General features: G+C 40.0%; 1 protein-coding gene across 1 annotated transcript; it reads left to right on the plus strand.

Moving 5' to 3' along the window:
• Positions 1-3996: 3996 nt before the first annotated feature.
• Positions 3997-29360, plus strand: lrrc3b (leucine rich repeat containing 3B). Its single transcript, XM_059349175.1, has 2 exons — positions 3997-4539; positions 28194-29360. The coding sequence occupies exon 2, from the start codon at positions 28340-28342 to the stop codon at positions 29120-29122; it is 783 nt and encodes a 260-aa protein (XP_059205158.1). The 5' UTR covers positions 3997-4539; positions 28194-28339; the 3' UTR covers positions 29123-29360.
• The last annotated feature ends 42729 nt before the right edge of the window (positions 29361-72089 follow it).

The following is a 72089-nucleotide window of genomic DNA, read 5'->3' on the forward strand; positions in this document are numbered from 1 at the left end:
ACTGCAGGTAATACACTGACTGTGGGTATGTACCTCATACAACCTCACTTCAAAAAATCTCAACTAGTCCATAGTAAATTTCATGCGGGTGTATCCTGGAGTTTTCGAGATGTATTGGTCAAACAGATGGACCTCTGCTGCTTGCCTGAGATAAAAATGTCATTATACTAACTGCACTGTATGACATGTCATTATTTTATCAGAGGTGGACAACACTGAATTATACATGTCTTGTCCTGCGAGATTTGATTGCGGGTGAAGAATGATTGGCTGCTCTGCAGATGACTGTGGCCTGGATTGGTAGGAATGTGCATGCTGTGACCTGGTTCTCTTTGGATCAGTGTGACCTACTGAAACACCAGGACAATTTCATGAGCAAATACCACTCATAAGTTCACTATTTCATAACATGGTTTCACATTCAACTACTGGGATAACCCTGAGTTGTTATATTCTATTTATAAAAAAGAACTCATGTCATATGCAACATTTAAATGCACTGTGTATGTAGATGTAATCCCTGGTATGTTATATGGCCCCAGCAGCTGTCAGTCCTTCAAGAACCCCCCACCCCCAAAGCAACCACAACACAGCAGCACCATCAAAAACAATAATATTAGTTACTTATTATAATAGATCAGTACAATAACTCTGCTATCAAAATTAATTGTCATTAATTCACACATGCACACACATGAAAGATCTATTGCCTGTCTGCCAAATGATGACTACCCATTCATTTCATTTGCTCACATGAACGCCACAGCTGCATCAAGCTGCTGCAGTTAGCCATACCAATACCAGGAAACCAGGTGATAATGCTTTCAAAATAAAAGCATTACATTTGAGGAGGTGTACCACTATTTATCTGAAAGACAGGTTAACTTTCTTTTAGGTTTCCTATTAAGGATTGGATGGCCAACAACTGAATTCACAAGTTGTAACAGAAATCCCAGGCAAAGAAAAGCCCCAGCTGAAACTTCATACAGCAATGAAGTGTAAGAAAAATTAGACATCTCCAACCTAAACAACAGAATAGACCATCAATACCACCAATAACGACACATATGATCGTTTGTCAAAAGCCAATCACGGTACAGTGCAATGTTCTAAAAATAGCACAGACGTCATTATACATACACGAACGGTTCACGGTTGTAAAAAAAGGCTGCAGTTTCTGTGAATTAATGCGACAAAACCACTGACCTAGGTTTGGGGCAAAAAACTTCTGGGTAAGGCGTTAAAATAGTAAATAAATGTATGTAAATAGTAGAGGTGTGTCACCTCCTCTGCCTACTCCAGGCTCCAGCTTCACACCTGGTGGTGGCCCCGCCCCCTAATCACACACCTGTGTCTCATCTCCTCATTGACTCTCTGCATTTAAACCCTTTGTGTCCCTTTCTCCAGTGCCAGATTGTCAGTGTACCATGTGCCCTACTCTCCAGTGTTTTCCTAGTGTGCTTTTTGGTTTTGACCCTTGCCTGTTTTTGGACTCTGCCTCTGCCTTATCCCTTTAGATTGTTTGCCTGCCTTGCCTGACTGAACTCCCGTGTACTTCTGAGGACCCAGATCCAGCAGTTGGTGACTCGGCTGGAGACTCTCTCCGTACTTTCGCCTCCGGCCACAACTCCTGCTGCTTCTCCTGCTGCTCCACCCTCTCCTGTGGTCTCTGTAGCTCCAGCTGCTCCTCTGGTGTGACCGGATCGATTCTCTGGTGAGGTGGGCAAGTGCCAACTGTTCCTGGTCTAGTGTGGGCTTCACTTCGAACTCCACGCCGGGAGTTTTCCCTCCGAGCGAGCGAAGGTGGCATTCCTCATCACTCATCTGTCTGGCAGAGCAGAGGCCTGGGCCACAGCTGAATGGGCACGGGACTCTCCCATCTGCTACTCCCTGGATGGCTTCATGAACTCCCTGAGCAAGGTTTTTGACTCCACCGCTCCCAGTCGTGAGGCGGCCCAGGCTCTGATGTCACTATGGCAGGGCAGACATCACATGGCGGATTATGCCATTGAGTTCCGCACATTAGCGGCCAACAGCGGGTGCAACTCAGCGTCGCTGTTCGACGATTTCCTTCATGATCTTTCCACTGCCATTAAGGACCTCCTCGTTCCCTTGGACCTCCCTACTAACCTGGACTCTCTCAATCACACGGACATTAGACTGGTGGAAAGAGAGAAGGATAAGAGTCGCCCAGCAGCTGTCCCTCTCAGGCAGAGGGGGCCGACGAATCCATTCATGGGTCACTCGCCACAGCGCTTCAGCGCCACCGTCAGCAGCGGAGGAGTCCATGCAGCTGGGTCGAGCCCGGCTGTCTCCAGAAGAGCGACAGCGACACCTGCGGGAGGGCAGGTGCATCTACTGTGGAGAGTCAGGACATTTCCTTGCATCCTGCCCAGTAAAAGACAGGGCACCGCACTCAACCTGTCCGGCTCAACATAAATGGTAATCATTCTGAACTCATCAGCTTTCACATCTTCCAATCATCCCTGCATCCACTAATTTTAGGGCTGCCCTGGCTCATTAAACACAACCCTCATATTGACTGGTCCACGGGCAATGTGTTATTTTGGAGGAAGGAGTGTTGTTTCACTTGTCCTCCTTCTCTCGGTGCTGTTAAGTCTATGGTTGGTTCCAAAGCTTCGGCGCCAGAGGCCCCCTCCTCGCCCTGTCTCTGCCCCAGTGAGCCTCCAGACTTGACCGGTGTTCCCCCCTGTTACCACGACCTACACGAAGTGTTCAACAAGACTCAGGCTATGTCTCTACCACCTCACCGTCCATATGACTGCTGCTTCGACCTCCTCCCAGGGACCTCTCCACCCAAGGGTCGGCTGTATTCCCTCTCTCCACCTAATGCCCTGCTTAGCCTGCTGCCCCCGCGACCCTGCCCCGGATAAGCGGAGGAAAATGAATGGATGGATGTTCTGTCCCTTGTCTCTACTCATGATTAAACAGGGGTCAAATGCCCAAAACACCTGATTATGAATTCCACTGCATTTCTTGGCAAGACCTCCCCTAGTGAGCAGCTCTATTATTTGAGATGAGTTAAGGTCAGGATAGTCCATCAGTCAGGAGATAGGACCTGAACAAATCAGGTGTCATGTACCGTGCACAAAGAGGGATGCCTGGCCAGACCTAGTGCTTGAATACTATGCGGGACAGGTCTTGCCAAGGAAAGCAGTGACATTTATAATCATACACAATCAAATACTTCATAGTCACATTAACTCACTGTCTGCTTCAGCTTATGGAAGTGGCGAATGCAATGTTATACCAACCATGATGGTCCCCAACCAAGTAGTTGTTATGCCTGAACTAGGGTTGTGAAGCCATTGAAAAACAAATCTAATTAATTACATTCTTGTAATTGCCAGTTAAGGTAAAAGGCCCCGTGGGTTGACCAATAACATACTGGAGGGATTATGTGTGTTGGATTTTGGTAAATGAGTAAATAAATTAGTAGACACTATAAACTTTAAAGGTCAACATGTCTTTCATTAACTTCCGTCACAACTAAAGCTGCCCTGCAGTCCATTAGCAAATTTCAACAAATTTTGGTTTTTATGTCACATGTAGACTTAATCTCTGTTTGAGTGTGTTTTGATGGGACTGGTTGTTCTCTGTAGCATCAGGAGCTGTGCAAGTTCTGACCTCTGAGCTAGCTGCTAGGTGCTTTGCATTAAGGTGATATGTCCGAAATATTGAAATACTCCCATGTTATGAAAATTCCTTACTGTAGAAATTGCACTGAATGATGTGCCAATTAATAGATCTTTTGACTGAGTGGACTCGTAAATAAGATTTATCTGACCCTGCATATAGGAATAAGTTGTATAAACATGCTTTGGTTTGTCACCATTAAAAAACCAAAACATGGCAGTGTATCATCTGCTCCAGGCATCGATACAATAGTCTAAGATCAATTCTCAGACTCAGACGTGTGGACTTCACACTGACTCAAACCTGGGTACACAAGCTGAGAGCAGACTTAGATCTGATCGTACCCTCCGCTCACGTCCACATTGATAAATGCCGAGCCTTGCGTAGATCATATCTTCATCATAAATGCCCACTTTACGCTCACTTTCTGTCGTACGCTCGTTTGATAAATGAGGGCCAACGTGTTTTTCTATACTTGGGACTTAGATTCCGATCATATAACATTTTATGACAAATAATGCAGGAAACTAGGTAATTTCAAAGGGTTCACATATTTTTTTCCTACCACTGTATATCCCTTAATCATAACTGAGGGTTTATTATTACTCTCCCACCGACTTGCATTAGGTTTTACACTGAAAGATCCGACCGGATGTATTGCTGAGTTCACCCGGCCCCTTCACAGAGATAACCCCTCCCTTTCTCCCCATTCACTCCTGTGCAGTGTTTTATACTGAAAGGTAAAGATGCGAATTCACACTGCGACTTGTACATCAGTGAGCGGATACTTGAGCAGGCAGGCTGCCCTCAGCCTGTCTGAGCTGCTTCATATGAAATGAACGTTTTCACTCCAACAGCTGATGACTGTCTCTGTCTCTGCAGGTGAGGAGACTTGTGTCGCCTGTTGCTCTCATGCCTGTCTGCTCTATTATGTTTGCGCTGTCTGCCCTCTGCTATGGTCGCTGCCTTTTTATTTTTTTGCATGAAGGAATTGTTTAAATATATATATAAATTCGATGTATAGGTTTAGGTGTTGGATGGTTACAAATGTGTACTGGGTGTTTGGTATTTTGCATTCTGGGTTTTCCTCATAATCAGACAACATTAAGCTTTGATATGGTGTCGGCAGTTCAGGTAGGCTGGTGCGTGATGTTTTCACGGGGAACGTCCTACCAGACCCCATTTGAAAAAAATCTATTTCATGTTTCTTTGGTTATTACCGTAATAAAAAACATACAAAATAAAACAAAATAAGGATTTCAACTGTTGAAAAAAATACTTATTAATTCGGCGTATAAAGAACACACAATCAGCTCTTTCATTTTCACAAAACTCCAACTTTATTCCTGCTTTTCCTGCAGTTTCATTCGATCTTTCCCCAATAAAATGTAACATGGAGGGCGGTAGCGACCAATGCAAACGTATTATAAAAGTTAAAATACTAATGAAATTACTGTTGCTAGGTGTATTTGGTTTGTGCCGGAATATAGTGTCGCCTCCATAGATTCAGAATCTTAATTTAATTCGTCAGAAAGTGTTAATGCTGCATGTCAGGAGAGGTGGCTGTATTAAATTACCAAATTATTAAGTTGAGTTTTGCGTGACGTGGTTTCCATTTATGAGGCGTATCGGGGCCACAGTTTAGACATTATGTTTATTGGACTGGAGACGCTGATAACATTACGTGTGTTTGGGGAGCTAATTGTTCTGTTATCTGCTGTTGTTTGCCCAGGTAATAGAGACGACAGGCTGTGTTTGCAAAGCATGTCTGTCATATAATAACCGAGCTTCAAATCAAATACATGCGACAATGCAATAGTTGTGTTAAGGAAGGGAGGTTCTCCTCATGTGAGGCAACAGCTGGATTCTCCCTGTGTCCCCTCCGTCCATGCAGACCTCAGGTGCATCTCAGTCACAGCGCCTTGTGTTGATTCATATTTGTTTATTTATTCCGTGCAGCCCGTCTCAGAAGGCGGCAACCAGACTCCTGACAGACGAGGAAAACCCCACAACAATTATGGAGTCCTGTCTTACTGCTAGAGAGAAATGTTTAGACAAGCTCGATTCAAATTGTCACATTTATCTTTCATTTTATAGGCCGAGTGCCAGTTGGTATTCTGATGTAAAATAGGCTATCAATAACTTTTTAAAGATTGTTAAAAGATTGCTCGTTTTTCTCATGGATCCTGGCGCTTTACTCCTGTAGGGAAACACTGATGGAATAATAGGACATGTAAGGCTCTTTAAGTTGTTGGCCTCTACAAATTATGTAACACAACCTTTGGGATGGTTGGTAAGACTAAATGTAAACTGGGCTGGTTTCGTTGTGATTTGTTTTTAAAATTTTGATTTCATGAATCTTATCTGTCTTTTTTCTTTAAATGCTGCACGGTGTTATGCAGGCCCTTGTTATCACAGAGACAGTGGAATAAGATGTCACCTGACTTTTTAACCTGTTAGCTGATGTAATCCTTTATTCTCACAATCTAACTTGGGGTAGCAGTTAGGGCTGCACGATTAATCGAATTTTAATTGTGATCACGATTTTGGCTGCCACGATTAAATTAACCTGATCGTCTGCAATATTTCCAATCTAAAATGAGGTTCTCCTGCATATCTAATCAAACACTTTCTGCACCAGTAGTCCACCAACCACCCTGGGGCGGGGCCGTTTTTCCCCCCTAAAAAAAGCCTGGTTGCTGATTGGATAGAACACTAAGCAGGATGTGACGTAGTACTCGACGCCACAACAACACATGCCATTTGTAAAAGCCGGTGAAACAGTGTTGCCAACTTAGCAACTTTGTTGCTATATTTAGGGACTTTTCTGACCCCCTTAGTGACTATTTTTCAAAAAAGGGACTGGCGACAAATCCAGCGACTTTTTCTGGTGTTATTGGAGAATCCTTCTTACTCTTCTTAACGAGCCGCGGGGGCAAGCGGCTCTTCTTAAGGAGCTGCGGCTCGTTAAGAAGAGTAAAAACGAGTCGAAGCGGCACAGTCCTCTGGCAGCAGTCTCTCCCAGCTGCAGAGCCGGAGGGGATGTTAACCTCTTAGCGTCCAGTCTGCAAAATAGGCTAACAGTTAGCTCTGTAGCAGTACAGTGTGTGTGTGCTGCAGGAGATGTTCACTTAGCGATCTCTGTTTGTTTACAACAAGCACCAGACACTCACCAAAATCTGTTCCTATTGCTTTTTTAAAAGTAGTGCAATAAAAATACAGATGTTTTCCCTAACATGATGAATAATCGTGATTAATAATCGTGATTATCATTTTGGCCATAATCGTGCAGCCCTAGTAGCAGTACAGCAGCTTCGTTGTGAGATTTTGGAGGTTGTGGTAAGTCAGCTCTGCCAGCCCTGCCTTGTTATTCCTCCTGCTGGAAAAACACCTAGGCAGTAAGTGCTTCTCACCACAAGGCTAATAATTCTTTGATTGCGAGCTCCTCCGTTCTCAGGAAAAGCACAAACATTCTGATTGCAGGCAGTTCTATGCAGGTACAGACCACCTTATTTTCCTCTCAACTGCCTCCTTAGAGCTATAAAAAGTCATATATTACCCAGTGGCAGGATGCACAAAGCACTGCTGTGTATGAAGAGTCCTGTGCATTGGTGACATCAGGTCAATGGCAAATTGACATTGGATTGAATTTGATGCAGCAATCTTGACCCAAGTTTAAAGTTCTATCCAATCTATTTTAAGTCATTATTAAGTTATCTTTTTGGCCCCTGGCATACAGCAGAATAAGCTGTCCACAGAAAAACTTGTTAGCTGATTTAACATATTAATGTCAGCAAACAGTTGTCTAGTTACTAGAGGTGTGAATCAGCATATCGGCCCCATGATACAATTTTATGCCAATACTTGAGTCATGATAAAATATTGCGATTTTAAGCATTTCGCGATATGTTGAGTATTGCGATACAATATATTGTGATTTAACTGCATTTTGTGTACACAAAATTAATTCAGTCAAGAATTGTTTAGTCAAATAAGAGAAAATTCTCAGTCTATTCATCTCACTTCAGTCTTTTTATTTCTCCACAATGAGAGTCAAACCCACAGACTGACCAACAAAGTATTCAGTCAAAGTGAACTCAACTGATATCAAACATGTATGGACGACAACAACTGCAGCATTCTATCAAACTTTCCTTAACTTCTATCTTCACTGCTTTGAATATTTTTGAATGAAACAATTGAAAATGAAAAAGCTGAACTTTGCAGCATTATTTCAACAACTTCACAACACGATACACACTTTGATACCAGTATCTCAAGGTTATTCCTAAAAGTGAGCCTGCTACGGCCTCCATACGGCAAAAATACTGACGCCGCGAAATATCAATACTTTGCGACCACAAATTGATATTTTATTGCCAAGCAAATTATCGTGATACTATGCTGTATTGATTTTCTCCCACACCTCTACTAGTTCTGGGTTCTTTACCCTATTGGTAGTTCATTTCACCACACAGCAGTTTTAAGACATTTTTTATGTTGTTTGCTAACAGATGGAAATGAGGGCTCAAGTCAATGGAGAGAGGTGGATTGTTACACTCGTCGCCATCTTGCATCGCCATCTTGTTTCGGATATGGGGAGCAGACCATATCTGGACTGTGGAGCAGCGAGAGGGATCTGATTTGGCTGAACGTTAGTTTTGGCTAGCAGAAAACAAAAACAAAATGTGTGTTACTGACCTCAGAAAACTGAGCAGCGACTCCTTGGAGTATCTGTTAGTCCAACCAAACGCTGAACAAGACATTTTTACTGAACAAAACGTTCAAATAAACTGTCATTAAGTGAAAATACAGTGAAAGGGTCAAAGTTATGAGACCAAACCGCTAAACGTCCTTTTTTTATATCTATGTATATTACCTAATATATAACCTTATTGACACGTTGCCGTGGATACGCATTGTTCTGCTTCTCTCCTGACGACGGCTTGTCTTGTCAGTGACCTACGATTCTTTATCTTCTATTTTCTTGTAAATGGGGCCATTATTAGAACTATTAACATCAAATTGTCTTGAAGAAGATTTTTTACTAGTGATTGAGACCATAGTGTTGTCCTAAAAAAAATTCAGAGGTAATAAATCAAGTGAGAAGATTTCTCATTTTGCACTGAAATGAATGGACAGGACCAAACTTAGCGAGTCTGACCAAACTTAGCAAATTTTCAGTTGAATGCAGCTTAAGGCACTTTTTGTGTTTGCCTCCATGCTCAGACCCGGAGGTTGCCGCCTGCTCTATAAGCATTCTGAGACCTTGTGGTAACCTAAACATTAAAAACTATTTTATCCCACATTAAACTAAAATGTTAAGATAGCTTTTGGACTACAAATCAATAAACCAATGCTTACTAATAAACTGATGATTACTTTGATGTGTATCCTCATGAATGGGTTTGTATGATGTCCTACATTTTATAGGATTCTTACAAATTCCAGTGCATTCTTTTTTACAGGGAATCAACTAACAGCTCTGAGAACAGCCAGCTTATGATTGTGTATTTGCTGCCAGAAACAAATTAAAGGATTTTCATACAGTGTGTGTACGGGAGTCCCAATGGGTGTTTCACACCTCCAACAGTCTGTATCATCTTTAAGTCAAGGTCTATCTAGCATTCATAGAATCCAGTAAAAACAATTTAAACCTTAAACTGAGCAAAAGGAGTTCTTCCCCTGGAAGCTTTTTTAATTAGCCTCAGTAGCATTGTTCTGTCTCTGTGAATGGGACATTTAATTTGTTTCCCCATGCCAGCCTTGAATTATTAGGCCCCTTAATTTACCAGTCAATCAATGAATAATAGTGGAAGGTTTCATACCCAAGGCCAGGAAACCTCAAAATACTGATAAGAAAAGCTGAACTTGTGTGGAGGCGTTGCTCTGGAACCTCTGACCTGACACAGGAGACATCTCGGTTGCATACACTGCTTGAAATTCTGTGTAGGAACACCAATTTCTTCCTACCTTCCAAAAACTGTCTTAAACAAATCCCTATGTGTAAGGAATCCACTGGTAACCCTGCTGTATTCAATTTGAGGCATAAAGCCTAATAAAGCAGAGGTTTAAGCCTGTGAAGCCAGTACATAAAATGAGATTGGGTTCAGAGGTTAAATGGAATCGTGCCTCATGGGAAGGAAAAAGAGAAACTAGATCACTCTCTGTCTCAAATTAGGAAGGACCTCTCTCAGCCTGGATAGCCCTGGATTTTTTTTAATGTCTAATATCAAATGCAGTGTGATAGAACAGGGGGGATGGAGGTCATACTCTCTCACACTGGCTTTTCATGTTTCCCCAGCTGCATTCTTCCTGTTCCAAGTTTTTTTTATTACCATACATGTAGGCTAATTAAAAGTCTTGATGTCTTACAGAAGACAGGACCACAAGATTAGCTAATTCTGCTAATAGTTCTCTAATTATCAGTAAAATCTCATGAAAAGACCAAAACCAACAGTCAGCCCCAAGCCCAATGAAATAGGAGATTCTTCAGTCTCAAATAATTAGTTTTAGTTTATTTAGACGGTAATTTTCTACATTAGTTGTGACTATGTGTCCACGGTAATGAAGGAACATATTCCAGTGCCACTGATGCTCACTGTTGTGTTTTTACAGTGGAGCTATGGCACAAAGGAAGATGACATGTCAGGCTTTAAGGCACACACAGCACTTGTTATTGTGTATTTGTTGAAGGTGCAAAATAGATGTGTTTAAAAATGTCACTATCTGCATCTGTAGATGCTCAGCCAACAAAAGTATCCGCCTCTGTATTCACATAAAAGGCCACAATTGAGCATCGTTTACATGATGACGGTCTGAACAGAAGATGTAAAAGTGGCATCGCACAACTTTTTATTCCGCGTTTAGACAAGCATTTTCGGGAGGAAATATGCATATGCGTGCATATGGTGACGCTAAAGTGTGTGGAATTGGATTGGGTATGCATGCCAGGCGGCATCACTTAAAGCGATAAGAGCATCTTTGGGCATGTGGAAGTTTTCACGCCACGCATTTTCATCAGCTACTCCTTCCACAAAGTTCTCCACCATCCACTAGATCTCCCAGGTCTCGTCCAAAGCCGTCTGGCTCGCCTCCGACCAATTGGTGCATCCAAAATGTGATAGAGGTAATTACAGATCCTTCTCTGTTCACTAATACTATCTGTACATATCCTGTACATTTGGTGGAAAGACTCTTGTAAGTTTATTAGAGCTGCCAGAGCAGCTTGAAGGTCCGACGCATGGAAATAATCCCACATGTTTGTTTATTTCCCTGTACTGGAGCATGTATGTGAGGTAAACACGTATGTGACGTGAGCAGATCTGAGCAAAGTTTTGTGTCTTGCCAGTGTAGATGGACACGCTACGGTGGGGCGGATTACAGTTTTACACTCTGGAGGCTGGTTTCAGATTTTTGCGTTTTTTAGCCCCAAAAATGCCGTCACCGTCTAAATTAAAGGCACTTCTGATAAAATATTTTGTCGTTTTTACCCGCAATCGTCCTCGTGTAAACGGGGCTGTATACTGGAAGTCGTGCTAAACCAGGCAAATGTTGTATTTTCTAACCTAATAATTATTGGCAAAGCAGTTGTTGTGCCTTTAAAGCATGACGTTGATTTAACATTGATGTAATATTTAAGATTGATTCATTTGATCAATCAAATCAAAATCAATCAAAATTACTTTATTTATCCGAGAGGGTAAATTCAGTTAGTCTGGTAGAATCTCTGTTAGAATGAGACAGCCTGATGGCTGTAGGAGAGAAGGATCTTTTGTATCTCTCCGTCGAACGAAGAGAGAGAGGAGCCGTCCACTGCTGTTTTTTAGTCCATAAAGGTTTTGCGTGGCGGATCTGGGTATTTCAGGATGGCCTCGAACATCTCCATGTATGAGTTACAGAGGTTTGAAAGAAATCCACTGCCACAGCAGGCTTTTGTCCCGTTACTCCTGAACAGGACGGCTCCTCCTTCATGTAGCAGATTCACTGAGTGATAGCCAGGAACAAGCAATGCCCAAGCGGATCAAAAAGTGACAAAGCACAGCACCAAGTAACTAAATAACTAAATACTAAATAAAATAATGGATTATGTGATTAATTAAAACTATGATTATTAAAAACTAGAACTAAAGGAAGGCCCATCTAGGAGCCTTGAGCTGCCTGGACCAGGACTGTTGGTTAACTCTCTGGAGTCTCCAAAAGCTCCAAATCATGACTTCTTCATGACATCCAGACTAGAAAACAAAGCAGCGGGGAGCCCTACTGTAAATTTACCTCTAAAGATCTGGCTGTAAACTCCATGAGGCCAGTTTCAGTTTGATGATGATATACCAAGTAAAACTGCAGACGAGCTCAAATATATTTAGTATCAAATGATAGAACTGGATGTAACCCTCTTATATGTTATATTTCGTTGCACTGTTAAAATAATCGCCTAAGTCATTTTTTGTCAAAATTGTTCTTTTTGCCTAAATCATCTCATGATGCCGACCACCTATGGTAAAATTGCCTACATCCTCAGTTGGTCAGATCATGTGATTCTACCCCTTTTAGATCATCACTCCTTCGACAATTTGCCACATTCACAGGCATCAGATAAGAACCCAGCAAAGAAGAGCTAGGGGGGGATTGTTTAGTTATCAGTTTTATTGTTGACACTAATATTGGTAACACTTTACTGTAAGGTGTCTACATAAGAGTGACATGAGCATGTCATAAACATGACATGGGATGTTTCATGAACATTAATGACACTTTGAAGTAACATTAATGCTCATGATACTTGTCATGTCATGTTCCTGACAGGCTTGTGTGACTCTTATGTAGACACCTTCAAAATAAAGTGTTACCATATCTTGCTTAAGTCACAAAGGCATGTTCAAAAAATTGCCTAAGTCATTTATTTTTCTTAAGTTACATAACTTTCACAGTGTTATTACTATGCCAATAGCCATTCTTTGTTACATCCTTTTTGAGTGAAATGATCAATAAATGTCATATGTTACACTTTTGTTTTTTTTGTGTTTCCTGCAAAACTTGAAAAAATGACTTAGGCGATTATTTTAACAGTGTCACGATTTGCAACCTTTGTTCACATTTGCAACATTCAAAATTCTTTATTGAGCATGATAGTGTTTTGAAAGTAAAAAAAAGATTGAAAATCACATTTTATGCTGAACTAAAGGACTAAAAAAGACACAAAATGACAAAAAAGACACAAAATGAAAAGACAAAATGATCAAAAAACAAAACAAAACACAGAAGAAGACACAAAATAACTAAAATAGGACACAACAAAAGACAAATGACCAAAAAAGACACAAAAAGACTAAAAAAGACACTAAATGACTAAAAAAAGACACAAAATGACCAAAAAAAGACACAAAATAACTAAAAAAGACACAACAAAAGACACAAAATGACCAAAAAAGATACAAAATGATCGAAAAAGACACACAATGGCCAAATTTGTTATGCTAAACACACAAGACACAAATAAAATAGAGTCCCACTAGAATGAAAACAAGAGTTGGATGACAGGATCACACACAATCACAAGATCACATTTATGTTGGTTTTTCTTTGTTTCTTTTTGGTTCAAAATGTTGATCCAGTAAGTTAGAATAAAAATTTAATTATTATTAGGTCATATAGGTGAGGTTGTGCTGAAAAAAAAATACCAACATGGCATTTAAACATTTTTTAAGTGGTGTATACAGGCAGGATGAAAAGGATTCAGAAATGCACAAAATTGCCCCAGACTCCATAGAGTTAAACATACAGAAATCAGACTGCGCGTCATCTGAAAGGCCCCTCAAACTAATGGCTTCAAATGACATTTGACAGCTCAATTTTTATAGTTACGCTGGCTGTGTGTCTCTATGGTGGGAATGTTTTGCTGGTCTATCACTTTGGTCTAGACTGAAATATCTCAACAAGTATCGGACAAATTCCCCTGACATTTGTACACACATCTATGCTGCCCTGAAGATGAATCCTAATGACTTTGGTGATTTTCCTCCAGTACCATCGAGGTTGACATTTATATTTTTGAATGAAATGTCTCAACAAGTGGATGGAATGAGTGGATGAAGATGGTCCAGACTTCCATGTTTCCCTAAGTTTGAATCATACGACGGAGTATTAGGGCCGTAAGTATGAAAAAAATAAAAATACGGACCCGGGGGAGGGTGTAATATTTCAAGAAAAAGTGGCAAATCTAGGAGAAAAAAAATTAGCAGATATATCTGAGGAAAAAGTCAGAAAAATAGGCTAGTGTTTTGTTTTTCAAGGAACTGCATCACCACAGAAGCTGCTGCATGGCATCTCCTGTGTCTGCAGTGAGTGACTTAATTAAATGATACTTTGCAATCAGATTTAGCAATAAGGAAATACTCATGATTTTAGCCCAGAATCACCATTTATCATACAGGTGAAACCAGAAGTTTACATATGCTATTTAAAAAGACACATATGTTTTTTTTCTCCCTGTCTGACATAAAATCAGACAAACACTTTTCCTGTTTTAGGTCCATTAAGATTACAAAAATTATTTCTTATATATTATTATAATATTATTTTATATTAATATAAGAATTATTATTGTTATTTATTAAAAAATGTCTAAAAAATGATCTCTCATTATTCTGGCATTTAGGAAATAGAAATATTTATAAATTATATAGTTTATGTACACTTCTGGTTTCAACTGTAAGTATCAGGACTTTGAAGAGACATTGCAGTGAATTGGGCCTTTTCAGAAGGCAGTAATTAGGATGAAGTGATTGTTTTTCTGCATCAGGAACTGCAACGCAATGGACAAATGCAGGGATATCGCTGGTTACATCTATGCAACATTTTTTCTTATAAATCTGCTTATTTTTTCTCCTAGATTTGCCACTTTAATCTCATAAATTTGTGACATGATTCTCGAAATATTACCCCCCTCCCCCGGGTCTGTAGTTTTTTTTTCATACGTGGCCCTAATATTTTGGTTTACGACCAAACAAAACATGACAATGCTCATGGTCTTGATCTGTAGACACATTTTTATGAACAATCTCAATCATCGCTAACCTAAGGCTGGGTGATAAGGACCAAAAGTCATATCCCGATATATATAGGCTGAATATCGATATATACGATATATATCCCAATATTTTTATCCCAAAGTGAGAGCAAATGTTCAATCAAAGTCAAATATGACATGTCACAAGTAGTTTGATTGAAACCGTTTTTTTAATTGGACATAAATACTGTATAACAACAGGAGTACCTTTTTTCAAATCAAAGCTCAATATTGTGACATTTAAATAAAAAAATATCTTAAATAAAAATAACCTATGAAATAGAATAGGCCAATGGTGGTCTGTGGCCAAGAGGTTAGGAAATCTACTTGTTAACAAGGGGGTCACTGGTTCGAATCCCAGGACTCATGGGTCAAGAACCACTTGTCGAAAAACGGCAACAAATTACCATATTATGGGATGTCCAAAAATGACTCCCTTGAAAAATACTCGTACAATAGTATGTCTATTTTTCTAAAAAATGGTCAAATTTTAATATGACTAAAAAAATGCTTAAAATGGATCAATTATAGTCTGTTGACACCTATTAGAGCATAATATGGCCAGAAATGACAGAAAAACATGATATTATGGAATGTCCAGAAATGACCATTTCACAAAAAAAAGTCATACTAAAGCATGTCAATTTTTGTCAAAAATTGTCACATTTTAAAATGCTTAAAATGGGTCAATTACAGTCTGTTGAAACATATTAGAGCTAGCCTGGGTATACCCATACTGCCTTGCGCGCTCAATTTCATTTCGAACTGACAAGGGGTCTGGAAACTAAAGCCATTTCTTAGCCCTGTTTTAGGGATCCAATCACAGAACGGGGAGGGACGGCAAGACGATGACGCGTACTACTCTGCAGATGGAAGCTTGTAGTTTTGTAGTTTTCTTACAGATCGAACATGGCTGCAGCAGACGCGAAGCTCTCTTTGGATCTAGCTGTAGACGGTATTTTAAATATCTTTAAATATGTTTAGAGCCAAAGTTTATTTTAAAAGAAGAACAACGTTTGACTTTAAACTCCTGTTTCATCCACCAAAAAGGATGTTTTAGCCTTGCTTCCGACAGGATTTGGCAAAAGCCGAATCTACCAACTAGCCCCGCTACCGCTCTCTGCTGTAACTCCGGTGATCTTGCTACGAGCTGGGGGACAGCGGAGCCCCCAGAGACCCGCAGCAGCTCGTTTATTGACCATAAAATCAGTGGATGTGTGTGGCTGAATGACATGAGGGGGAATAAGGTGTAAAAATAAATAATCTTGCAGAAAGTGAGAACTGGAAAAGCAAAGCAGCAAGCAACACTCTCTCACAAACACAAACACACACACACACACACACACACACACACACACACACTGCCAGTAGACTGTGAGCAGCCAGAGTCAGAACATGCTGCAGAAAAGCGTTGCAGAAGCAGAATTGAGCATTTCAGTCTCAAAGTAGAGATGGGCTAGTCTGGCTATGTAAACATCAATTTCTGTCGCTCTACATACGTCATCTGGTATAACTGATACAATTGGCTAAGAGCTACGTACAGACGATTTTGATAGACATTCATAGCGCCCAATAAACGGCTCTGGAGGATCGTAAACCACGCCTCCTCTACGGAGAAATGAATTACTGGTGTCCAGACTATGATCTCATTTGTGATTAGTCTGGCGTTAGCCAGGCTATATTAGAGCATCATATGACTAGAAATATTTATATTTATATGAGAAAAGAATAACGAACATTACAAAGGATATATGTGATATGGTCTAATTCCATATCACATTTAAAAATATATCGATATATTTTTTATATCGATATATTGCCCAGCCCTTCGCTAACCATGGTAACAAGTATATTGTGTTTCCTTTGACTGTTTCACCAGTGTTTCAACAGTTGAACATTTAGTAAAAAAACTGCACACTAGCTTCACTGTTCTATTTTGACTGCATTGTAAGATATTTTTGCTATTTTATCCACTCCCTGTGGGTAAGCTTTTGTTGTTCCTATTGTGCTGTGACTCTTGTCTTAATGAATAAACAAGGTCATTTATTAGAAGGCATTTGTTTAACAATAAGATCATGCCTCCCATCAGCACAGTGCAGGTTTTATAGATCCAGCACAAAGCCTGTTTTCAGACAGCAACAGGTTTGTCGTGGCAGAGCAGCAGCTGGATAAACAACCTGATGTGGGGCTTGGAGCTGCTGCTGCTCCTCACTCTGCTGCATAAAGCCTCCTCATAGGCTGTTGTCAGGCATTATTGTACTGTCCTGAGCCAAGACAGACAAATGGAAGTATATGAGCCGGCATGTGGGGTTTGTTTGTTTGTTTGTTTTTATTTAGATCCCCATCAGGCTGTCTCATTCTTCAAGAGATTCTACCAGACTAACTGAATTTCCCCTCGGGGATAAATAAAGTAATTTTGATTTGATTTGATTTGATTTGATTGATTAGCTTTTGCAAAGCAGCAGCTATTCTTCCTGGGGTTTATCATATTTCAGTGTGACAAATACGGTGTAGAACTACACAGAATGATAACTGACATGACATACATTATATGAATACATAACATAAAACAAAAAGAACACACAGACAATACGTAGATTTCACATAAAACATAGTTGACAAGACACATTTCTATAAATAATAAAAGGTGATTTTGTTATTATGACATTCCTAATAAAAAAACATCAGAAATGACAAAAATCTAGTTTTTAAATCTAACCAAGATTTGTGCATTTTAATAACATTAGTTCTTCATCCACAGAAAGAGCTCCTCTTGCTGCTTTATTTTGGACCAACTGCAACTTCCTGATATTACTCAATGAAGTAGTGGACCAGACTATAGAGCAGTAAACCAAAGCCTGTATCACTTGCCTAACAAGTTGGTGCGTTAAAATATTAAGCACATCTTTTGATGATTGATATGGCGTTTCCCATTTTAGTCACAACCTTTTTTACATGTTTATCCCATAGTTTATTGTCAGTGATGACTCCTAGAAGTTTTACTTCTTCTATTTCCTTATCACCGTTTTATTTATTGTGAGATTAAGATTTGGTTTTGAAATTAAAGAATGATTTTTACAGATTATTATACAATTTGTTTTAGACACATTCAAGATCAGTTTATTGTTATTGATCCAGTCCACCACCTTTGTCATCTCACTGGCTAAATTCACATTGAAATCATCAACTGTTGCTGCTGCTAAATATATAGTGGAGTCATCGGCATACATGGAGAAATGACCTTTGCTTAATACAAGTGGAAGGTCAGTGAATATAGAATAAATGAATGGCCCCAGGCAACTGCAAGGCAAGGTAGACAGTCTGTCTGTTTGTGTGGTAAAGGAAGAGAGCAGCAGTATACTGTGTGATTATTCATCCTCCTCAAGGTCTCAGAAAAAAGCACACTCACTGAACCTGGTGGTCAGTGTGGTCTTCTGCATACCTTGGTTGTAACGAGTGGTTATTTGAGTTACTGTTGTCTTTCTATCATCTCCAACCAGTCTGAACATCAAAGAGGCATTTTGGCTCACTGGATATTTTCTCTTTTTGGGACCATCCTCTGTAAACTCCAGAGATGGTTGTGTTAGAATCCCAGTAGATCAGCAGTTTGTGAAATACTATGCCATGTTCAAAGTCACTTAAATCACCTTTCTTCTCCATTCTGATGCTGCTTTGAACTTCAGCAGCTTGTCTTCACCATGTCTACATGCCTAAATGCACTGAGTTGCTCCCACGTGATTGGCTGATTATATATTTGCGTTAATGAGCAATTAAACCATAAGAACCCAGACCTATTTATCCTTGAAAGAAAGTTATGGGGGATATACCACAGAGTAAGTGGACCATACAGAACACATTTATGATGTTTTTAAAAAAGATACTACCCCTAAATGTCAAAGATCTGTGATGTGACATAAACGTTGCATTGGGCGTTTATGGTATTTATGTTTATGATATTTCTTTTTTTAAAATAGAAAAAAACTAGACACCTTTTCTGCTTACTGCAGCTGTTCCCAAACTTTTTTAGCCTGGCACCCCCTTCTATGTCCCAACCGGGTTGACGCACCCCCAATCCCCCACACCTTCAAAAAAAAAAATCGCAACGCAATAAGCTTTTTTTTGACCAGAACACACATATAATAAAATAATCACGATCACAACAATGCGCTCTTGCATACGAATTAATCTGAAACACATTATCGATATAATGCAACAAAGTTATGTGCAAGCTTCCATTTTTAAGAGGATGATGACAGGCTCAGGATCAGAGGCAGAAAGTAGATAATGGGGAAAATGTTATAATATTTTGAGCCGCGTTGAACAAAAATTGCAGCAAGTTTAAATGAGCGTGGAGCTAAAACAACCCCGTCATCATAACACAGGTTGGAAAAATGGAAGAAGATGACTTCTTCTACGCCTCATTTTAAGATGAAGTGCATTTTGAATAGCCTGCATTTATTAATTAATTAATATTACAGTTTTTGATTTTACCTTTTACAAAGGAAATGTTTATTTACATGTTTTTATTGTGTGTGGGGAAAAAAATGTAATTGTGTAATTATCAGACCGCCATTACATTTTTCATCTCGCGCACCCCCAGTGGTACATGAGCTGCCGCTAGGGTGTGCGCGAGATGAAAAATGTACCACACTATGGGAATCCCTGGCTTACAGAAACACAAATTGGCCTTTTTCTTTGTATCTCCACAACATTTATCAAAATTGTGACATTAATAGTGCTGTTTAACAACAAATTATTTTTCAGATTTGTTTTTAAGTAACAAAATAATAATACATCAATAATAAATAAAAACAAATTACCATTTGCCTTTTTGTTTGCATCTCTATAACATATATCAAAATTGTGACTTTAATTTGTTCAGGAATTATGGTCAGAAATGCAATACAGGACATTAACGGATTAGAATTAAATGGGTTTGAATTTAGCCTAGTAACATAAAATAAGCTTTTTGAAATTAGCTACTTTTTCACATTTATGTTTCCAGTCACAGCCACATTTTGGAGAAGTCACTTCTTGTCAAAGTCACATGACTGTCACATGATAAATACGTCGCTTAGGGACTTAATGAGTTAAGGTCAAACATAAAGCTGAATATGGGAGATTATAGAAGATTTAAAGTGTTTATTACACGAGTGTCACCATGGTTTCTTATGGGTTAAACAGGTGTATCTAATACAGTGACTGGTGACAGTTCCTTTATGCTCTCCAGCTGCAAAAATGAAATGATAAGCTACAAGGTAGCTTTTCTGTTATGCCTCTATTTATTCTAAACAAACTCAACATGTAAAGTCTTTTTCCTGTACACCACAATATGAACAATAAGGACAATCATTATTAAAGTGTTTGTGAAACAACAACATGGACATGTATTGTTAGGGTGAAACATTGCAGTAAAGATAAAAAATAATAGCTGTACACAAACGTGCTTCTCTCTGTGGATGATGGTATGAGAGATTGTGAACACCACAGGTTATGGTGCTGTTGTCTCTTTACTGTACGTGATATGCTGTGAGACTGTGACTCACTGACAAAAGGATGTGTCAGTGTGAGGTGGATGATGCAGAATTAGTCACCTTTGTTAACCACTTTTCATAAATCATATTATTCCCATTCTTCCAAATAATGAACAAAAAACAAGAACAAAAATGGTGTTATATGAATACTATCTGCAGGTATGAACCTTTATCTACTGTAAAGACACCTTATCAGAACACGTCACTCTAGCACAGGGGTAGGCAACCTGCAGCTCCAGAGCCACATGAGGCTCTTCAGGCCGTCTGCAGTGTCTCAAAAAAATTATACCAAATTAATTTTTTTCTATACTGTTTACATTTAATTTTCATTGATTGTTGGTGTAGGCCCAACGCAATTTGTATTCCTAAATTCTAAAAATGTGTTGCTTATATACAACATTACATTTTATGTTATTTTTACATTTTCGTCAACTAAAATGTACACCATAGAGTAATAAAGTCTACAACTCAGCATCTTAACCTCTTGATTTTGCCAACACCAAGCTTAGTTTTGAGTTTTTCCTTCAATTCCAAATCTCCAGAGATATTTTTGGTGTCCAGCCTCTCATTTGCACTTGGGTCCTGGCTGCATTCTGACAAAATCATACAAATGAATGCTCATTATTGTTTATTGTTAATTGTTAAAGGGTCCCCATTAGCTGTCACCAAAATGGGACTAGCTAGTTTTCCTGGGGTCCAAAAAAAATTACTTAATGATAATGTAAAAACAATGAAACATTGTAGACATCATTAAAAATCATCAGAAGTTATTCAAATAAGTTATTAAATTCACAAGTATTACATTCATTATTACATTCATACAGTGCATTCCAACCTGGTCTCACAGAAATCTGTGAAATAGCCACGGATTTTCTTAACTCAAAATCCGTGGAATAGCCACGGAATCACTCAAATTTCCGCAAAATTGACACGGATTTTGCTACAATGCAAGTTAATGACAGTCATATCCCAACCTGGTATTTTTTCCTATTGGTTTGTGTCCAAGTCATGTGACTTTCAAGGTTCCGGCGGTCGGAACGAAAAACATGGCGGACAGTTATCTCATTTTTAGTGAAAAAATCAATATTTTGACTTTGTTTCTGCATAAAAATGGATTTTGATTACATTTCTAGCGAGAAATATATATGTTTTATTTTCTAAATATTCACTCAGTGAATGTACATAATCACTTTGTGGCGAAGATCTCGCCAGAAAAAGACGATCCGCTGTGTTTTATTTTGAAATCTGTTTTATTTTGTAATCTACCGCGATCCTACCGGATGTGGTCCGATCCTACCGGATGTGGTGCGATCTCATTGAATCGCGCTTCACTGTAAATGGTCCGGACTCTGCTCTCCTGTTTTAGTTAAAATATCTTCATTAAACAAACATTGTTGTCTTTTTTTTAGCATAGATAATATACATACATCCAGTGATATATTTGGTTTAGCTCTATGACAAAGTTTTATTTTTTTTCAAACCTTGGAAATCTGCCCTAACAGACTTAGATTCCCACAGCCCTTTGAGTGCTCTCAGTGCGAGATGTGAAAAAATAAAACTTTAAACTTTTAAACCAAATACATCACCGGAAAGGTCTTGGCCTGGAGAGTAGCATATATCAATTTCAAGGTTCTATAATATTCTTGCTTTGAGATATTGACCTTTGAACCTTAACCCTGGGGCATATTTAAATTATTATAACTAAGAGACAAAAAGGGTTACAGACATGAGACCTACTGTTATAGAAAGGTGTTGACATGGACTATGATGTGAGCATAGTCACTAAGGGGTGGGAGTGGTGGGGCTTTAGGATATGCTGAAAAAATAAAAAAAATCCCCCATTGAACAAGACAATATTTAAATTCTGATGCCAAAAATGTGATTGACATCCCCTCAAACCCCTGGAAAGCCACTAATTAAGTATTTCCAACTTCCAATTTTAGGGGAAACCCTGTTTTATTAGAAAAACTACAACTCCCTAGACCTCTCGTTTTGTAGTTCTTCCGTATTAGGGCTGTGAAAACCTATTTCTACCCAATATATCGAATATCACACACTGTCAAATAAATAATTATACTGTATGTATATTTCTATGCTAAAAAAAGACAACAATGTTTGTTTAATGAAGATATTTTAACTAAAACAGGAGAGCAGACAAAGTCTGAGCAGACAAATCTCTTCGCCACAAAGTGATTATGTACATTCACTGAGTTAATATTTAGAAAATAAAACATATATTTCTCGCTAGAAATGTAATCAAAATCCATTTTTATGCAGAAACAAAGTCAAAATATTGATTTTTTTCACTAAAAATGAGATAACTGTCCGCCATGTTTTTCGTTCCGACCGCCGGAACCTTGAAAGTCACGTGACTTGGACACAAACCAATAGGAAAAAATACCAGGTTGGGATACCTGGGTCATTAACTTGCATTGTAGCGAAATCCGTGTCAATTTCACGGAAATTTGAGTGATTCCGTGGCTATTCCACAGATTTTGAGTTAAGAAAATCCGTGGCTATTTCACGGATTTCTGTGAGATCAGGTTGGTGCATTCCGTACTCACAAATTTAAATAGTGCATTCTCAAATGGTACTTGAAAGATATTTTGCTATTCAGCTTGCGTATATTCAGAACATTATGACCTATTAGTAATATAGTTCGGTTCATTTACACTTAGTAGGCTGTTTCATTTTCATAGTAAGGCTCAAAATAAGGTATGCGGCTCCATTATGATATTTTTCTCTTTATTTGGCCAACGATGGCTCTTTAGTTAGTAAAGGTTGCCGACCCCTGGTGTAGCATCACACACAGTTTGGCACGCTTAATTCACAAAATAGTCTTTTTGGCTCACTTGTTTTCTTCATGATCAAAGTGTTCTTGTTCGCAGGCGTTTTTTATTTTTATTTTTATTTGTGCAACAGGCATGCACATGCATTGTCAATGTTTACGTACAAATATTTGGTCTATTTTCAAGGACGCTACTGTAGTAGATTATTCGAGTAACTCCCAGTATTGTGATATTTTGTAATATATTCATAGCTGTCAAGTATCGATATTTAGCGTTCCCTCGGCTGGCGGGCCATGTCGGGAAGTTGTCAAAATAAAGTTGCAAAGTTCAGCTATTTTTATGTTTCATCCAAAAAAATTCAGAGCAGTGAAGCTTAAAGTTGAGGAAAGTTTGAGAAAATGCTTCAGTTGTTGTCATCCATACATGTTTAATATCAGTTCAGTTCTGTTTGACTGAATACTTTGCTGGTCAATCTGTGGGTTTGACTCATTGCGAAGAAACAAAAAGGCCGACGTGAGAATCACACACTGCAAAAAGGGTGTGTCTAAAAACAAGATAAACACTAAATCTGAGGGAAATGATCTTGCTGTATGGACAGATAATTTGATTTGACAAGATTTCTTGAATTAAGATTATTAAATCTAGAAATATGCATGTTGAACACTTAAAATAAGAAAATTAACTCTTAAAACAAGATAAATTATGAAACACTTCTAAATCTAAAGTTTTTTTAGGGACCGAGCACTAACGGTGCGAGGACCCTATTGAAATTGGTCCGTCTATTTAGGGACCGAGCACTAATGGTGCGAGGACCCTATTGAAATTGGTCCGTTTATTATTATTATTTTTAGGGAAAGTAAATCGTTTATTTGAGGCCTTTATCATATTCAAAAACTCCCCATATTTGGAATATACATAAATCAGATTTGAAATTTACGTATTCTGGTATTCGCAGGAATGGACCTTGCAAAATGACTCACTAGCGCCCCCTCAAAATTTTCAAAACATCCTCACAATATAGGTTTTTTTCACGTAGACACACGAAAGTTGGTACATATGTGTATCATGGGAAGACGCACCAAAAAGCCTCAAGAACCCATACCCGAAAACGTACAGGAAGTCGGCCATCTTGGATTGAATATTGCACTTGTCATCGTTTTTCGCCATTTCGAGATTGTTATAACTTCTCCATTCTCTGTCTGATCTGATCCAAACTTTTCATGCTTCATCAGAGTCCAGCCCTTAACACTTCTTCATAACAATATTTCATAAAGCCAAGCCCCTTATGCTTAATCCACGCCCCCTTTCATAAAATGACCACGTTGCATACTTTAACAAACTCCTCCGACAGATTTCACCCCATGGACTTCAAACTTGGTCAGTCCCATCACAAGGGCTTTGGGATCAAAAGTTATACAAATCTTTATTGCCTGTCACACTATGTGGGCGTGGCATGGCGGCAAAATATGGCATCTCGCCATAACACACGAGACTGCATAACTTGACCATACATTGTCCAATCTGTCCCAGATTTCACACATGTGATTAGGGTCCAGCCCGGGACACACCCATGTGTCAATAGTGACACACTGGGCGATGACCACTAGGTGGCGCTCTTTAAATTGAAGTATTTTATATCTCCAAATCAGTTGGTCGGATTAACACCAAACTTGGGATACTTATTGTCAATGCCCTCCTGAGAATAACCCTTGAAAGTTTTATTGATCGGCCCCTAGGTGGCGCTCTGGCAGCAGTTTAATTGAATAAGTGCTACTGCGCCCAGACCGCAACACTTAAGGCAATGAAATTCATAGGGGTGGTATAGACTGGCGCCTGTAACGCACAAACCCCGACGGCAGCATGCCCTGACATGCGTGTACTGCGAGGGCCCGTTCAGTACTGCGCGCAGTCCTAGTTTTATCTTGTTATAAGAAACAAATAATTGTCAATGCACTCTGCTCGGGCCAGTTCATCGCTCATCGCTTGCAGCTTTCATTTATCTTGTTTTAAGAGTTAATTTGTTATTTAAGACACAACATGCTTATTTCTAGATTTAATAATCTTAATCAAAGAAATCTTGTCAAGTCAAATTATCTGTCCATGCAGCAAGATCATTTCCCTCAGATTTAGTGTTTTTATCTTGTTTTTAGACACACCTTTTTGCAGTGTAGACTGAGAATGTTCTCTTTTTTGACAAAACAATTCTTGATTGAATTTGATTTTGTGGACACAAAAAGCAGTTAAACAATTAAATGCCAATATATTGTATTGCAATACTCATCATACCGCAAAATGCTTAAAATTGCAATAATATCGTATAATGACTCAAGTATCGGGATAAAATTATATCATGGGGCCGATACGCTGATTCACACCTCTACTGGTTATCCCAGTGGCTAACGATGGTGGCTAACTGTTAACGGTGAAAGCAATTCATCTTAAATTTGGCACATACTACTTTGTTTTTTAAACAAATATATAAAGGGATAGTTTTTGAGGAGGAGTCGTTTGAGATATTCATCCATGGTCATTATATTTCCTACTTGAGAAGCAGGCAGGGAAGCAGCAAAACAAATATAAGGTGCTTAAAAAATGACCACCTCGTAAATCACAGTGAGTTTAAGTGTGTGTCCCTTTCTGATGGGTAACTGAAGCTGGTATAACCATCTATGCTCTCTTTAAAGCGAGTAGACTCCTTTGACTTCTGCTGCCATGATCAAGTAGGTTGTTCGTCTTATTGTGTGACTTTGTTGTAAAAGGGTTTGAAACTAAGAAACAACTGAGTTCACTGATTGGGGCAGCGGGAAACCCACAACTCTCGTATTCTGCAAGGTCAAATTACTGTTTTTGTCAATGCAGTATGGTGGCTTTGAAGAGCATAGATGGATATGACAGCTTCAGTTCTATTGGCTGAAATATGTGCCACCAGAAACTGAATTTGAAATATTTATATTTGAATTTAAATTGCTTAACTTGAATAATTGCATTAAAAACCTGAATTTGAATCACATAATTTGAATTTGTATTGTTCAATTTGAATCATTGCACTAAAAAACTGAATCTGAATTGTAATTTGAAATTGAATTTATTAGTTTAGAACTGAACATTCAGTTCTCACAATTCAATTTCAGTTTTCTTTGACGAACATCCGGCTAGTTGAGGCAGAGCAATCGAGCACAGATACACAGAGCGCCTCTTCACATCCGTTTTCTGCGCTTGATTGCTCTGTAAGATGGTAGAAGTATTCTAAATATAGCCTACACTCTTTAGGTGGAACCTTTAAAGGTGGCATTAATACATTTTACTCCTGCCTGCTTCTCCAAACAGGCAGTGTGCTGACGGCCATTACTCTACAGCTTGTACCAATACAGTTAATAAAGTAGCTAATTATGATACTTTTTCTGAGTAACCTTATTCAGGTTGACCCCCCACCCCTCAGTAAAGCAGAGGTACGATGTACCACCTGGCACACAATATAATGTGGGATAATGTCATACCATAGTATGATATGGTGTCCGTGCCTGAGAAATTGTCTGAAGCATGATTAAGTAGACAGAAAGAAGGAGTCAACAAAAACTGTTTACCAGTGACCTCCTGGATTACAGAGTGACCCCCTTCCAGAAAGCCTGGATGCGGTCACATGACCAACAAGTGGATAAATGCACCTTTGTGTACATTACATTTATAACAAAGGTTGGAGGTGTTAGGGAACATTCTCTGGAGGCGAACTGGTGTGTAATAAGTTCGGTGAAAAAATTTAAATTTCTGTTCATGTATAGAAATGGAAGTACATTTAGGGAAAATAATAATAATATCTTATCCCAGTCTACAGAATTAAATGTCACCTCCAGATCACGCTCCCACAACAGCTTCAGAGATTCATAGCGTAAAGTAGCGAAGAGTAGATCTTGGAAATCAGTCCTTACATGTACACATTTGTGCTGCTCGTCTTGAATGCTATTGACGGCGATTACGTGCTTACTTACACTGAACATAAGTTGTTAATGTTAGACTTTGTTGTACGCCAACGCTAGCCTGCTAATGCTAGCTCGCTAATGCTAACCCGCTAATGCAAGCCCCTATCTGAAACCAGACTTTCTGCTGCCAACTTTCATTGGAAAAGAGTTGGCAGCACTGGTTTCCAGAGCTGCCACATACTTCATGGCCCCATGACGTGTGTTGTCATTGTAAGAACTAACAATTGCCATTGTCAGAGTTGTCTCTGAATGACCACAGCAAACAGTTCAATGTCTGTACAGTTATGTTTACCATTGTTTCACGTAAGTCAAGGGATCACCAAAGTTAGAACTTTGGTCATGTCTGTTTTGTGGTAATGCATCTAAAATTCAATGCATCCAATATTTGCCAAGATATTTCAGAAGAAGTTGGTCGACCAGAGCAAAATCATTGTCATCCATGAAATCATGCTGCTAGAGTGGCTGAAATGGCTGTAATTGTTATGTGACAATGGACTTTTTTTCTAATTTTGACAAAAGTGAGAGTGAGTCAGAGCCTATAGGGTATATGTATATTATATGTAAAAGTCATTCAGTGAAATGTCTATTTTTCACACACAAAATAATCTTAATGAAAAGAAAATATAATGTCAAATATAATGATAACAACAAAAATAGCTCCTAAGAGTTTAATTTAAGAGCTGATATCTAGCCATTTTCCATGGTTTTATTGAAAATGATTTTGGTTATTATCAATAAAACCATGGAAAATGTCTAGATATCAGCTCTTAAATTAAACTTGTATGCGCTAATTTTGTTGTTATCATTATATTTGTCCAAAGAAATTAACCTTCAGTTGTACCAGGGATTAAAATGGACCATTTCATTGAAGGAAACAAGGGTGGTCTAATTATTTTTTCCATGACTGTATTTAATCAACTTTTCAGGAAATATAAGTGCATGTATCAGCAGATGCCTAATATTAAAATTCAGATCAGCATGGGGACTGGAAAAACTTGATCGACATCCTTACTTAAAACATTAGCGATCCTGTCAAATCAAGTATCTGAAGTTGAAGGGCTAATGATTGTAATAAAGACAAACAGAACAAATAAAATACCACACTGATAGTAAAGCTGTTGCCTAAACCTATTTGTTCACCCTGTCTTTCTGTGTGATCTTATTACAGGCCTCAGCGCAGCATGATAACATCTGTTCACACTCCAATATCACCAGTGGCTAGACAGTAAGGACCAGTCGCCACTATGCAATGTGTGTAAGGGACCAGTGGTGGTGTTGTGGCCCCAGGCGGGATGCTGCTGACGGTCGGTCAGTATGACTTTGCTGGACTTGTGGCTGTCGCGCTCCATCCCCATGTGCCTGCTCCTTCAGAGCCTTGTCCTCATGGCCCTGTGCTTCCCGTCGGCCAGCATGTGTCCAAAGGGCTGCATCTGCCAACGCGACCCCCACCTCCATGGCTTCAACGTTACCTGCAGTCAGTCCCGACTCAAAGAGATCCCCCCCAGCCTCCCGGCCGACACCGTCCTGCTGAGGCTGGACCACAACCAGATAGGCGCCGTGCCCGACCAAGCCTTCCACGGACTCAGGCTTTTGAGGGAGCTCAACCTATCGTACAACGCGGTGGAGAACTTAGGGGAAGGGGCCTTCAGTGGCATAGAGGCGACATTACAGGTGCTGGACCTCTCGCACAACCGCATCACTAGCGTACACAAGGATGCCTTCGCTCGGCTCAAGGCCCGCGTCATTGTGGATGATAACCCCTGGCACTGTGACTGCGCCCTCCAGCAGGCCATCGGTGGAATGGCCCACAACCACGACGCTGCCGCCAGGGTCCTTTGCAGGAGCTCAGAACTTCGTGACCAGGAGGGTCGACCTTTCTTGGCAGTAGACACGGACCTCTGTAACCTGGCCAAAAGGACCACAGACTACGCTATGCTGGTGACCATGTTCGGTTGGTTCGCCATGGTCATTTCATATGTAGTATATTATGTCCGTCAGAACCAGGAGGACGCCCGACGCCACCTGGAGTACCTCAAGTCTCTGCCCAGCAAGCCCAAGAAACCTGACGAGGCTGACGACATCAGCACTGTTGTCTGACAGCGGTGTCGTAGTGACAAACGTAATGAACACCAAAATGTTTATTGTAACAGGACCCGCATTTATAGTGTTTACTATTTCAAACTTTTAGGTGATGTGAGCATCAAATCTGATGAGGAATCTTTGTATTTTGGAAATTCTGTTGTCTGTATGTCCTTTCCAGGGTTTGTTCATGACTGATCTGAGATGAGATGAGAAGGAGGGCCACAGAGTCTAATAGTTTAACACCAACATTGTCTTTTCTATGAAAAAAAAAATTGCATATGGAGCTTTGAAATTTTTAATCTCAGGTTAAAGCATTGACATGGAAATTGCTTTTTTAGATTAAAATTTGGAATAGCTGATAAAAAGAAATATATTTGTAATATGTGATACCCTAAACTTCATTTCCCAGAGCTTTCATTTTGGTATCTCAAAGCCCTCAACAAAATGTACATTGAGTTTTTCAAACACATGTAAAACGAACTGCATCTTTCTTACCCCTTAAAATTAAATGTAACTTAAAATATTCATATTGACAGTTCTGCAAAGAAATGGCAGCATTTCTGGAGCCGTGGCCTGCTTATGGAGACTATTTGATCTGTACATTGTGTAATATCTTAGACCATTAAAGCCTTGGATATGGGGTATGAAGATATGGGTAGCCTTGAGCTGTGGTGGCCTGTTTTATACAGACAAATCAAAATGAAAACAAATTTAATCAAGACTGGTAGGCACTCGCTCAAGCATTTAGCTAACAACGTTATGTTCCGGAAACTTTTGAATCGTATGGAAGCCCATTTCTGTCAAGAGAAGAAACAAATGAAAGGAATCAGGAATGTCAGGAATGATTAAAAAAAAAAAATGAAAGTTATGAAATCCTAAAATGTTTACTTTCTAGATTTCTTGGTGTGTCAAATAATGACTAAATTATTACTAAACTTACTTTGAAAGCCTCAAAACTAAGAGATAGTAAGTCAGAATTGTAGCTAGCTTTAACTAGCTTGGTCAGTGTTACCTGCAACATTACCATTACAAGTAAAAAGGTAAATTAGCTTCGAACCAGTGGTCTCACCACCACGGTTCAGCAATACAGTTTTGGCAAGAAAATTCACACAAGCTATCTAGGTTTTTTTTTTTTAAAAGGAAAGCAGCTGTTATTACAACTGCTGAGAGTGGATCGTTACATTGCTCCTCATGAACCTGCTTCTGTACTGACAGTATACAACCCCTGTTGAAAAAAGTTAGGATGTCGTCTGAAACATACATAAAACAATTAATTTGATAATTATTTTTTACATATATTAATCTGAAAACACACACACATGTTATATTCAAACTCACTGAATTCTGAATGTGATGCATTCTGTTATGGATGTTTTACACAGCATCCCAGTTTTTTTGTAATCAGGGTTGTAACCACATGACCCATCTTGTCACTACGTAAGATGCTAGTTTTAGTTTAATTTCATTGTGATTTTTTTTTTCAAATTCAGTTAGTTTTAATTAGTTTTTATTTTTTGGGAAAATGCTTAGTTTTAGTTCAGTTTTTATTAGTTTTAGTGTTCGTTTTAGTTTTTTTGTAATGGGGTGCCAGATTTGTTGGGTGCCAGATTCAAAAAAGTCACAATAAATGTTTCCTTTATTTCCTTTGTCTGATCCATCTCAGCCCCAATAAGTTTATCAAATCATAAAACCAAATAGATGAAATAGATTTTATATCAACCAAAAAGGATTACGTATGAAAAAAGTTGACAAGATAAAAACTAAGGACATTTTCACTATAATTTTAGTTAGTTTTGTAACCACATAATACAGTTTCAGTTAGTTATCGTTTTTTAAAAGACTCTCTTTTTAAAAAAAATTTCAGTTAACGAAAATGTTTTTTCAATTCTAGTTTTCGTTAATTCGTTAGTCTTTGTTAACTATAATAACCTTGGTGAAAACACTATTTTTTTGTGCTTGGCTGTTAATGAATGACTGGTACTTTTTTCCCTGTAAGTGTGACAAGAAATACACAGCTACTACATACTACAAAATGGCGGGGTTTAGTTAAATAATTACAGTATTTCAGAATGATGACTTACTATCTCATAAATCCACCATGTAGTTTCGTCATTACATTTCATATATGCCTTTTATTTTGGCGGTGGGAATGGGCGTCCATAGGTTCCTAATTGCTCAGAGCATGTGCATTATATTTAGATAACCACACTTCTCTGAAGCAATGCTTCTATGGCCTCTTTGTTGGAGTTCACTGAATGTACTGCCCCACATTTGAAGAAACAATAATTACATTTTAATTGTAGCAAGTGGCCATGGTGTGCAGTTATTAAAAAATAATACACTCTGTGAAGACAAATGTAAGTTAAGCCCATGAATTGTAATTCAATAACTGCATTGTTATCCCAAATGTTATCCCAAACCCCCGATTTGTGAATAGGCTTAGGAATAAGTCTTTTTAGCTGAAATTACATGGCAAGCTGGTGGCTCCTGACTGAGAAGAATTACAACAGCCTATTGCTGCCATCATCACCAAAAAAAAATCAGCTTTCGTTATACGGAAAAATTACATAGTTTTTATTGTTACTACATCCCAAATTATTCAGTTTTAACAAGAAATTTTTACTTTTGTGACATCACTTTATCCTGTCATATCCAGAAACAGTTTTTGTTACACAATGCCAGTTTATTTAATTAAAACAAGAAACAACATGCCAGCTCATCTAATTAAAACCACTTCTATGTAATGTCTTGAGAAAAAGACACGATCAAATCCACATGCCTATATTCATTCATTGTTACACATTTAAATAAGTATAGATACACAACCAACCATGACATTATTTACTGTACTAACAGTACCAAACCCCAGCTTGAAGAAACAATTAATATGCTCATCTGAGTCACCTTCAGTTATTACTATACACTCACAGCAAATAAGATTCACAATCAATAGTAAGTAATGGTATGAGGGGCCGTATATGCCATAATTCATTCTTCCCTCTCACATACACAATTTTACCTCTCACATTCACAATATTACATACACACATTATTTGTGAATGTTTAATTGTGAATGTGAGAGGAAAAATTGTGAATGTGAGGGGTAAGATTTTGTATGTGAGAGGTAAAATTGTGTATGTGAGAGGTAAAATTGTGCATGTGAGAGCTAAAATTGTGAATGTGAAAGGGAAAATTGTGAATGTGAGAGGTAAAATTGTGCATGTGAGAGGTATTTTTGTATATGTGAGAGGGAAGAATGAATTGTGGCCTGCCCTTCATATATATGAGACAGTTATTTACCCCACATTTTCCTCTAAGGGAACATTCTATAAGCTGCTATACCTTCTTGGTGGACGTTGTTAGGGCTGTATGAAGTTCATGAGGAAGGCTGTATACAGTAGTGAGGGCTGAAAGAAGTCCACTAACTCCTCTTCATTTTCAAGTAAGAAAAAAACAACATAGCTGTTTTTAATAAGAGATCATTCTCATAAAAAGATGCTAGAATTTACACACCCACAAGATAATGCAGTAGAACACAGACTTGTTACTACTCGTTGTAGTAAAGATAGAAATAAATAATTTACTACAAGTTTAAAGGCCCAATGCTGATTTTTTTAGAAATAGTAGAACCTTTTTTTTTTATCATAATATGAAATCAAACCTATCCAATAGTTTGTAATAATGACAAAGTTTCTTGATAAAGTGCTACATTGTCCTGACAAAAAACGTTTCCTATTAAAACTTAATAAGTTGGTTTGTATTAAAAACTAAAATATGTCACTATAACATGATACTATAAAGCAAGCAAATACTTTTGTCATGATGGCAACAACAACCTGTCATACAGTGAGTCATCTCTATCCATCAATACATTAAGGTCATTATGGGACAAAGGTTGTCGTGGCGTGTAAAACATCAAACAACAATCCAGCAGAATTGGACATTAACATGATAGAAATATTTTAGTGGTTCTATGTAAATTATGTATAAGAAATTCTTTGATTTTGCTGCATACCAAGATTAATGTTTATTTATATTAGATTGATTTATCTGCCTTGCAATGATATATTTTTAACTAAACCTCATAAATGTTATAAAATGAATGTTACATTTATCAAACGTAGAATATGTTACACTATGTGATTAGTTAAAATATACCCATGGACCGAATCCCACTAAAAGCATCCATACAGCGCTGCATGTTTTAAATCTTTGCCTGTGTTTAATCTTATTTTGGAATACTTAAATTCCACAAAATATGCTCACAAAATGCAGAAATCTTCAATTTGAAAACATATGTGTCCTTGTGTTGGAACCAGAACAGTACATGTTATATGACTATGATTTATGGGGCTATGTGTAGCAATTTATCAGTTTATTTCTCTTTATAGTTACACTGAAAACTTTCTGCTGTCATTCATCTCAAAATGAATCACATCATTCCGAATCACAGCTGAACAGCAAAAACTTGAGTTTGTTTAAAGAACTTGACAAGTAACTTGACACCCCTTGAATATCTTGTTATGACCTCCAGTTGTTTAACTTCTCACCTTGCTGCAGTGACGTACAAGCGAACACCCAGTTGTAATCATAGCCAACAGATGTCGGGGTGTGCCGACACAAGTGCAAGAAAGCGCACTTCTGACTAGACCCAACAGTGTGATCAGAAGTGAAACAGCCTGACAGTTCCAACCAGATGCAGCAGTGAAAAACACTCCCAACGAAAAATAAGAGACACTATTCTGCCCTACAAAGCCTAACTGCAGTAACTACATTTTTGATCAAAACTGAGTTATAACTAAAAATGAACTGCTTTATGCCTGTTTTATCTTTTGACAAAGTTTTAGATAGTAATTGCACTTACCACAATCTGCTTTGGATATATATACTAATTTAAACATAAAAAGAATAGAAATAAGTTTATTTGATAAGGAAATTATTATATAGATAGTGATGAAGTAAAAAAGTGAGATAAAATGTTATTAAGATTAAAACATAACATTACTTTATGATATTAAGTCTAAAATATGCACATCTTCGAATAGAGTTGTTAAACAAAAACAAAAATCAATTTGAAAATGTTTATTCACTGAAAAAAAAATGTAAAAGCTCAAAGAAGACAACAACATTACTATTAGAACCTTTTACAGCAATGCAGTAACTAAATTTTTGGGGTCAAAGGTCAAATAAATCGTCATGTTTTTTTTTGCATAAAAATGACATCAATACATTTAGAAATAAGTGTCATATCATTTATCTACCTATAACCCATTTGGCTGGCCAGTTAAAAAATGTTAAAACACTTTGAAGCAGTTTTTCCTCAGTTTTACCCTTTGTGTAGTTACTGCAGTTAGACTTTGTAGGGCAGTATTGCTGTCTGCAATTCGAGACCACACATATAATTGCAGGTCATCAGGGCAATTCAAAAGGTTTCTCCAGATTTAGCCAAGAGATTTCTTGGCCATTTAAGCTTTTTTTTTTTCAGAATTTGAAAGTCCATCCAAAGTAGCCATTGCCTTCTCCAGCATCCCCCTCTATAACAAGTCAGTCAATATAAAAATGTAAAAGCATTATTTTAGCTCCAAAGTGTCCTGTTTGCTTATATGGACATTTTAATTTGATTTCTTGTATATTTATGGTCTAAAATGTTAACAAACTTGGTACAGTTAGCTGAAAGCAAAGGGCAATGGTATGCATTGCAGGAAAGCTACAGTATATGCTGTAGCTGTATTTGGTGATTACCCTGATTGTATAGTGATATGGAACAGTAAATATGAAATAACATTTTAAAATGTTGCCCAGAGAATAATAATAAAAATCATTAACCAAGAGTCAGTAGGCTTTAGAAGAAAGATCAAGGATGACATATATGTTCCACCAGATACCAACCTAGAAGCAGACAGTACCGTAGGGAATAGGCTGCTTCAGTCCCTCATGAAGTACATCCAACACCAACATTCAGTGACAATGGAAGAAGCAGTGTGTCATTTAGGTAGTGAGCCAGGTTATGTACAATATTCCCCCAACTTTAACCTTACGTGTTTTATTGTTTAACCTTAAAAACATAGACATATAGAATAAAATTAGATGTGGAAGGTTTCTCCAGATTTAGCCAAGAGATTTCTTGGCCATTTAAGCTTTTTTTTTTTCAGAATTTGAAAGACAACCAAAGTAGCCATTGCCTTCTCCAGCATCCCCTCCATAACAAGTCAGTCAATATAAAAATGTAAAAGCATTATTTTAGCTCCAAAGTGTCCTGTTTGCTTATATGGACATTTTAATTTGATTTCTAGTATATTTATGGTGTAAAATGTTAACAAACTTGGTACAGTTAGCTGAAAGCAAAGGGTAATGGTATGCATTGCAGGAAAGCTACAGTATATGCTGTAGCTGTATTTGGTGATTACCCTGATTGTATAGTGATATGGAACAGTAAATATGAAATAACATTTTAAAATGTTGCCCAGAGAATAATAATAAAAAATCATTAACCAAGAGTCAGTAGGCTTTAGAAGAAAGATCAAGGATGACATATATGTTCCACCAGATACCAACCTAGAAGCAGACAGTACTGTAGGGAATAGGCTGCTTCAGTCCCTCATGAAGTACATCCAACACCAACATTCAGTGACAATGGAAGAAGCAGTGTGTCATTTAGGTAGTGAGCCAGGTTATGTACAATATTCCCCCAACTTTAACCTTACGTGTTTTATTGTTTAACCTTAAAAACATAGACATATAGAATAAAATTAGATGTGGAAGCACGACTAATTTTCAAAATTTGACCGCCTGTTTTGAGATTAAATTTCACATTAACAATGGGTAATAGGTGATAGAAACATGAAATTTGGTACAATTATAGCCAGAGGAATGGGGAACATGTAGAGAGATCAAGAGTTTTCAATATGGTGGCCATTTTTCAAAAAAACATGAAAATTGATCTAAAAGCAGTTGTCACTGGCAGCCAATTTGGAAAATGACCGCCATATTGATAGTTTATGAGGGTCTATATCTGTATTTTTATGTGTATTTGGCCCTAACGGTACCAACTTTGTTGCTTGTATTACATATTATCCATTGCTAATGTGAAATCTATTATCTATTATCTATCTATTAACAGTTGTCACTGGTGGCCATCTTGAAAAATGGCTGCCATATTGGAAATTTGTCGTGCCTCCACATCTAATTTTTCTCATATTGAAAAGTCTTGATCTCTTCATGTTCCCCATGTCTTTGGCTATAACTGTACCAAACTTTGTGTTTCTATCACATATTATCTATTGTTAATGTGAAATTTGACACTTTTATCATAAAATGCACAATCCTTCTGGTTATCTGCCCCACTAATGTTATGAAAATGTCCCTGAATGTATTCTGAGGTTTGGCAGAATTATCCCCATGTATGACTGGTTATCATCTGACCAAAGTTCGTTAAAAAAACAGAAGTCTCTCTCCTACAATTGAGCAAATTCCCTCTGAAGATGAAGGCCATGAGATGTGGCTCTTGAAAGGGCTAGTAAATCAGTCATGCTTATTTTGACAAAGAACGTATTTTTTATTTGATGTTTTGGAATCTACGTTTTACATCTATGAGAGGCTGCTGCTGTGTTGTACTGTACATTTCTTCCTTCCTTTTGTGAAGTCTATGTTTGTTCCTGTTGTCTTTAATCAGCTGTTGTCAATCAGAGTCAGTCTTTGTATATCTGTACTGATCAGAAGTAAGCACAAGACTAAATGTCAGTTACAGTGGACTCTTCTTGTTGATGTTTTGTGGTTACTCCAGTCCTTCAGAGTCAATGCTCTTTACTGTTAATTGTACCGTTTGCCTTCACTCGATTTCATTCGTACCAGGCCCTTTCAAGGGGAGGACAGATTTCCCAAAGTTGGGGATGGCAGACTATGTGATCATCTGAGTCATGACAAATCAACAGAACCATCCCTGTTCAAGCCAAGCTGCCAGCGCATGCATCATTTCCCTTTAATAACACTGTGTTCAGTAATGTTCCCGGCAGTGGGTGAAGAGAAAATTGATGCCATCATTTTCTCAAATGGCACCCTTTCCCTTACAGTCGATGAAACATACAACACTGCAAAAAAGGTGTGTCTAAAAACAAGATAAAAACACTAAATCTGAGGGAAATGATCTTGCTGCATGGATAGAAGATTTCTTAAATTAAGTTTTGTTAAATCTAGAAATAAACATGTTGAACACTTAAAATAAGAAATAACTCTTAAAACAAGATAAATTAACACTTCTAAATCTGAAGTTTTTTTTATCTTGGTAAGAAACAAATAATTGTCAGGTCACTCTGCTCGGGCCAGTTCATCGCTGCTTGCAGCTTTAATTTATCTTGTTTTAAGAGTTAATTTCTTATTTTAAGCGTTCAACATGCTTATTTCTAGATTTAACAATCTTAATTTAAGAAATCTTGTCAAGTGAAATTATCTGTCCATGCAGCAAGATCATTTGCCTCAGATTTAGCTTTTTTTGCAGTGAAATCCAATTAAATTTGATATGTAAAGGTAGAAGAAAGGAAGATTTTAACAAAAACAAAAAAGCTCATTTGTTAGCTCAATGCTAACTATTTTAAATCATAACCTAAATAAATCCTGCTCATGATTGGTGACATGTTGGATACTGGATGTTGCTGATATCTTGTGAAATTCCCTCTCAGTTCATGTATTAATGGTTTGTCACAGAATTTTTACAATAATGGTTGTTAAAATGACGTCTTAGGGGATATGCAATGAGAATATGTAGTTAGAGAAGAATAGAATCACATGTAAATAGGAACGTTGATGTTGTGTGAAATACTTGAAATCCCTTTAATTAGTTGTTCTTGAATGTGCTAAACCCCATAGCCTTGTAGAGGCGACCTCATACTCCTCATGACAGGATCAGGATAGGCTCTAAATGCATGTACAATGTAATGAAGCACAGTGTAGCCAAGGACCCGAGAGTATTTCTAAGTGCCTGAATACTTCTCTCACCATTCTATTTTTTTATTTACGTCTTCTTTCTCCACCTCTGGTCTTTGCTCTGAACACATAAGCCTCTCTTAGTTTAGGATTCTCAATATTTAGTAGATTTGTCGATTTAGGTTTATTTTGCAGGTTAGGAAAAAAAAAACGGAATCAACCATGCAGATGTAAAGAGCTGTTTAACTAAATAATACTGTACCATATCACAGTTTTCCGTGCACTGACAGGGTGTGATAGGCTAACGGACAGTGGGATGAAAATGTTAGCAATGACTATCATGGTTGTATTTTAATGGCATGACATACAGAAAATGAAATAAAGGGGGTATGCATTGGTTCATTGTATATTTTCTTTTTCTGATTATTTCAAAATGCTCAGCAGTAAATGAAGTATATATTACAAGAATGTGATAGCTTTCAGAAATAGTAGTCTAATACTCATAGACTGTTTGTATAGATGGAAGCAATGTTATAATAGTTTTGGATTTTTTTCATTATTTTTATTTTATTCGTTGTGAAGTTTTCAAATTCAGTTAGTTTTAATTAGTTTTTAGAGTGAATTTGCTGTCAGTGCAACCAGAGTCTATAGCTGTATCCTAATGTCAAGGAAGGATCCTCAGACGGCTGAATTTGAAGGATACTACGTCATCGACATCAGCTGAAGGACTGTCCCAATGTCCAGGATCCTCCAGAGGACAGAGTCCTTCTTCTGCCCAAATTCCAAGGATGCATGTGTGTATCCTCCGTGGGCCCCGAGTACCCATAATGCCTTGCGCACACCGGTCTGCCGGGAGATTTAAAAATGGCGAGCGAAGAAACAGCGACGCCGGCAACGCAATATGATAGATAGATAGATAGATAGATAGATAGATAGATAGATAGATAGATAGATAGATAGATAGATAGATAGATAGATAGATTACTTTATTCATCCCCGAAGGGAAATTCGGTTGTCACAGCAGTTCGGTATTCAAGTACAATAAAATACAATAGAATAAAATACTTAGGTAGCATAAATAAAAACAACAATAGAAAAAAACACATAATAGAACAAGGACACTTAAGAAGTTAAAAAAAGAACATCGGTTGGTAGGATGGTTGACAAGATGAAGGTAATTATACTGGAGATATGATGGCAACAAAGCTATAAGTGGCCGACGAGTGAACGCTGGCGCAACTAGCTGCCGCTGCTCGCCGGTAACTTTTTAACTTTTAACGTTCCAGGCTGATTTTAAGGTCCTACGATCTAATCGGACAGTGTAATTGCCCTCATTCTGGGATACTTTTACGACTTGCTGGCGCTATCGTTTACCTGAGCTGTCACTATTCGCTCACCTGTCTTGTCCCGGTGTGATCCTCACCTGGCGTTTTCCGGCCGTCAACGCTGCCTGAGTCCTCGTCCACAATGTGGGCCGGTAGGACATTCATCCTGTTTGTCTGTGTCTGGCTCTTTGTACTGCCCGTCCACCTGCCAGTGGCGGGTCTAATCCAGTACTCGGCCACTGACCTGCTCTGGCTGCGCCATCACCTGCCTGGACTAACGCCAGAGACTCTTCACCTCCACCCGGACATCATCTTCCACCCCCGCCGGAGATACATCCACCGAGGGTCCCGTCGGAACTTTCAACACAACACCTCAACAGCAATAAAATCCATCTGGTCCAGTTCCCGACGCCGGACTCATCGCCCTCCACACTCAACCAGCCGGGCTGTCGACCACAGCGTGTTAGCCTGCCTAGCCCGGTCGGCTAGCACCACCACCAGCTGCGACAGCTCTCCACTCAACTTCGCTCTGCTCAACATCCGCTCACTGACAGGCAAGGGACATCTCATCCAAGACATCATCACAGACCGTAAACTCGACTTTCTCTGTTTAACTGAGACGTGGCAACAGCCCCAGGACTATTCCCAGCTCAACGAATCCACTCCTCGTGGGTTTGTTTACATCTGTCAACCCCGCGGCTCTGGTCGGGGAGGAGGTCTCGCGATATTTTATCGCGAGAACTGGAAAGTCTCTGGTGTCGACCCTCTGGACATAACCGCTGATGATCTCCCCATAACCGACCACTTTCTCCTCTCATTTACAGTGAAACTCACTCTCTCCATCTCCAAAACACCACGCCTCATTTCTTACCGGAATATAAAGAATATTAACCCCGCCACTCTCACTTCAATTATTCACTTCTCCGGCTTCCTTGACATCCATAATCTGTCCACTCCCGCTGATCTGGTTTGTCATTATAACAATGGACTCCACAATATTCTTGATTCTCTTGCTCCGTTAAAAAACAGGTCTGTCTCCTTCACCGTCTCCTCCCCCTGGTTCACCCCCGATCTTCGTCTCATGAAATCCAAAGGTCGGCAACTTGAAAGACTCCACAGAAAAACTGGTCTCACCATACACAAAGAAATCTACAATAACCACATATTACACTATAAGGACTCCATTGCCAGCACAAAAACCCACTATTACTCCAGTTTAATCACTACAAATGAAGGAAACTCAAAGTCACTGTTCTCTCTACTCAACAATATCACCAAACCCCAGGACTCTCTCCCCCCTCACTTATACACAACCTCCTCCTGCAATGCCATTATGTCCTTTTTCACAGATAAAATCAAGGACATCCACCAGAACCTCGGATCACTGCCTCACCTCAGCACCTCAGCTGACTTTCCCCCACCCACACACCCACTCTCCTCCTTCCAGCTCCCCACTCTCTCAGAAATCTCAGAACTCATCCGGACATCCAAGCCATCCACCTGTCAACTGGACCCCCTGCCCACACAACTTGTTAAAGCCTGCCTCCCTTCTCTGGTCCCCCTCATTTCTGCCATCATCCACTCCTCTCTCACCACTGGAACTGTCCCTACACCCTTCAAAACTGCTGCCATTACCCCAATCCTGAAAAAACCTGGCGCTGACCCACCCAACTTCAACAACCTCCGCCCTATCTCCAATCTAGTCTTCATCTCCAAAATCCTGGAAAAAACTGTTGCCTCCCAGCTCCACTCTCACCTATCCCACAATAATCTCAGTCAACAGTTCCAGTCTGGTTTCCGCCCACTCCATAGCACCGAAACAGCACTCATCAAAATCACCAACGACCTCCTTATGGCATCTGATTCTGGACTCCTCACCATCCTCATCCTCCTCGACCTATGTGCAGCCTTTGATACCATCTGTCACACCACCCTCCTCAGCAGGCTTTCTTCCATTGGCATCACCCACACCCCCCTGGACTGGTTCACTTCATACTTCTCTGGCCGCACTCAGTTCAATTCCACTCAAGTCGCACAAATCCATCCCCTCCTCCGTCACCTCAGGTGTGACGGAGGGGCAGAGGGGCTCTGTCCTCGGGCCCCTCCTCTTCATCATCTACCTCCTCCCCCTCGGCAATATCTTCCGCAAATTTAACATTCAATTCCACTGCTATGCTGATGACACCCAGCTCTACCTCACCACTAAACCCTCGTCCTCTCTCCCGCCCACCTCCCTCACCGATTGCATCTCTGAAATAAGAACCTGGTTCACCTCAAACTTCCTTAAACTAAACAGTAATAAAACAGAGGTTCTCCTCATTGGCACAAAATCCACTCTATCCAAAACCGACAGCTTTTCCCTCATCATTGACAACTCCTCTGTTTCACCATCCCCCCAGGTTAAGAGTCTGGGTGTCATCCTGGACAGTACACTATCCTTTCAATCCCACATCAACAACATTAACCGGTCTGCCTACTTCCATCTACGAAACATCAATCGCCTCCGCCCTTCCCTTACCCCCCACACTGCTGCCATCCTCGTCCACAGCCTCGTCACTTCCCGTCTGGATTATTGCAACTCTTTCCTCTTTGGCCTCCCTCAAAAATCACTCCATAAACTTCAACTGGTCCAGAATTCCGCTGCCCGCATCATCACCAGAACCGCCTCTATCCACCACATCACCCCTGTCCTCCAACAGCTCCACTGGCTCCCGGTTCAGTTCCGCATTCAATACAAAGTCCTCCTGGTAATTTTCAAGGCTATCCACAACCTCGCCCCCCCATATCTGTCCGACCTCCTCCATGTTCCCACTCCCTCCCGCTCCCTCAGATCCTCTTCCTCAATACACCTGTCTGTCCCCTCCGCCCGTCTCACCACCATGGGGAGCAGAGCATTCAGCCGCTCTGCTCCCCGCCTCTGGAACTCACTACCACCCCAACTCAGGAACATTGACTCACTCCCCCATTTCAAATCACAACTCAAAACACATCTGTTTAAAACTGCTTATTCCACCTGATGACTTTTACCCTGCCCAATATATCTATTGTATTGTATTGTTATTAATTCTGTGTATTTTATTGTATTTTATTGCTGTTTCTTTTCTATCCTTTTGTACGGTGTCCTTGAGTGCCAAGAAAGGCGCCTCCAAATAAAATGTATTATTATTATTATTATAGTGACTAGACGGTATATAATAATAATAATAATAATAGTACAGTATATATTATATATAATATAATATGTAATAATAGATAATAAACAATATAGAAATAAAATGAAAAATATAAATAAAGTAATTATAAGTAAATTAATATGATATATAATATATAATAATAATAATAGTAATAATAATAGTAATAACAATAATAAATAAGGCTGGTAAGGCCGGTATAATAATAATAGTAGTATATTACAGTATATAGTAATAATAGTAATAATGGCAGCAACAGTATATATAATAATAATAATAATAATAGTAATAATATTAATAACATAGCAAAGTGTTGTGCGTAGATTTAGTGCAAAGATTTAGTGCATTTCAGTAATGTGGGTTCTGGCAGAGGTAGATGAATTGTATAGTCTTATTGCAGAAGGAAGGAACGACTTCCTGTATCGTTCCTTGGAGCAGCGGGGTTGAATGAGTCTGTGGCTGAAGCTGCTCTTTAGCTTGTCCAGTGTTTTGTGGAGGGGGTGGGAGGGATTGTCCATGACAGCCAGCAGTTTTGCCAGCATCCTGTCCTCCACCACCTCCTCCAGGGTGACAAGCTTAGAGCCAACAACAGACTCCGCCTTCCTGATCAGTTTGGTCAGTCTGTTGGCGTCCTTTGCTTTGATGCCCCCCCCCCCCCCCCCCCCCCAGGACACCACAGCAAAGAAGATGGTGCTCGCCAAAACAGACTGATAGAACATCTGCAGCATTTTGTTGCAGACATTGAAGGACCAGCTGGCTGGAACACGCCTTCAACACATGAGGGCTGATGCAGTCCGGTCCAGCAGCTTCCCTCTGCTTGAGCCTCTCCAGCTCTCTCCTCACCTGGCTGGATGTGATGTGTAGTCCAGACTAGGGGGTGGGGGGTGTCGATGGTGATGGTGTAGAGAGGTGTCTGCTGCTGGAGGTGGTGGGGGGCTGTGGGGGATGTGTGGATGTCCTGGGGACTGGATGTGTGAAAAGGTCTGTGGTCAAAGTCAGTGGGGGGGTGGGCGGAGGTGACGGGGGTGGTGTGGGGCAGGGGGTGATGGGGGGAGGTGGGAGGTTGTTGTTCAGAGAAGCAGTAGAGGGGCTGCCGGGGGTGGGGTGGTTGGAGTTGAACCTGTTGAAGAATAGGTTGAGCTCGTTCGCACGTTCCACATTCCCCTCCACTGCTGCTCCCCCACCTCTCCTCTGGAAGCCAGTGATCTCTCTCATCCCAGTCCAGACGTCCCTGGCGTTGTTGTCTTCGAGTTTGTGCTCCAGTTTCCGTCTGTATTTGTCCTTACTCTCCCTGATGCTGCGTTTGAGCTCCCTTTGTACACGTTTAAGTTCCGCACTGTCCCGTGATCTAAAAGCCCTCTTCTTTTTGTTAAGAAGAGCCTTCAGGTCGCTGGTTACCCACGGTTTGTTGTTTGGGTAACAGCGGACCTGTTTAGTGGGGATGGAGTTGTCAATGCAGAACCCAATGTACTCAGAGACACAGTCGGTCAGGCCATCAATTTCCTCACCATGTGGCTCATACAGAGCATCCCAGTCAGTGGCCTCCAGCGCTCCACGCAGTGTTTCCATGGCCTCAGGAGACCATTTCTTCACTGTCCTCACTGTGACTGGGTGCTGCTGAACCACAGGCTTATATGATGGTGAGAGCAGGACAAGGTTGTGATCTGACCTGCCAAGCGGTGGCAGGGCGGTGGAGCTGTACGCATCCTTAACATTTGCGTACAGCAGGTCCAAAGTCTTATTTTCCCGGGTGGCACATTTAACAAACTGGAAGAAGGTTGGGAGAGTGGATGAGAGAGACACATGGTTGAAGTCACCTGTGATGAAGATGAAGGCCCCAGGTTGTTGTGTCTGTAGTGCTGCAGTCACAGTGTGGATGATGTCGCAAGCTGCTTCTGCGTTTCCAGACGGAGGAATGTAAACAGTGATGGCGATGACACTGGAAAACTCCCTCGGCAAATAATATGGACGAAGTCCGATGGCGACGAGCTCGATGTCCGGGCTGCAGACCCGCTCTTTAACCGTGACGTGCCCGGGGTGACACCACCTGTTGTTAACGAGCACGGCAAGCCCCCCTCCTTTCTTCTTACCGGTCGCGGCGGTGTCTCTGTCGGCTCGCACCGTCTGGAAGCCGGGAATGGTGACGTTTGAGTCCGGTATCAGGTCGTGCAGCCACGTTTCCGTGAAACACATGATACTGGACTCCCTGTATGCGAGTGCTTCCAGTTCGTCCACTTTATTTGCCAAACTTCTCATGTTTCCAGTGATGACTGCAGGGATATAGGGCTTAAACTTCCTCTTCCCCATCCTGTGTTTAACCCCCGCTCTGCAGCCTCGCCATAACCTCTTAAGCTCCTCCGGTATGGTGTGTCTGTAAGTCTCTCCGGCCGTGTTGTGCCTCAGGGCCATCAGCTGGTCGCGGGTGTAAACAACGCTGACGAGTGGTGTCGGCATGGCTTCCAGTGATCCGGAGAGACTCAAGTGCGATTAAAAGTTGTGTAAAGTGTCCAAAAAGTTCCAAAAAGCACCCCGCTGTTGTGCGTTGCGGAGATGCGCAGGACAGTGCAAAAGTAAATATAAAAAACACACAACAAACGTAGTAAAAACACAAAAAACTACAGAAATACACGGAGCTGCTGTAACAGGCTGCCACTAGTACGGCGCCATCTTTGATGCTTTATAAATATATAAGCATTTATAGTTTATATTGAATATTTGTTATCACATAACTTACAAAACTTGTGTTCAGAGTCAAGCAAAACATATACATAAACAAATGCCAGAATATTTAGCCAAAAGATAATAAATATCATCTTGATACATTGCCAGTTAAGTTAATTGATGTATAACTTTCTGAATGGCATAGCAACGTATTAACTTTGCACAAAGTACATCATCATCTGATGCATATGAATTAACAATTAATAACTTTGGCGACTGAGACGGCAGGCATGCAATGGAGCATGAGACAAGATGATCTTAGGAAATGCAGAAAACACATAAATATTTTGCACACAAGCTAATAAACAGATAGCAAACACACTAAAGAGGCCAAGGTACAAGGGACTACCACGCCGGGTGACAAAACGATCTGGCAACGAGTGAAGAGAAGACCGGGGTTTTATACTGTGAGGGTTGATAGCTGGATCAGGGTTTTTTTTTTTTTTAAAAGCAATATGATTGAAGCTGCAAAGGAGAGAGAAGTATGTATGCTGTCTCAGTCGCCAAAGTTATTCATTGTTAATTCATATGCGTCAGATGATGATGTACTATGTTCAAAGTTAATAAGCTGCTATGCCATTCAGAAAGTTATACATTTCTTTATTGTGTTTACAGGGACCGACAGTCTGCTATTATCCTTTATTTTTATTTATAAATAACTGTTATTTTACTGTCTGTAAAATCAGTGAAATATTCAGGTTTAATCCACTTTGTGGCTTTTACTTGCTAAATCATGGAAATTCAACCTTAAAGCATCTTCTGACATCTCCACTAATATGTGTCAGAGTGCTGATGCCAAAGACACATCATGTGGTGAACTGGTTTTGAAATTGCGGCGCTGAATTTAAGCAGGACGTCCAATTACACAATGACACAGCTGCACACTGAAAGTTGTTCCCTTTGTGCGTTATTACAGTGATAGAAGGACTCTGACCTCGCCTCTGGAGGACCCGACTCTGAAGGAAGGATCCTTGACATTGGGATAAAGCCCCTTATTGATGTTAGTAGAAGTAATGTGCGGGTCGGGGGGTGAGGAGTGCTCAGGAACAGGGAACAAAGTCTGTTGTTTGCCGTCCACCATGTGGTAATGGTCACGTCGCTTCAGCACGTGGAGAGAATGGATCTTATAGTTTATCTCACACGACTGGAGGAGCACATGGTAGCAAGTGATAGGCAGGCAGGCAATGGAGCATGAGACACGATGATCTTAAGAAATGCATAAAACACATAAATAATTTGCACACAAGCTAATAAACACCAGGAGATAGCAAACACACTAAAGAGGCCAGGACAGGGGATCAGGGCCCGGTTCCAAGTAGAAGGTTCAACAAACACTCAGTCTATCTCTGAACTCTGAGTTGATTTACCCTCAGATGGGAAACTCTTTTTGGTTCCAGAAAAGCTGATCTGAGTTAGTTCAATCAACTCAGAGTAGGTTCACTCCAAGTTGCGCGCATGCACTACTACTATAAAAAGGCAGCATTAATGGAGCCACGACATCATCACCATGGCAACAGCTAAAACAAATTGTTGCATTAGAAATCCTAACGCGAACATACGGTGAGTTAGAACACTTAAAAAACAAAACTAAAAAAAAAACGGTTGAAGCTGCAAAGGAGAGAGAAGAATTACATTTAATCACAGGTATAATATTACAGGTGAAAACTCGTGAAATGGTATTGAACTTAAATTTTATTCATTTAGTTGTAATAACGTGGATCAGGTGAAAATTAAATATAAGAACATAGTTCAAACAGGTAGGACTGAGGTGTATTAGGCTTATTTCATTTTATTCATATTTGACTGATTTAAGTAAATATAATTCAGTGCCTATTTCAATGTGCAGTAGATGTTTCAGTGCCAGGGTCACTTTTCTTTTCACTCTGCAAACTAGAGCTTTCCTGATCTGCTCCACATTGCAGATATTATAAAGAAAAAACACTCAGGAACAGCAAGAGTTAGGAGACGGGAAAAGATGATTTTTTATAGAAAACCTGTCTGAGTCTGAAGATTGCCCCGAGTCAGAGTAGAGGGTTCTAAGACAGACAGCAGAAACCTTACACAGTCACTGAGTAACAAACTAATATCCAAACAGGATTTTGATTCTGACTCACAGTAACCTGCTGATAATGTGTTTCGGTGCTTTAATCAATGAGGAAATGAAACGGTGTGTCTGTGTCTGAAAGAGGGCGGAGACTGAGAGAAACTCAGAGTTTGTTGAAGAAAACCTGCTTGCGAGCAGGTTAGGTTCTCCGAGTCATTTACCATGGCAACTCAGCCAGAGCTGAAGTTACCTCCCTTTCTGGAGCGGCAAACCCAGAGTTTCCCTCATTTCAGGGTTAACAAACTCAGGGTTTTCAGATTACCCGCTTTCTGGAACAGGCCCCAGTGTCACAGTGTCAGCTCTGTCTCCCAGTTTCAGCTCTGTCTCCCACTGAGCCTGCCTCCTCCTCACTCCACCTGTCAGCCACTCCCTTCTCATCAGCCAGACTCTCTTCACCTGTTTAGCCAGCTGCCTCTGATCACTAATCAAGCCACTAAATAGACTCCTGCCTCACACACATTCACTGCCAGATTGTTCTCAGCTCTTCAATGACAGACTTTCCAGCGATTTCCCTCGGACTGATTTCCTGTTGCCGACCCTGCCTGCCTCTGATCTACCTGTCTTGCCTGACCTCTGGTAAACTCACCAGCCTGCTGTCTCTGACCTTGAGTCGAACCAGCTTCGCTGCCAGAGACTTTAAGAGACTTTGTTGTTACATTCAAGCTGTTCAAAGTGTATATTGCTTGCATTGGTCTGTACCTGCCAAGGTTTACATTAAAAGCAATAACCAAGTGTTCCTGGTATCCTGTGTGCTGGTTCCATACACACCCAGACAAACAAGGAAAGACAACAACCAACAGAAGGGAAAGGAGGAGCTGCCAGGCACAGATCCTGACAATGGTAGTTCTACGGTCGAGAAAAAGCAGTGGCAAATGAAATAGCTGTGGATAGCAACAAAACGTACAGTAGGTCTGGTTCTCCAAACTGGGAACGTGCAGACCATCAACTACTGCAGGTAATACACTGACTGTAAGTACCTCATACAACTTCACCCTTAAAAAATATCTGAAGTATCTCTTTAACCCTCTGAAAGCTTGGGCTATTATATCCGTTAAAAAATCTTTACCATGGCATGTTGGTATCAGTTTTTTTAGCGCAGCCTCGACTAGATGTCCTGATAATTCCTTTTTAGCTTTGACTCAATTGATCAAAAATTTGAACCCAAAAGAAACAAAGGAAAACATAAAATCTGATCTTGAAAAATTATGTTTCACACACAGAAATGTAGCCTACATGTTGCAAATATGAACACAGGTTGCAAATACAACATAACAGGTAAAATGAGGATAATATCTACTTCTATACTTTATACTTAATATATTTGACAATATCTCCGGTTTTACTTGGCTGAATATAATCCAAAAAAATCTGGTATGGAGTTTCAAGCCAGAACTTTAGATGGAAGCTGATGTCAAGACTCGATGTTGCTTTATTTTTATGTCTACACGTCATGAAGAAGTAATGTGCCGGTGCTTTCATGGACTCTAGAGGGTTAAGCCCACTTTTTCTGTCTTTATACTACTCCCTTCCTGTTTGTCTCCTGTCATAAATACTTATCCCACAATAAGTGATCTGTTTCATTCTGAAGAGTCAGCTTTTTCAAAACTAACATGGCTAGTTCAAAATTTTGTTTCAAAACAAAACTTCTCATCTCTTCTCTTCGAGTAATGAAACTGAGCAGAAAGAAGAGAAAGTGTAAATGGAGGGACAAGTTTGAACTGGGTCGCAAAACAAGTCTCCACATCCCATTACGACAACATTTCATTGATGAAAGAGTCTGTGTTCACATTTCATTCTTGAACATCAGTTTTCTTTCAGAGGCAGAGCAGAAGGTCACACTGTGGCGCACAACACAAGAGCCACAGACTATGAATAACAATAACATAACACATACACCCACATTTAGCTTTCCTACTGAAGTCTCCTTCTTGTTCCACTTACAAACATGAACATGGTCTTATCATGCAACTCAGCTTGGTGAAGGAGCCAACAAACCAACATTTACCAGGGAAAAGTGTACTGTTAGTGTTAGTTTGCAGCTAATTACGTTCTAAGCTGCAATAAATTAAACAATAGAAAATTTCCTCTGGGGATATTGTGAAAGGGCCACGGGGGCTACTGCCGGTGTGTGTACACTATGATGTGATTCTTCAGAGATTTCAAACAATTAATACTAGTATTGTTATAATACTATATAATATACAAGGAGCACACCTACAAAAAGCATTCCTTTTCAAGTATTTATACAGCAACCTATGCCCTTTAACCTCAAAGTGTGTGTGTGTGTGTGTGTGTGTGTGTGTGTGTGAAACGTGTATCTGGAGGAATGTGCGTACTTACGCGTGCATTTGTGTGTGTGTGTAACGAAAATCGCAGTTGTGTGTGTTTGCGTGTGTGTGTGTGTTTGAAGCATGTGTATCTGGAGGAGTGCGCGCACTTACGAGCATGTGTGTGTGCGTGTATCTGTAACTGTAATCACATCAAAGGATCAAAGGCAATCACAGCAAAGATCAAAGGCTTTGATCAGAGCAGAGCAATCAACAGAATTAACTGCCACCTGAATGTTCCGGCACAGTAACAGCAGCCAGAGGTGGACAGACTGGAATTTCTGGTCTCGAACAGAAAGCATTTTTGGCAAAACCATAATACCTATCATTGATCCGACTTCACTTTGAGTGTCCTGAGCACTGGCCCCTACTGCTATTGCTGTATGGGACCAGTGCTCAGTGCGATTGCCCCGTGGCCCTAATTATGTAAGTGTACCTGCAAATATTATTTGGGTCTAGTTCAGGGGTCAGCAACCTTTATTAACTAAAGAGCCATTGTTGGCGACCAAGTTTGAAGTCAAGGATGTTAAATCTGTAGGAGGCGTGGATATAGCATAAGGGGCAGGGCTTTATGAAATGTTGTTATGTAGAAGTGTTAAGGGTTGGACTCTGATGAAGCATGAGAATTTTGGACCAGATCGGACAAAGTATGGAAAAGTTATAACAATCTCGTGTTTTATAGCGAGACGCCATATTTTGGAAATCGGCAAAAACAGCAGGAAATGGCATTTTTGATGCAAAATGGCCGACTACCTGTACGTTTGAGGGTATGGGTTCTTGAGACTTTTTGGTGCGTCTTCCCATGATACATGTATCTACCAAATTTCGTGTGTCTATGACCTTCCTGCGCGAGGGGCTGAATTGTTTTGACTTTCAAGGGGGCGCTGTGGGCTCAGTCCCAATGTGTACCAAATGGCGTGTCTCATACCACTGTGCTCGGGGTAGGTGTAAAACATGTTATTTCCTGTTGCCAGCAGGGGGCGCTATGACTGTGTGTCACTATTGACACGTGGGTGTGTTCTGGACTGGACCCTAATCACTTGTGTGAAATTTGGGACAAATTGGACAATGTATGGTCAAGTTATACATGTCTGGTGTTAGATGGCAAACTCCATATTTTGCCGCCATGCCACGCCGACATACCGTGAAGGTCAGTAAAGGTGTTGATGAATTGTGTTCCCCAAGGCCCTTTGATGGTACTGACCAAGTTTGAAGGCAATGGGATTAAATCTCTTGGAGGAGTTATGTAAAGTATGCAACATGGTCATTTGATGAAAGGGGGCGTGGACAAAGCATAAGGGGCGGGGCTTTATGAAATATTGTTATTTACAAGTGTTAAGGGCTGGACTCTGATGAAGCATGACAAATTTGGATCAGATCAGACAAAGAATGGAAAAGTTATAACGATCTTGTGTTTTATGACGAGACGCCATATTTTGGCGCCATGCCACGCCCACATAGTGAGACCGCCGGTAAAGCTTTCAATAACTTTTGATCCCAAAGGCCTTGTGATGGTACTGACCAAGTTTGAAGTTGATCGGGTAAAATCTGTTGGAGGAGTTCGTTAAAGTATGCAAGCTAGAAATGGCAGAAAACACTGAATAGTGCGATATTCAAACCAAGATGGCACACTTCCTGTTCGGTTTGAGGTATGGCTCCAAGAGGCTTTTTAGTGCGACTCCACATGATTCATATGTGGACCAAATTTTGTGTCTCTACGTGAAACCTACTGCTCGGGCTAGGCGTAAAACATGTGACTTCCTGTTGCCAGCGGGGGGCGCTATGACTGTGTATCAATATTGACACATGGGTGTGTTCAGGGCTGGCCCCTCATCACGTGTGAGAAATTTGGGACAGATAGGACAATGTATGGTGAAGTTATCCAGTCTGGTGTTAGATGGCGAGACGCCATATTTTGCCGCCATGCCACACCCACATATTGTGAAGGTCAGTAAAGGTGTTGATAAGTTGTATTCCCCAAAGCCTTGTGATGGTACTGACCAAGTTTGAAGTCAATGGGATTAAATCTGTTGGAGAAGTTTTGTAAAGTATGCAACGTGGTAATTTTATGAAAGGGGGCGTGGATAAAGCATAAGGGGCGGGGCTTAATGAAAAATTGTTATGTAGAAGTGTTAAGGGCTGTACTCTGATGAAGCATGAGAAGTTTGGAGTGGATGGGACAAAGAATGGAAAAGTTATAACGATCTCGTGTTTTATGGCGATACGCCATATTTTGGCGCCATGCCACGCTCACATATTGTGAAGGTCAGTAAAGGTGTTGATAAATTGTGTTCCCCAAAGCCTTGTGATGGTACTGACCAAGTTTGAAGTCAATGGGATTAAATCTGTTGGAGAAGTTATGTAAAGTGTGCAACGTGGTCATTTTATGAAAGGGGGCGTGGATAAAGCATAAGGGGCGGGGCTTTATGAAAAAATTGTGATGTAGAAGTGGTAAGGGCTGTACTCTGATGAAGCATGAGAAATTTGGACCAGATGGGACAAAGAATGGAAAAGTTATAACGATCTCGTGTTTTATGGCGAGACGCCATATTTTGGCGCCATGCCACGGCCACATATTGTGAAGGTCAGTAAAGGTGTTGATAAGTTGTGTTCTCCAAAGCCCTAACCCTAACCCTAGCCACAACCCTTAGGGTTAGGGCTAGGGTTAGTTTACTTCAAACGTCAGTACCATCACAAGGCTTTGGGGAACCCACAAAGAAAAGACAAACATAAAAAGGCATACATATCTTGAATGTATAAATATTTTCCATATTTAAACTATTAACACCATGACAGCCAGAACAGAAAAATAGGAAATATATGATAACAATAGAAACTTATCTATAAAACATCAAAATTAAAGTAAAGAAAAAATTATTGATCTTTATCCCAATCTTTTATAATTGCTAATTTTGCCAACCATCTGATTGTGGCTTTCTTTTATTTTGTATCATAAACTTGGTCAATAAATAATGATGTTTTAGGAACATAATGAATGGTTCCAATTTAATATCTTATTCGTTTTTGAAAACAACAAAATCGCCAGAAGCACAATGTTATTTAACAACATATTTTGTTCTTCTTGCAAACCCCAAATGATATTGATTGGTGATAATGTTAAGACAAGTCTTTGCTCAGACAGCCAAACTGTCACTTTGCGCCAAAATAATGCCACATGTGGGCAGTAGCAAAACAGATGTAAGATGTCTTCCTCTTCTTCTCTGCAAAATCTACACATATTGGCCCTCATTTATCAAGCGAGCGTAGAAACCAGCGCAGATCTGAGTGTATATTTCATCTTACGACAGGGTCCACGTGGGATTTATCAAACGATCGTATCTCTTCAATCACAGCGTAAGAATGATCGGCTGTTGATAAATGTGGCAGCTCGAAACGAGCGTCATTTAAATGTCACGCCCTAATATATACCCGATTCAGAAGACTCGCCTTCACGGTGCGTTCAGACCGGACGCGTAGCGAATATTTCGCGCGACAAGATTACATACAAAGTCAATGCAAACACTTGCAAAGCCCATTTTTGCCGGCGGCGCGAATCGCGGGTTTCGCGCGACGCGAATGTCGCGGCGCAAATTTGCGTGAGTTCAATAAATTCAACTTTGGCGAAATATTCGCGTGACGCTGTGTCGGGACAGCCTATCAGCGTTGAGATTCTGGACGACAGTGTCCGAGATACATACATGAGAGAGAGGAGAAAAGAGGCAGGAAGGAGGAGTGGGTCGGCAGGAGGGACAGGAAAAAGGTGGAAGTACTCTGCGGTCCTCTCTCTGTGCTGAGTGCGCCTCCGGATGATGTCACTCACCCAGACACGACGGCGTGTTTTCCGACGTATCTCGGACTTCCAGAGCAGGTACAGGGACGCTATGCTTGTCATGGTTGATGACAGAATGAAATGGAGGCAATTATTTGGCGATAAATAGTCTCTTGGGCGAAAATTCGCGTTGCGTTACTCGCGCGAGTGACGCGATTTAAATTCAATTCTCGCGCGTATCAACTCGCGCGAGTAGCGCAACGCGAAAATTCGCTACGCGTCCGGTCTGAACACACGGTCAGAGTTTACGACACCGAAGGGCGCAATACGGCCAAAAAGAGGATTTTTTCACCCCCTAAAGCCAGCTTTATTAGCAAAGTGCATCGTTACAAATGACAATAGGGGCAATATAGACATAATACAGAAATACGCAGCGATGGAGGTTTATGAAATAAAAGTACTTAAGTGTTATAAACTCAAAAAGGTTCACTGAATATTTTACATTTGGAGCACGGACTTAGAAGTTTTCAGCTTTTTGATTGAAGGAGGTAAACAATGTTTTAAAGTAAGTTTTAATTAAAAAAGAAGAGGAATTTCTCAGTTAGAAAGTGAAACACTGACGTCCAACAGCTGCAACACAACAAACTAGTTTTGTTTGGCAGCATAAAAAGTGAAAAAGAAGGAAATCAGTGGTGCTGTCAGCAAAGTAGCGGACTATTAAACTCCCGGCGAGGTTTGAGTAATTACATCGTGATATATAAAGCCTAATAATCTATATAATATCCGAATATTGCTATTATTATGATGGAGATATATTATTCACCTCTTTACATTTACTAATAATGATGTCCTAGTCAGAGGAGCGTGTGACAGCGCTGATTGGAGATGTTTCTATTCGGGCAGCACCGCTGGTGAAAGAGACGCTGACGCTCCGGTGTCCAGCTGGATAACAGTAATCAGCAGAAGACAACAACATTTAATATCCTCGGCTAGTATTCTGTTTAAAGAATTTCACGATCGCAGGGTGTATTTATTTTTGGATTATGTTTTAATGATAAATGACGTAGTCTAAACATGTTTTGCTTTGTCACTATTAAAAATCAAAACACGGCAGAGTTTAATCAGCTCCAGGCATCAATACAATAGTCTAAGATCAATTCTCAGACTCAGACGTGTGGACTTCACGCTGACTCAAATTTGCATACACGAGCTGAGAGCAGACGTGAGATCTGATCGTACCCTCCGCTCACGTCCAAATTGATAAATGCCGAGGCTTGCGTAGAAATCATCTTACGGCCACTTTACGCTCACTTTCTGACGTACGCTCGTTTGATAAATGAGGGCCATTGTCCTCAGTTGTTGTCCAAATTTTTTACATTTTCTTTGTTGCTAGAATCTTGTAGAAAATTTTAATTTGAAAAGCCCATAAATGGGTTGAATAGGATGATTTGTAGAAATTCTTAAAGATATTCAACCAAGGAAGCGACGTACCAAATATATTTTTCCAGTAATCTTGAAAATAATATGGGGAAATTGCTGTATTTTTAGAAGATAAAAATAAATTGTAAATTTCAAGATTAACTTTTCTATGTTCGTATTTCTATTTCTATCTACCGAGACACCTAGGTTTGTATTTGAACCAAATAGTGTTGTTTTCCAAGCTGGAGGAATTGCTGAAATCAACTGCAGAAGTAAAGGATTCATAGTTAAGGAATTCTCCTTTATCATTCAATATGTCATTTACAAATAATATATTATTATCTTAATATATGATTGCCAACATTTTTTTCATCTATGTAAATATTGGAATTTAGCCACAATATCTGCTGTTTGATCTTTGATTTATTATTTGGTGTAGAAAACTGAAAGTAAAACCACAGAGACAGAGAATTTCTGAAAAAAGGGGAGTGATTAAGGAAAATGTGATTCAAGTTTGCCTTTGAGTCTTGACCTAGTTGGAGAAATGGATACAGTTTCCCTATTGATGTACCATATTGAGCTATGAATAATTTAGATGAAAACCAGTGTTGATTGTTATACAACCGTTGAATCCACGCACCACGTGTATTGAATACATACATGCGTTTTATTTTGTCAGTTTTACCATTCCAAATAAAATGGAAAATGATTTATTAATATGTTTTCATAAACATTGCTTCAGGTGAAGGTAAGGCTTGCAGTAATAATGTTAATTGTGAAAGTATCAATGAGTTAATTACTGTTACTTTTTCATAGATAGAGAGATATTTACCTCCCCAGGCCTGAGGGGTTTTATTCATTTTTGGAGTTTTAGCTCAAAATTGATCTTTACAAGGAGCATTTTATCTACTGGTATATGTATTCCTGAAAGATTGACAGGTCCATCTGAGCATCGAATGGGCACCTTACAGGAAATCTGATTTTAACTTTTCATAGATCCTATTCTAAGGATAGAACATTTGTCATAATTTGGTTTTAATCAAGAAAGTAAAGCAAAAGAATCCAGTTCTATAATAAGAGAGTCTAGAGACAGAAAATCCGGTTTTATATAAAAGGAGGCATCATCTGCATAAAAGGAAGATTTTGATACTAATCCATTAATTTCTAATCCTTTAATACTTGTATTATGTCTTATTCGTATGGCCAGCATTTCAATTGAGAGAATAAATAGATAAGCTGAAAGGGGGCAACCTTGTCTCACTCATTGGGATAGGGTAATTTTGTCAGAAATATGCCCATTATTAATTATTTTACTACAAGGATTTTGATACAATACATGAATCCACTTAATAAAGCTCTCACCGACGTTATACATTTTTAGACATTGATATATGAAATTCCAATTTATTGTATCAAATGCCTTCTCCAAGTCAGCTATAAATATCAGGCCAGGCAAGTTGTCTTTATCATAATAATCCATTATTTCAAGCAGGCATCTCATGTTATCGCCTATGAAGTGCCCTTTATAAAAACCAGTTTGATCAGGATGTATTAAGTCCTGGATGACCTTTTTTAATCTAAGTGCTAAACATTGGCCAAAATATGTGTATCACAACAAAGAAGTGTAAGGGGTCTCCAATTTTAAATTTCACAAGGTCTTTTTCCTGGCCTTCTGCATCATGTTTCAAAAGTAATTAAATTAAACCTTCTTTCTGAGAATTTGAAAGACAACCAATATCAAAAGAAAAATTGTAGCATGCCAGCAAAGGAACTTAATTTCTATAAAGAATGCTTTGTACAACTCCACCGGTATTCCATCTAAATCTGGTGTTTTAACATTTTGAAAGGAACAGATGGCATAATATTACTCTTCCTCAGTGATAAGACCTTCACATGATTTTTGCTGAGCATTGGTAAGTTCTGGGTGGGGATACATTCTCATATACTCAGCCAGTGAAAGATTTTTCAGAATGCCATTTGTTGAAACAACATTTGTTCTATCATCTTTCAAAATGTTTGAGATATTCTTTCTGGGATAATTTCTCTTGCAAAAAAAAACGTATTACATTTTTCACCCTGTTCCATCCATTTTGCCTTACTGCTATACATAATTCCTTTAATTTTGTTCTGATAGAACCTCTCTAATTCTTTTTCTTTGTCGTCTAGTATTTGGAGATCTTGTTCAATGCAATAAGATCTGTTTGCATCCAAGCGATTTTTAATGTTTTGCACCTCATTTAGTAGAGTTCTTTCTGTTACAAGTTAGTTCATGCTTCCATGAAGAAAATTTTATAGCATGTCCCAAAAAGCACATGCATCCCAAACAATGTGTGGATTTGCTGAGCCATTGTTAAAAAGAAGAAAATCTGTAATGAATTGTTTTGTTTTAACAATGAAATTTCCATCTTCTAACAATGATTGGTTAAATTTCCAATCGCTTTTACCCCATCATCAGTGTCAGCAAATTTAAGTTTTAATATAATAATATGATGATCAGATCTAAATCTTTCGGCAATTGTTGTTTGAGTAACTTTTGCTATAAGAGAGAAATAAATCAGTTCTACTTGCGGATGCATTCCGTTGCCAAGTATATCCAATTAGGTCTGGATTTTTCAATCTCCAAACATCAAAAAGATCCATTGCAGATATCATAGATGTAAGTGCACATCTTTTCTGTCCATGACAGTCCCCGCCCTCTCCGGCCCTGTCTTTGAAAGGCTGGAGGGAAATATTAAGGTCTCCAGCTTGAATTACAAGAATATCATAATTTCGGATTATATTATATACAGTGTCGAAAAAAATTGGCTCATTATTATTTGGAGCATATATATTAACCTAACAAAAACTTTCAATTTCAACATCTAAAATGATTATATGACCATTCACACCCCGTTCTATTTTATGCACACAAGTTTCAAGATGCTCTCTAAACAACACCATAACTCCTTTTTGTTTTTTTACACCATGATTAAAGTAAATAGACCCCTTCTATTCTCGCCTCCATTTCTCTTCAACATCATGGGTAGAGTGGCATTCTTGTAAAAACAATTATATCCAAATCCCTTATTCAGCTAACCAAGTAAATATATCAATTATTTTCATGTTATTAGCTAGACCATTACAGTTATAGCTGCCAATACACAGGGATTCAAGGCTCATATTGATTTAGAAAGTAAGATACCCTTTTTGCAAACAGAGTTTTATTACTAATCTTAGTGGCCTTATTCTGAAAACAAAATGTTATATATGCACAGACAAACAGAAGACAAAACAGAAAACAAAACAAAAGGAAATAAAAAAAGCATACCATATGTTTGCCATATTAAAATACTACAGAGTAGACTATGTCAGTGGCAACAACAACAAAACTTATTCAAGGGAGATCAGTTTGAATTCATTTTGGTTCACGCTCATTCCTCATCATCATCATCATCGGCTCCAGTAAAAAGACCCATGGTGTTAGTTAGTTAGTTAGTTAGTTAGTTAGTTAATTAGTTAGTTAGGTTCTTTATTGTCCCCAAAGGGATAATTGTTCTCATCAGAGCCATTTATTGGGCGCTAAGAATGTCTATCAAAAGCGTCTTTACGTAGCTCTTATCCAATCGTATCAGTTATACCAGATGACGTATGTAATGCGACAGAAATTGATCTTTACGTAGCCAGACTAGCCCTTCTCTACTTTGAGACGAAAATGCTCAATTCTGCTTCTGCAACGTTTTTCTGCAGCATGTTCTGACTCCTCATCCAAGAATCGCCACCTTATCGTGGTGGAGGTTTGTGTGCTCCAGTGATCCTGGGAGCTGTGTTGTCGGGAGCAATAGCTCCTGGTAGGGTCTCCCATGGCAAAGTGGTCCCAGGGGAGGGGCCAGACTAAGAGTGATTCAAAAGACCCCTATGAAGCGGACCATAGAACATCAGCGTACCTCGCCCAGCACGGGTAAACCGGGACCCCTCCTGGAGCCAGACCTGGGAGAGGAGCACGCAGGCGAGCATCTGGTGGCCGGGCTTTTGTTCATGGGGACCGGCCGGGCTCAGCCCGAAGAAGCTACATGGATCCGCCGACCTGTGGGCCCACCCCCCGAAGAGTAGGGCATAGGGGTCGGGAGCAGTGTGAGTCGGGCAGCAGGCGAAGGCGGGTACCTGGGCGTGCTGACCCCCGGCTCCAGCGGCTAGCTCTGGGGACGTGGAACGTCACCTCGCTGGTGGGGAAGCAGCCCGAGCTTGTGCGGGAGGTGGATCGTTACCAACTAGAAATAGTTGGGCTCACCTCCACACATAGCGTGGGCTCTGGAACCAAACTCCTGGAGAGAGGCTGGACTCTCTCCTTTTTCGGAGTTGCCCAGGGTGAGAGGCGCCAGGCGGGTGTGGGGATACTCACAGGCCCCCAGCTGAGCGCCGCTGTGTTGGAGTTCTCCCCGAGGAACGAGAGGGTCGCCTCCTTGCGGCTGCAAGTCGCGAGGAGAAGGTCTCTGACTGTTGTCTGTGCCTATGCACCGAACAGCAGTTCGGAGTACCCGGTCTTCTTGGAGTGTCTGGGTGGTGTCCTGGAAGGGGTACCGCCTGGAGACTCTATAGTTCTTCTGGGAGACTTCAACGCTCATGTGGGTAACGACGATGGTACCTGGAGAGGGGTGATTGGGAGGAACGGCCTGCCCGATCTGAACCTGAGTGGTGTTTTGTTATTGGACTTCTGTGCTAGTCACGGATTGTCCATAACGAACACCATGTTCGAACATAGAGTTGCTCATAAGTGTACCTGGTACCAGAGCACTCTAGGCCAAAGATCGATGATCGATTTCATTATCGTATCATCAGATCTGCGGCCGCATGTTCTGGACACTCAGGTGAAGAGAGGAGCAGAGCTGTCAACTGATCACCACCTGGTGGTGAGTTGGATCAGGTGGCGGGGGAGGTCTGGACAGACCTGGCAAACCCAAACGTGTAGTGAGGGTGAACTGGGAACGTCTAGCGGAGGCCCCTGTCTGCAGGGTCTTCAACTCACACCTCCGGAAGAATTTCTCCAACATCCCGGGTGAGGCTGGGGACATGGAGTCCGAATGGGCCATGTTCAAAGCCTCAATTGTTGATGCGGCTGGTAGGAGCTGTGGCCTGAAGGCCATCGGTGCTTGTCGTGGCGGCAACCCAAGAACCCGCTGGTGGACACCAGCGGTGAGGGAGGCCGTCAAGCTGAAGAAGGAGGCCTTTCGGTCTTGGCTGGCTGAGGGGTCTCCGGAAGCAGCAGACAGGTACCGTTCGGCCAGAAGGGTTACAGCTGCGGCAGTCGCTGAAGCAAAAACTCGGGCATGAGAGGAATTTGGGGAGGCCATGGAGGAGGACTTTCTGTCGGCCTCAAAGAGGTTCTGGAAAACCGTCGGGCGACTCAGGAAGGGAAAGCAGGGCTTGGCCCAAGCTGTGCTCAGCGGGGGCGGAGACCTGCTGACCCGACCTGTGGATGTCGTCAGACAGTGGAAAGAGCACTTTGAGGAACTCCTTAATCCAGGCAACACGTCCTCTGTGGAAGAGGCAGAGTCTGAAGACTCAGGGGAAGACTCATCAATATCCCTGGCAGAGGTCGTCAAGGTAGTCAAAAAGCTACCCGGCGGCAAGGCGCCAGGGTTGGATGAGATTCGCCCCGAGATGCTGAAGGCTCTGGACACTGTTGGGCTGTCATGGCTGACACGCCTCTTCAGTGTCGCGTGGAGGTCTGGGACAGTGCCAGTGGAGTGGCAGACCGGGGTGGTGGTTCCCATTTTTAAAAAGGGGGACCGGAGGGTGTGTTCCAATTACCGTGGAATCACACTTCTCAGCCTCCCTGGAAAAGTCTACTCCAGAGTGCTGGAAAGGAGGACCAGTTCTTTACCCTTGCGAGACTTCTGGAGGGGTCATGGGAGTTTGCTCATCCAGTCTACATGTGTTTTGTGGACTTGGAGAAGGCCTACGACCGTGTCCCTTGGGGAGTCTTGTGGGGGGTACTGCGGGAGTATGGGGTACCGGGCTCGTTGCTACGAGCTATCTGGTCCCTATATAACCAAAGTGAGAGTTGTGTCCGCATACTCGGCACAAGGTCAAACACGTTCCCAGTGGGTGTTGGCTTCCGCCAGGGTTGCCCCTTGTCTCCGATTCTGTTTGTGGTTTTCATGGACAGGATCTCAAGGCGCAGCCGGGGGGAGGAAGGGATTCGGTTTGGTGACCTAAGAATTGCATCTCTGCTTTTTGCAGATGATGTGGTTCTTTTGGCTTCATCAAGCCGGGACCTCCAGCACTCGTTGGGGCGGTTTGCAGCCGAGTGCGAAGCGGTTGGGATGAGAGTCAGCACCTCCAAGTCTGAGGCCATGGTTCTCTGCCGGGAAACGGTGGACTGCCCCCTCTGGGTGAGGAGCTCAGACATCCGGAGGGAGCTCGGAGTAGAGCCGCTGCTCCTTCGTGTCGAAAGGAGTCAGCTGAGGTGGTTTGGGCATCTGGTAATGATGCCTCCCGGGCGCCTCCCGTTAGAGGTATTCCGGGCATGTCTAACTGGTAGGAGGCCCTGGGGAAGACCCAAAACACGGTGGAGGGATTACATCTCTCTCCTGGCCTGGGAACGCCTCGAGGTCCCCCAGGAGGAGCTGGACGTTGTGGCTGGGGAGAGGGACGTTTGGAATGCCCTGCTTAACCTGCTGCCCCCGCGACCCGGCCCCGGATAAGCGGAGGAAAATGGATGGATGGATGGATGGATGTTCTGACTGCTCACAGTCTACCGGGTGTGTGTGTGTGTGTGTGTGTGTGTGAGAGAGAGAGAGAGAGCTTTGCCTCTCCAGTTCTCGCTTTCTGCAAGATTATTTATTTTTACTCCTTATTCCCCCGCATGTCATTCAGCCACACACATCTTGGGCAATAGAAGAACTGCTGCAGGTCTCTTGGCGGCTCCGCTGTAACGCTGTGAGATCACCGGCGTTACAGCAGTGAGCGGTAGCAGGGCTAGTTGGTAGATTAGGCTTTTGCCAAATCCTGTCGGAAGCAAGGCTAAAACATCCTTTTTGGTGGATCCCTAAACGGCTGTAGTTTCCAGACTGTGTGGAGGTTCGAAATTAAATTCGAGCTCGAATTTCATTTCGAACCTCCAGGCAGTTAGCGGCGCTACTAGCCCCGCTACTAGGGCCGCTACTAGCCCTGCTAATAGCCCCACCACTAGCGCCGCTAATAGCCCCGCTACCGTAACGCCGGTGATCTCGATACGAGCCGGGGGACAGCGGAGCCGGCGAGAGACCCGCAGCAGCTTGTTTATTTCCCATAAAATCAGTGGATGTGTGTGGCTGAATGACATGAGGGGGAATAAAGCGTGAAAATAAATAATCTTGCAGAAAGCGAGAACTGGAGAAGCAAAGCAGCAAGCAACACTCTCTCACAGACACACACACAACAAACATCAATTTCTGTCGCTCTACATACGTCATCTGGTATAACTGATACGATTGGCTAAGAGCTACCTACAGACGCTTTTGATAGACATTCTAAGTGCCCAATAAACAGCTCCGGAGGATCGTAAACCACGCCTCCTCTACAGAGAAATGAACGGCTGGTTTCCAGACTAATCTCTTTTGTGATTAGTCTGGTGTTAGCCAGGTACCCAGGCTAATATCTTTGTATAATTCACCGTTTTTTTTGAACATGGGAAGCAGTGCTTTTCGTCTGTCCACAATCTTCAAAGTTTTTACCTTTGAGTCCTGGCTCCAGTCCGAAGACCATCTCTCTGTACATGTGTTGCTGGAAGCAGGCGATGATGGCTCTTGGTTCCCGCTCCGCAGCAGCAGCATTCGAGTAGGAAATGTTCTTGGGTCTCGCTGGTCCGAGTCTGTGCACTCTGTGGAAAGCAATCCACTGAACAATCTCCTTATTGATACCCACTTCATTAGTAAAAAAGGCTCTAAGCACATCTTTCACATTCTCATCCTTCTTCTCGGGGATACCGCTGAATATCAGGTTGTCTCGCATTGAGCGCGCTGTCATCTCCAACATTTTCTCCTTTAACTTGGTAACATCTCTAATAGACCTCTGTATCTTCTTCAATTTTCCTTTCACCTTGCTCCAGTGATATCCCATTTGCATTGTCTCTTTTAACTCTTTGATATCATCCGCCATTGTGTCTAGCTTGTCAAGTTTCTTTAGTTTCTCCTTTATATCGTTCAAGATTCCCTCTATATCGGGCGTGAGTGAAAAGGAATTCTCCAGACTGCTGTCTAATTCCGAATTAAGCCGTTTGTTTGGTGGCTCAGGTCTTTTTTTGTTTGTTGCTCCGGGCGTCTTTGTTGCATTGGACGTCATCAATCAAGGAAGGAAACAATCAGATCAAAACTATGCCACTGAAGGAGCATAATGCCTCTTGGATTTAGCCAATTCAAAATCAAACACAGTCCTGAATTGAATTCTGTTGTTAATCCATGAAAAATGCCTATAGTTCTCCCATATTTTAATAGAGTTTGCCACATGACATCACCTGCTGCTCACTCACTCACACATGCACACAGGAGTGTTTGTAGCGCCACTAATGCTTCACAGCCATGGTATTGGACTGAGAATGTATGGAACCATCATTCAAAACAAACCTCATGCCTTTTGTGTCATCAGACAGTTATATAACTTTCCCAATGTAAACTCTGATGCTTATTTTACAGTCTGACTCAAATCACAACAGGTGTCAGATTTAAGTTTTGTTGCTCACTAGACATCATAAACACAGTGAGAAGAATAGTTATTTATCTAAATTGGCTTTATTTTCTTCATTGCAATGTGCAACTAATATTTCAGTTTTGAGAAACAGAGTGGACAGATCCTAACTAACTAGGGTTGTCAAAAGTATCGATACTCAAAAAAGTATCGATACTAAAATGTTGCATCCGAATACAATTCTCATTTTCATGAAAGTATTGTCATGAAGCGGCTCATAGATCATTACAAAAACAAGGGAGACCACACTTGTATTCAAGTTATAAGAAAATAATGTTTATTTAATTAATTGAAAACACAAAGAAACTTAATTATGTGAGTCAGTATATCAGTGGTGAGGTGTGTGCATGCATGCAATGTGGTGAAATGCAGGTGTATAAGCTGAAAGTAACTAACAAACTAAACAAAACAAACTAAACTAGACCAAACCAACTAAAACAAACCAAGGTGGTGGCTGTGGCTGTGGCTGTGGAGGGAGGGAGGGAGGGAGGGAGAGAGAGAGAGAGAGAGAGAGAGAGAGAGAGAGAGAGAGCTGAGGCATGGAGGAGTGGCCTGACCTGTGGCTCCTCCTACAAAGGAAGACAAATACAACGTGCCACAACACACAGAGGGGGAGGGGGTCATCACAGTATCGTTCCAACAACTTATTAAGCAGCTAAACCATACAACCTCAAAATATTGTTCTAATTGTTATTGTTTATTGTATTTATTTATTTTTTGCACTACCTCAGACCTGAAGCTTGTTATCATACTTGCAGTTTCTTTTTACACAACTGTTTTTTATTGTAAATATTTAACCTGTGGTTCTGTTAATTTTTACATGTTGCATTTTTCTTGTTAATAATTTTAGGGTTTTTGTTTTTATCCTTGTGGTATCGAAAATGGTATCGAGTATCGAATATTTTCCTGAGTATTGATATCGAGTTGAAAATTTTAATATTGTGACAACCCTATAACTAGCTGACGTTGTTGTCCTTCGCGATCCGTATCCTCGCTTACGCATTGGTTCATCATAATTACTATGGCAACTAAGGGGCACCACCTACTGTAACAATTACATATATGGACCTAATAAGCTGCAGCACAAACAACATACTGTTTTTTGGGGCAGGAAAGTATCCTTTGGACAGAGCCAGGCTAGCTGTTTTCTCTGTTTCAGTCTTTAAACACATCATATCCTGGCCTTAACTTCATAATAACAGATAAGTGATATGGGAGAGATATTTATGAGGAGCCATATAGGCCATAATTCATGCTTTCCTCTCACATTCATATTTTACCTCTTACATACACACATTTTTTGTGAATGCGAGAGGTAAAATTGTGAATGTGAGAGGTATTTTTTGTGTATGTGAGAGGAAAGCATGAATTATGGCCTATATGGCCTCTCATAGATATTAATCTTTTTATCTCACTCAAAACAGCATGTTAACACAAGAAAATGTGAAAATAATATGTAACAGACAATATTTGAGCCTCTGTGTTCATCACACAGTCAATATAAAAACTTGCCTTTTGATTGAAATGTCCATTCAAGAAGAACATTTTTAAACAATGTGTTTTTGTCCGTCACCTGAAATTGAATTCAAAACAGTGTTTCCTTGTAGGCTCTCACAAACACACTGCCTTGATATGAAATTAAATAAAAATGATTGTGCTCTAACAGTCACTTTGTCATAGAATTATTCATATCTGAATCATTTGAACAGAACATATTCACTCATATATTTCCAATATTGAGTCCTTACTTTACCTCTAATTTTCTCTGAAATGAAGCACATAAACGCCCCTCCTCAGCCAACGAGATAAGAGCCTGCGTCACCTCTCAAGAGAAATTTCACTCCTGCCTTTTAATTTTCTTTTGCCTCATCACAGGAAACAGAATATGCTCTTCTATCTTTTCTTAATTGCACTTCAAAATATTATTTCATATGAAGCCTGAGCAGGAACTTGATATTTCAGAACAGTCACTTGTCATTTCCGGCTGGTCCACAGGGAGTTGTTTATCTTCATCCACACCCATACCTCACTCTCTGAAAGCCTCTCATGTAAGGAAGGAATGAAAATTAAATGAAAAACTCGAGAAATAGGAAGAACTTCACAATGTATGGATCCTTTAAGTCTATGTTATCCTCTTGCAAAAGAGAAAATATTCATTTCTATATTCCCACATTTTTTTATGCATATTTACATCTGTTTTTGTCCAATTACTGCCACTTGTTTGCTTGAGGCAGCTGCTGCTGTTTATTGAATTTCACTGCAACAAAGCAGAGATTAATATTGAATCCAAAAAGCTTTCTAACTCATGGCTGCTATGTGAGCCAACATTGATCAATTACATCTGTCACTAAGATGTAGAGTCAATCGCAATCACACTGATTGACTCTTATGATCCATACAAATGTGTGGTAAAGAGTATAATGACCTCACACAGCAATACAGTTGTAGTGAGCTGATGCATGCTGTTACTGCACCGCAAATTAATCTTACCAATTATTTTCTTCTTATATCTAGCAATAGTATCTTAATTATATTGTTTTGAGTATAATTTACCTACTGACCATAGCTTTATGTGCTTATTTAATTAGTATTATGTGCTTATTTAATTATCTTATTATTTAAAGACTTCTTTTTAGGATTGACATTGTGAGCTTTTTCATGCTTTTCAAGCTGTTCAACTGTTGAATATGGTGAGTTTTTACCTAAAATATTGGTTTCAATTGAGAGTTTTAGTTGTATGAAGTTTGAATTGTTATTTCAAAACCATTTTCTATCCACCAAAACATGTTAGTTTCAAGTATTGCTGGCTTATTTTAATGTTACTACAGTTGGGCTTTTCAACTTTTATTTATTTCTTATTTTCTGTCAGTTGGTTTTTGCAGTGTGTTAGTCCATTCTGTGTATTACAATTAGATTGATACTTTGGTCTGCTGATAAAGCGTTATATTATGTTGGGTTACATTTTTACCCATGGTCTGTCAGTCCACTGTTTTGGTCCAGACTGAATTATCTGATATGTCCAAATATTAACAGTGGATGTCTTGCAAGTAACTCACAAACGGGCGCAAATGGGGTTCGAGAACAGGGTTTGTGTCCCATTTACTTATATTACATTTTTTATGTAACTTCCGTGGCTCACGTCACCCTCGTAACTACTTCACTGCATTTATACATTTATTCACCTTTTAAACTGTCTCTTATAACACCAAACCAGAAAGTTTTTTGCCCTGAACCTAGGACTGTGGTTTTGTAGCATAAATTCAAAGAAACTGCAGCCTTCTTTTTACAACAGATAACTGTACATATATGTATAATGATGCGAGTGCTATTTTTAGATGCTCATATGGGTCATTTTGACAAACGTTCATATGTGTTGTAATGTATGAGGGGCCGTATAGGCCATAATTATTTCCTCCTTCTCACATACACAAAAAATACCTCTCACATACACAATTTGATGTATTTTGATGTATTTTCTCTGTATGTGAGAGGTAAAATTGTGAATGTGAAAGAATGAATTATGGCCTGTACGGCCCCTCATGATTTACTACATAGGTACACCAGATGACAGCAAAAAAGTTAACTGAACTACAAAGAGAAGCCAAAGTGTTTCTACACTTTTTCAGGTCTTGATTAAAATGTTTTATTTATCAATTAAATCAATGTATCTGCTGAGTAAACATTCTGTGGGAAGGGAAACCTTTGCATTGGTTAAAATGCAATCTCTGAGCCCATAGGTTATCATCCGAAGTTACCCATTCAAATTTTTAGTTAACTTAGCTCAGTGGTTTTCAAACTGGGGGGCGTGCCCCCTAGGGGGGGCCCGGAGTCATGACGAGGCTAAATATAAATGATGCATTTTTTCTTCTTCACTGCTACCTAGCACATCATGGAAAAGTTTGTGTAAGTACAGCCAGGGGTAAAAAAGAAAAAAAAAAACAGAAGATGAATCCACACCAAATGTCACAACTAAAGACAAAACAAAGACAAGAAAATATTGTGAGGCATATCTCGCCAGCTTGACAGTTTTTTATTTACAAAAGTTTGGGCCCAGCAGAAAAAGTTTGGGAACCAATGGCTTAGCTAACTTGACCGGTACATAGAAGAGAAAGTCTCGGTCATTATCTGCTTTACGAATATTGGCTGGCTCCAATGGAAAATATTAAACCTTACCCTCAAAGGCCAATACATTTTGAGATTGGTTTATCTGCCAACTGTAGTAATGGTAAATGGGCTGCACCATTCATATTTAGCACACATTCATATTGGTGACCGAGGCTACCCTATTGATTCATTCATTCACACACACAGATGAATGCAGCATTAGAACAGAAAAGGATGCAAAAATACTGAGGAATGGGAAAAAGGAAACAGCTGGGTGGGGAAAAGTGTGTGATAACATCTATAAAGCCACTGCACGGTGCAGGTGATCTTTTTCCGTAGCCCATGGTGGACTGACTGATCTGAAACAACATGCTTCCAGTACTGCGGTCATGCCTTCTACACTTTAAATTCTAGTGCGCAGTTACATTGCACTTTACAGTAGCCTGTTTTTCAGCTGCATGACTCCAAAATAGCCATTCAATTGTATTGATGCTGCTCCAATAAAATAAGTAAATCAAATTGTTATCAGCAAACACCAGTGCATTCCTAGAGACCAGGTCCCCATGTGGTCATGACATGAATTTCATGCCTTTTTAATGAACCAATTTGGAATTATGGAATGTCATAATCTTCCAAAATGGCCATTCAATTGCATATGTGCTGCATTTTAAAAGCCAACAAAAGGAGTAAATCAAATTGTTATCAGCAAACTCCACTACATCTTTGAAGAACAGGGCCTAATTGTTATTTTGCATTAAAGTGAATTGCTGGATAATAATTTGTTTTCCATGTATTCATGCCACACAAAAAGATGCAGCTAATTAAATTCAGGTTCGAGTCAAATCGTTAAAAAAATCGTTTCACTCACAAAAAAGGGGCAAAAAAATGTCACCATGCCAGGATGGGTGAAGGCAATCTGGATGGCTGGCCCTGCCAATGAGGAGTTGGCAACCCTACATGTAGCATGGAACAGAACATTCTTCTGAAAGGGCTTGTGAGTACTTTATGTTCTGCCTAATGGCACTGAGGTGAAGTCAGTGAGGGCAGTCCACAGAGTGGCTAGTGTGGTATGCAGGTTTCTTTATAATGCTGAGTAACCCAGACAGCACTTTGAAGCTGGATCTTCTCTCGACTCTGGAGGTCACACTTTCCTCATGTGGCTTCAAAGGATGTGGCCTGTAACATCACTGTATGTTAACACCAGCTATACCAGCTTAATAAAGAATATGTTGCAGGCTGCTATCTAGGGGTGAATATATATATTTTGAGGCATTTTCATTCTTTATTTGATAGCGACAGAGAGAGAATGGAAGGGGGATAAGACATGCAGCAAAGGCCTGATTCAAGTGTTGTGTACTCTACCAGTAAGCCACCTCTGGAAGGAAAAATTGAAGCTGTGTGTGTGTGTGTATTTCGGCTACGTTTACATGATGATGGTCTGAACAGAAGACGCAAAAGTGGTGTTGCGTCTTCACTTTTTATTCCATGTTCAGACGAGCATTTTCAGGAGGAAATCTGCTGCATACGGTGAGGCTAAAGTGTGTGAATTGAATTGGGTATGCATGCCAGGCGGCATCACTTAAAGCGATAAGAGCATCTTTGGGCATGTGGAAGTTTTTACGCCACAAATTTTCATCAGCTACTCCTTCCACAAAGTTCTCCACCATCCACTAGATCTCCCAGGTCTCGTCCAGTGGCGTCCCTAGGCTAAAACATTCGGGGCTACAGCCCCGGATGTTTTTTAATTAGCCCCGAATATTAATTTTCAAATATATTTAAGATCACATCCTCAAACTTCGGTTATCTTATGTTGATGCTTCGATAAAACAGTGTTTTGGGACAGGTTTGAGTAACAATTAATTATTTTATTTTTTAAAAAGCCACTACTTTGGCTTTGGGTTTTTTTTGTTTGTTTTTTTCAATTTACAAATTATGTCAAACATTAACACATAACACAATACATAAGAGCTCTTTCACAGATACAAAAACGAAAATTCAATAAATAAAATAAATTAATTTACAGAATATATTCCCAAAGTCTCAGATAAGATAGAACCTAAATAATAATAAATAAATAAATAAATACTAAGTACATCAAATATCTTTTCATAGTAATCTAAAAATTGTGTATTCTTTTTATTTTTAACCAGGGCTAAGGATTTATAAAGTGAATTCAATTCAACCAAAAAATGAGGAAAGGTTGGCTTGGAGGCTGAAAATTTTTGCTTATGAAGAAAATATTTTCCCAGTAAAATGAAAAAATTCACTAAATACTGAAGACACAACATATAACATATTTTAGGGAAAAACAATATGACATGTTAACATGGGTGAAGACATGAGAACACAAGTCCGACCAAAATTGCATTGTGACATTACATTCAAAAAACAGATGGTTCAAAGTTTCATCAGCATGCCCACAAAACACAAGAAACAAGAGCTGTCCACATCCATGAATTTTGAAATGAAAGAGTTAACAGGATATATTTTGTGAAGAATTTTGAAATGAGTTTCTTTTACTTTGTTATGAATACAGTATTTGTGAGGTAAAAGCCATGCTTTTTCCCAGACTATGTCCTCAAAATGAGAGCGCCAATAAAATTTTCCTCGTGGAGAAAACCTCTTTTTATCTTGAAAATTTTTCCTTATATGTTTATTGTTACATTTCTTGTCTTGTATGTTGATACCATTCAAAAGCAAAACTGATGTGCCCTCTGGCCTAATTCCTTTACAGAAGGATAAGTGACTTTTCATTAAACCAATTAAGCCAGAGGGGATTGCTTTTATCACCGAGTTGTATTCTTTGAAAGGTATAGGAAAATTATGACGAGATATGAAACTCTCATAGGAGAGGACAAGACCATGTTCATCCAAAACAGACAAGATATTAATTATATTTCTCTCATACCATTTGGAATAAAAAAGAAACTTATTTTTAATAGTTATACACTCGTTATTCCATAACAAAGTTTTGTGAGGAGAAAAGTTGTGAATGAAGCACAATTTCCCGGAAAGAAGTGATTGCTGATGAAATTTAGACAGCATGACAGGAAGCTTGTTGGGTGAGTAATTGCAGGTTAAAATGAAAGCAAGCCCACCAATTTTTTCAAAGATATGATTGGGGATGAAGAACCACAATGAATTTTGATGTGTCAAAAATCTTTTTAATCACTTGATTTGAAATGTATTTATAATATCAAGGAAATTAAGCACTTCAAGACCACCTTCTGCTCTGCTGTTAGATAGAACTGCATCTTTAAGTTTGTGTGTTTTATTTCTCCAGATGAAGTCCAGCTTGTTAATTTCATTAGCAGTGGCATCATTCACAAAGAGAGAAAGAGATGGATAAACAAAATGAGAGACACCTTAAGCTTTCAACAAAAGGACCCTGCCGTATAATGTTAAGTCTCTCTGAAGCCAAAGGTTAAAAATATCTCTTGTTTTTTTAAGTCTTCCAGAAAAGTTCAGTTGCTGTCTTGCAATTACATTTTTTGTGATATGAATGCCCAAATACTTGACCGTGGTTTTTACTGGGATATTATCTATGAAAGTATCGTCACAATTGTGTATGGGCAATAATTCACATTTAGATACATTGAGTTTCAAGCCTGATGCTAATGAAAACTGTTTAACGAGACCAATAGCTTTGACCAACTGTTCTTTGTCTTTCAGGAAAAGGGTTGTATCGTCCACCAGTTGAGAAATTCTTATTTCTCTATTAAATATAGAGATGCCTTTGAAATCTGTATCATGTACTATATTTAATGACAATAATTCAACAACTAAAATAAATAGAAAAGGTGAGATCGGGCATCCTTGCCTAACACCACGGTTTATATCAAATCTATGAGAGGTGCTGTGGTTGATAATCACTGAGCTATTAATTCCTTTATAAAACATTCCAATGGTATCTATAAATTGATTTCCAAAACCAAACAGTTTAAGACATTCTCTAAGAAACTTGTGTTCAATGGTGTCGAAAGCTTTGTAAAAGTCTAAAAAAAAGAATGAATGCTTTTGAGTGTACTGAATCTGCATAGTCTAATGTGTCTATCCTTAATGAAGCCTTATTGTGTTTCTGCAACAATATGGGGTAGACCCATTTTTAATCTAGTTGCATAAACTAATGCCAGAATCTAGTAATCAATAGTAAGGAGAGTGATAGGTCGCCAGTTTTCTATCAATAAGTTGTTTTTATCTGGTTTCGGAATTAGTGATATAACGCCTTGTTTCATAGTTGTAATCATCTCTCCCTGATCTACACATTCACAGTACATACAAAATAAAGGTTCCTGAATGATGTCCCAAAAATGAATATAAAATTCAACTGAAAGCCCATCTATACCTGGGGATTGATTTCCTCTCTGGTCAGGTTAGAGTCACAAGTTTTTTCCAAGTCC

Source organism: Centropristis striata, chromosome 14 (genome assembly GCF_030273125.1).
Source record: "Centropristis striata isolate RG_2023a ecotype Rhode Island chromosome 14, C.striata_1.0, whole genome shotgun sequence".
NCBI lineage: Eukaryota > Metazoa > Chordata > Actinopteri > Perciformes > Serranidae > Centropristis > Centropristis striata.

Bases quoted from the DNA above. Each gene is read 5' to 3' on its own strand.
- lrrc3b (XM_059349175.1), top strand. From the start codon at position 28,340: ATGACTTTGCTGGACTTGTGGCTGTCGCGCTCCATCCCCATGTGCCTG.